Source organism: Sipha flava, unplaced genomic scaffold (assembly GCF_003268045.1).
Source record: "Sipha flava isolate LNK unplaced genomic scaffold, YSA_version1 23_pilon_pilon, whole genome shotgun sequence".
Lineage (NCBI taxonomy): Eukaryota > Metazoa > Arthropoda > Insecta > Hemiptera > Aphididae > Sipha > Sipha flava.
The window spans coordinates 1,326,925-1,399,013 of record NW_020272884.1 but is presented as its reverse complement, the minus strand read 5'-3'; the positions used below and the strand labels follow the sequence as shown (position 1 = coordinate 1,399,013).

Genomic DNA, 72,089 nt, shown 5'->3' with positions numbered 1-72,089 from the left:
ATGTATACATATATATTAACATAGATTTAATAAGCTTATATTATACGTAAAACTATAAATTATCTTATTCGGGGAATTAACACGGCTATTAAATAATACAACAATGAAGTTGAACTCGTAATTGCTTTTAACATTAATCTTGTTGCGTACGGGAAATGTATACATTATTATTATTACCGCAATCGTCGCGTCCGCCGACTTCTTTGATTATGTACTCACGGCGCAGACTGCAGTGTACTCTCCATTTATCTCATCTTATATGGCAATACAATTGAAAGTGGAGGATCGTTTGAGAAATTCAAGTGACACGGCAGGCGGGTCAAAAGTTCAAGTGAAGTGTGTATACACCACGCAAGGGAAACAAATTAGAAATTGCATTTTAATCTTCGTTCCAGGTAATCGATTCGAGTAACTTAACATTTTATGCTCTCGCTGGTCCCACGTAGTTGACTGCGAGTAGAGTCCAGCACAATGTATAATTTTATTATTCTTTTATTCTATGCCGCCGCCGGAGGCTAATTTTTCAAAAACTTTGATTTTTCCCTTTTTTCGACTGACGACTATCGTGGCAGCATAAATCGATTCATTAACAAATGGCACGGCGGCACTGCTAGGGTCCGTGATAAATTTTCCAAAAGCTAGACTCGATTAATTATTCTCCAGGCGATCCGAAATAAACGTTTTAATATTAATTATAATGTACGATTGAAATATGCTATATGATATGATAAGAATATATTTTATATTGTAAATTTCTGTATTTCACCGGGATACACCGACAGTACGTTTTTATATTGAACTAATAATAGTTTTAAGTTTGTTGCAAATAATTATTGTATCAAAAGGATACACCTTACACTCATTATAATATGTCTAACGGTTTTCTTGTATATCCATTTACTATCAATGAGATTTTAGTGGTTTCAATTAGTGTCAATTATTACACGTTATTTTGTTTGTTATTTATGTTATATAAAAGAACTAATAGGTGATCAAACATTAGCTGGTAACACGTGTAACGTCTATAAATCAAAATTAATTTATTCATCTATAGAAAACCGTTTATACTCAACTGATATTTTTTTCCAATTTAATTTTTAATGTATTCAGATAAAATCTACCAAGCACACTCAAGTCAAGGATAGCCAACTTCTAGCAATAACTATTTAAACACATGAAAATATTAATATTTTTTTTATTGAAAGTATACAGAAAACTATGGAATAATGAAAATAATATGATCACTAGATGTGTCATGTCTTACTGCATTGAGTACCCAATAAGTAATATCTAATAACAATTTTTTTAACATCGACTAAAACTACGAAATATTCAGTACTTATATCCAATTTATCAGTATAATAATCAAATATTGTTTTTTCTTCTTAGTATTAGTGTTTAATAATAATAATAAATTAATGGATATTGAACGATTTTAAATCACAAATATTAATATATAGCAATAATTATATTTATAATACCTTGAATATTGTAACAAATTCAAATAAATTACTTTTGTTTCTTATTATATAGGTTGATATATTGGCAGATGTAGTTATGTTTTTTTTTTGTGTGTTATTATTCTATGAGTCCATGATGTATATAAATGTTGCCAAAGCAACTAAAATTGCAGTATTTTTTCATTCTATTAATTGATTTTGATTTAGATCCTTTGACAGCAACCAAAGATCTAGAGTGAATATACTATTTGCTTTTATGACATTACATAAAGCCGCGTATCGATCAATTTGTTATCATATAATTTATTACGTATAATTAATAATAATAGTTATAATAATAATAATAATAATAATAATAATAATAATAATATTAAAAATCGATTTTTGAGTGTACAAACAATCGAACAGTTTAAATGTGCTTTACTTACTGAAAATATATTATAATCAAAGTATATAATTTGTATTGTTAATATACCGTTTATATTGGCTACTAATATACAATGTATAATATAATATGTTTAGTTTTCTTTTTGTAAACGGTTGGACAGTAAACATAATTAAGAAAAATGAATATTACATTATTGGTTAAATAAAGTTGACCAATTGAAATTATATTTTTATATTTAATAATTTATCTTACGCGATACTATGGTAAATTATATTAGAGCTTTTTCAACTAAAAATTTGAGTAGGGCATTAGTTGATTAAAATGTTATTCGAATAATTATTTGAATAAAAAGCTATTCTTTATTCGGTTAATTTTCATTTGATCATTCTTGTTTATTTATATTTATCATTTAAATGCTTACGATTCAATTTTATTCATTATTCCAGATCTATACATTCATTATTTGATAATTCATTATTTATTATTTAAATATTTGTTATTTTTTATTTCGCATAAATGTGTTTAACTTGAGAGTATCGTAGATATCTTGATGTTCTAATTTTATTGAAATATATGTATTCCGTATTTATAAAATATTAAATTCTATAGAAAATTAAGTTATAAATGTTATTGTTATCGATTAGAGATTTATCTTGTCATAATCATTGTCATTATAAAATCATTTTGTTATGCAAAAATTATATATTATTCTCAATTTAACAAATAAAAATTAAAATAATTTTAAATAAATATTAATTTAATATATTGATTCTCAAATAATCTTATTCAGAATAAATATTTTATTTAAATTTATAGCTAATTAATACCAAAAATATTTAAATATAGTATTATTCTAAATAATCAGGTATTCATTTTTTTATCCATGATTTTGATTGTTTCCACCCAACTGTGCTCAATTGAATGTTTTTTATGTGTAAGAAGTTTTGTTTGTTTACTTTTTACCCACACACAATAAGCTTTAATTCTTTATAAATGTTATTCTTTAATATATTAAACTATAGTTTAAAAATATTGTAAAAAAAATTTGAAGCTATAAAATTAAGTAATGGATTTGGTTATTTCATAGGTCAAGGTATATTGGGTGTTTCCAAAAATGTTGAATAAATATTTTGGGTTACCCAATTTTATGGATATACATAGTAAATAATTTCTCTGTAGTGCTAGTTATAGAATTTTTCTTGTAGTATTAAGTAAGCTCTAAGCATAGATCGTATTTAATATGCATATATAAATGCCTTTACTTTTTTATCGCCTTGTTTATTATATTTATAATATATTTTATTGGCTCAGATTTTCCAGTTACTGCATTGAATTGTTCTGTGATAAGAGAATTTAGTAAACCCATGCCAGAGTTATATTACTAGATGGCTTTTCCCTAATAAAAGAGAACAGTGCCTAATAAATAAATACAACATGCTATTCTTTCTTTATGGTCATCATCTTTCATTATGATGTATTTATATGTGTAAAAATTATATTGTTCTTTACATATCAAAGGAAAAATAAAGATTTTTTAGCAACAGATTACATGTAAATTGATCTTTAATTATAAAAGAGTACAATATAAAATTACAATAATATAATAAACACTCACTGATTATTCCTATTAAAAGTTATTTATTCTTTGTCAACTTTTCATATTAATATTTATTATTGCGTTAAAAGTTAGGACCACTTTTGTTAATTTTGTAATATGACGGTACTTTTATATCATGTAGTTTTGATGCAGATAATTTAATATACTGTAAAGTTAACTATAATAAATTGTGATACTAATTTGAGAACGAAATCATAAAACTTCGAATGAATATATTATGATATTCATCTAACTTTAAAATATGTTGTCAACAGTCAACGAGTTTTGATAATTCATTAAAAATCATGCACTGGTTCAATAAACTCCTAATAATGTCCTTGGTACAAATAATAAATAATTTAATGTTTTAGCCACCACGCAAGTAACAGTTAATTAAGTTTTATCTATAAATTAATTTAATTTTTAAACACAGGAAGTGTTTTAGCTTTAATATAAGAACAAGGTGATTTCGAAATTAATCTCGCTAGCTACTCGTAGTTCGGTGTACTTGTATTAATTATGATGTCGAGTTGAGTTTCAGTGAGTGTAATGACTTGTTAATATGTGTTGTTTCAGAAGTAATTTGTTAACACTGTCCATGTTATAGTGCGTACCAAAGAAATTATCAAGTTGACTACCGACGCATGCGGCTTCAAACGATTGTACTGTAGATCGGAGAAAATATGTTAATTATCATTGGTGCGGTGATCTCAAAGCGAGACATAATTATATATCTAATATGCACATATGTACATCCGTCGATTTGTTTTGCAATCGTTTTATAAAATTTTACCGTAACGATTTCAAATACCGAATGGTATAAAAACCGTCTTAGAATAACCGTTATAGGTATTTCCGTTGAAATGCTGTAGATCAATGTATCGTATTTTAGGTACCACAGATAACAAGGATATTAGCAGAATCGTATGGAAAATACAAAAAACAAAAATATTTTGTTATAGGACTTCGTTTTTGTCGACCTTGTATTTCTCGTCACTTTATTAGTATATATGTATGTTTTTAAGTCATCAACTTAATTAGAAAAACTACACCGACGGAGTAACAGTTCGTCGTCGTAACGTATGTTGTACATAGTTATGGACGCTATAGTTACGTTTTGGTGATCACATGCGTATACTATTTCCCTGTTGAGATGTAATTGAGTTGTTTAACCGAACCACCGAAAAGTGACTGCTGAGGTTTTTCGTCTTTGATTTAAACAATACCGTCATCTCAAACCTCGAGTATATTGCAAGTGCTTATGGTTTTATTCTCGCATAACGCGTTCATAAAGTTGCATTGCAAAGCTCTGCAGGATGGTCGACATCGCGGTTGCAGTGATTTTAACGCGTGGTCGCGTTTAGAGAAAAAAAAAACAGAACAATTTGATACCACCGTGTGTACCGTTAAGCAAATTCCCACGGTCGTGGACGACAACGGTGAACCACCTACATCACACGGTTATCTGTTGCATAATCATGTAGAAAACACTGCCGCAGCGTCGTCACAAATAAGAATGTAAACGCCGAAAAGAAGACGAATCACAAAAATGAACGCAATAACTGAAAATAAAACCTTGTTTACATCGCCGCCGCTCTATTGTATCGATTATGAAACGTTTTGCACAGTTTATTAGGCACATATTATTATTACTCAAGCATAAAATCGCAATAATAACACGATTGTACAACACAAACGGGCGCTCTTGATCGAACGCACAAAAAATATAAAAAAAAGTAATCGTGCATGTTATGTAGGTTGTTGTTTTGGAAGGAAGGGAATTCGCGATGAACAATAATCGTTTCGATCACACGTGGTCAAATAATATTATAATATTATATTTGTTATCAAATTCATGTAACACTAGGAATCGAGAAAAAACTACTTGACCGTAACGTCGGACGATCTGTTCAAAATACGTTTAAATTTTGTCGTTTTCATACGGTCAAAATCCGTTTCAAAAAACCATGATTATGATTGGCGCGTGGGAAATAAGATTATTATGTATGCAGTTTTTTATGTTTTTTTTTATCGAAGTTTGTTACGGTATACATAGAACAACTAAAATGTGAGTTAGGTTTGCCGTTGAGATGGGCAAATTCAAATATTCATAATTGCTGTTCATGCTAATAGATTCTGAGCACGAAGTGTTTTTCGATGTTAGGTGCTCGTAAAAAAAATAAAATGTAATTAAAAAATTACTCTCCTAAGCAGTGACTTCCCCAAACTCTTTTATATTTGGAGGGGAAAAATTCATACATTAGATACCAGGTAGTCTACCTGGTTTCATTTGCGATGTTATGTCATAGGGCGTCCAGCATAGACATGGTTATTGATCATACAATGTACTTTTATGTATTTTTTAATGTGATATAAATAATAAATAACAAACATTGGAAAAAAAAAAAAGACTATAGGGAAGGTAACTATCTCATTCACCCTTCCCTTCTGAGGACGCCCCTATTCATAATTTAATTAGGTGTAATTAATATCCTTGTAATAACATTAAAAATTACAGGGTAACATTCTATTCGGTTATTTGACTATTTACCTCGCGGAATCTTAATAATCCGGTACTTAATAAATAATACTTAAACACGTTGTAAAAAGATATAGTGTGCAATTGTTTATCATGGGATCATTCTGCTGAAATGCGCCTTTTACTCGTATTCATTTTTAATGGCAATACTGAAATTAAAATATTATATTATTTATAGGTTGTACGTACTTTCTTACGGTTGTGCTATATGGTTTTTCTAGAACTTTTAGCGTATTAATAGCTTGAGTTGTATAAAAGTCTTATAACCTTTTCTGTATACGGCCCAATCAGATATGTTTTTTGATAAAACATTTAATTTGGTAAAAAATGTCATTTGATTCCTTACAATCAAAAACCGAGACAGAATATATGATTAGTGTTATGTCTGACGACGATGAGACAAAATAAGCAATGAAATTCGTCTTGCATTGTATATCCTTGCAACACGATGCGACCTACATAATTTACATAATATGTAATAAAAATTGCATTACATATTTTATTATACCATCAAAATTTCCAAATAAATCATTTAAATTAAACTGGGGTAACATTTAAACTTTCAAGAAGAACAAAATGTTTTTTTTATAGCCATGTGGAAGTAAAGATTATTAACAGGAGGAAATATTTTGATGGCTATGACTTCCTTAAACTTACTGTGATATAAAAAAAATGGTTATTTTTTAACTGCGTGATAAAATATTTCGGTGTTTATTATTTGAAATGTGTATTTTATTAATTATTGTATGTAATAATTTATTAATATTATTGCCATAAAAGTTTAATACGAGTCGAATAGATATAGTAATATTTAGTCTTCTTTATTCGATTCTAACTTTTACATGTTTTTAAAATCTTTAATATTAAAGGCTACAGAAAATATTACTTAAGATGTTATCAATACTTAGATTTCAGAGATATTAGCTTAGAAATACTGATGGCCTAACTGATACTCGTAGATTCTTTACTATTTCGACTTTGACTCGAATCTGTTGCCTTAAATTTTGACGTAGAGAGCTGCCGTCAAGAATCGATTTATTCCTATCTGAAACCAATGACAGAAGTTCAATAGTCACAATGTTTATATTGTTCTGCATATTGTCATAGAATAAAACTAAAATTAATTTTAATTTTATAAGTTTATTCTTTTGATTTAAGCAGTAGTAAACAAACAGATTAAGAAGTTCTGTGATAAAAATGGCCGATATAACCCCATAATAACGAACGAAAATTCTTACTCGTTGCGTATATCTTGTTAAAGTGTGCGATAAAACATTTAACTGTCTACACATTAAGCTATTCATTACAAACTAATTATTGCTGAAAATCACTAACTAGTCCATGTTGAATCACTGTCTATATTATTTGACGGAACACAAAAGACTGCACTACTGCTCTCTAATTAGTTACTAACGCGTTAGTGTCATGTTCCAGATGATTCAACTATCGAATTATCTTTGAGTGAAGTCACTTTAATTTTTTGGTGGCCAACAAAGATTTTTTGGTTTTTATACATTCTGTATATTATATATACATATATAGAGGATGAATGGACTTTTGTTGGTTAAGTTGGTAAAATCATCTGAAAAATGCAGTTGTTTTGTAACAATGAATAATCGGCGATAGAAATTTTTTTCGAGGTGTGCTCGAACCCAACACTTTCTATTTTTTTAATTTCTTCTATAATAGTAGAATCCACTTATTGATCACTAGAATCACAATCCCAACACACATGATGCAGCAAAATTATGACGATAAATGTCTTTCATTCATGGTCACCCAGAATACAGATTTCCATCACGAGTAGGTATATTATAAATAGCCTCGTGTATGGATCCTGGTAACCAATGCGTTTGTAACCGATTAGTCATTTAAATCACAAAATCGTTTAGTTTCTCTAGCATAGCTCTGTATGTAAAATGTCTTATAGCGGAAATTCGATACCTAAGATGTTATTTTCACCTCACCGATTTCGAGTTACCCAAATTCTAGCTAAATACCTGGAGTTGGCAAACTTTTAACCTACGCGGGCTACATTTTTGAAATCGTTCATCGAGTGTTCTATTGAGATATGCCAAAAATAATATGTATAATAATTTGAAGAATTGTACGTGCATAGTCTTTGTATGGACAGATATCGAAAATCGTATTATGAGTTTCATTGCATGGTGTTGTCCGTATCATCTGATTTTTTTATAGTAAATATAGAACACTTACGGGTCGAAAACATAAAACTAATACTCGCAAGTATTCATTACAATTTGAGATGTAAAATTGGAATTTCAAAATAGGGTGAGATAAGCATTTGGAAGACCGCGGGAAAAAGTTACGCGGGTCTCCTGCTGTACATTTTGTGTATAAAGCACAATTCGGGTAACGTAACTTAATTAGATCGATTGTAATATTATAAAATAAAAATGCCACATACCGCCTTTAATCGACTGGATAATAAAAAGCATAATACGAAAAAAATTAACAATAATTAATCATATTCATAATAATTATAATAATATCAAATCGTAATGGTGCAACGACAACGATGTAACGACCTGCGTGGTCGAAACAAGCAACGAGATGCGTCCAGTTATGTGTGCGGTGGTAGGTACGCTGTGTTGTATTGTAACCATGGCTTAAATCAATATGATATATAATATATATCATAAATATATATATATATATATATTATATTGTTTACCGTTATGAAACATTTAAACGATATAAGTAATTGAGCGTTTAACGTTCTAAATAATTTAAACGTTGTCCAATTTAATGTCGGGTTGCATAAACGATCAATAAAAACAGTTCGATAAGGTTTGTTATCGAGTCGATAAACTATTATATAAATATCTTTATCAGTTCTATAAAGTACAATGCTGTTGCATAAAATGTTGAACAAATTAATAATTATTTGATACCATACCCAGGTCACGGTAATATGGTATATTCAATAAATGATAAATCGATCGTTTGTTATCATCCTTTTTTGAAATGTAGACGATGGTGTCAGACATCAGCTCACTCAGCTGGGAATGAAATATATAAAACCTTATTATGAATTTATGATAACACATTGTTATCAGTTCAATAACGTTAAAGAGTTCTTTTAATTATTTATCGAACCGAAATCGGGCCTTCAACTTATTGAACCGATAACAACATATTTATCGGATAGATAAAAGATAAAAGTCGTTTATGCAACAGACAATATTTTTGTTGAACCGATTTTTGTGTTATCGAATCGTGAACGTTTATGCAACCCGGCATAAGAGTTTAAAAGTTATACAAATTTAAACGTTTATAAAATCTGCCTTTTATCGTTATTGACAATTAAAATGTTATGAACAATTTAGGGTTTTACGTTTAGTGTTTTGCGTTATTTAACTTAGTGATAAATTTGAAACGTTTTCAAATTTAGTATTTAGCGATCAGTACTATGTAAAATAACATTACATATTTTAAATATTATATTATACGAGTATATATTACCTTTAACGATATTTTCTCTTTGTAATTCTCATAACTCATAACTTATAAATTAACCAATCATATTTGTTGTTTAACAACAATAAAATGCACACACCACGTAAAATATGTATTTATTGTCAATTTATAACTTATTTATGTTGTTAATAATGTTTCATCAGTGTTCACCGAAATTATTTTTGATGAGGCAAACCATACGGGTTGCGCGTCGATAACATCCGACGTAATTTCAAAAAGCATATTTATAAATTATGATTGGTAATGCTTATTTATATTTTATTAGTTGATAAATTTATTGTTGATTTAAACATCCTTTTACATTTATTTTATTTAGATTACCCAGTAATTTAAGTCAGTTTTACAAAAACAATCATGTTCCAAATCTATTTTACTGATAGTTATAAATATTTTTCCATGAAAATTTCTTTTAAGTTTCATTCGTTAATCGTTTTCTATTACGATATTCAATATTAATTTTAATTGCTTTTTGTTTCTGTTTCGTTATCCGTTATCAGTTTACCGATATATTATCCGTTATTCGGTTTCATCGTTTATCGTTTACCGATATGTTATCTGTTATCGATTTCAATCGTTTTTTTAATAGTTAAACATTATACTCATAACGTTATGAAAACGTTTTGGTGCCCTGATTGTATGTAACACAATACGACCTAAATAATTTATTATCGGAACATGCGTTACGTGATATATTTTTCCGCGTGCTCACGTACAAAATTTTTCCAGGGGGAATCGCCTGACCGCAGCCCGTCTCGTTAGCATACGCGTTCGTGTATGCATGTACAATAATATTTTCAACAATATACATACACACCATGCTGACGAATACATCCCGAACGATCACACACGCGCACACGAACACATATACTGGTATTTGTGAGTCATGAACGGTTTGCCGCACTTTGTTGACTTTCACCTTTGCCCTGATGTCAAATTACTATTATTATTATTATTATAATTAGTATTATTGTTGTAATAATAATTATTACAATTAGTATGCGATCGAATGAAAACGGGATGCGACGGCAGCATGTTTTCGTTGACCGTGCGGGAGGGTCTACGTGCACAGGTCAGAGTGATAGAAACGTCATACTGCGCAATTAAAGCGTGCGACTGCTCTGTTGCCTAATCGTCTTGCAGCTTCAGGAAAATACGTTAAGCTTCTGGGTGCAGAGATACACCTACCTAATAAATCTCCTCCGTGTTAAATCCTGGGTGGGCTTTGTGCATAATCTTACACGGCTCGATACGCGCATCACGAGGTTGATCCCAATCGAGAGGACCAGTAATTACACGGATGCAATAGCACTCTGCGCCCGTTCAAATGCATGAATATGCGAAAATATGCAAGCTAAATGTTGGCATGTGCACTCTACTACCGTGAATCGAATACTGCGAGTACTCTGAACAAGTCAATTTTCGATTTTCAAGCAGATACTGAGAATGACTTTTCGAAATCATGTAAAATTTCGTCCAGTTGTTGATTAAGATAGTGATCTACATTTTATCTATATGCTTTGAAAATTTAATAAAGAGTTTATCCGAGCCATTTTGCCAAATTTTACCAAATAAGAAAAACAATAAAATCGAATTATTTGAAAAAAATATTACTTTCACGGTGTAAATTTTATTTAAATTTCTAAAAATGTTATTAAATATTTCTCAAAATTAATTTATCAGTTGTAATTCACATTATTGTAACTGTAAATATTTTAGAAATATGAAAACAACTGAATCGATTTTTTTTTTAGAAAATGACTAAATAATATAATTTATAAATCAACAATATTTTAGTAGGTAATTCATAGAATTTTAATGCTTGATGTTTTTTACTTGATCTATAAAATCAAATTTTCAATAATAGTTTCTTAACAGTATTTAACTGTTTCAAACATCTAAAATGTATTTATTAGTGAACATTACACGTTTGTATTGTAACCAAGTGAGATCCTGTTCATAATCGTTCAATGAAACTAATTATCGCGTTATCGTTTTGGTCGGGTAAATAGGTGTATAGATTTCAATACCGTCAATTACACATATACACGTACGCACGTAAGATTTTGAGCACACTTATAGACATTATAAGGACAGTAATTTCCTTTTTGGTTTTCTCATTGTTAGTTTGGTCAGGTATGAGAGAGGGATGTTCGACACCCAGTCAGCCATTGTTCAGCATTTCGAGTTTAATAGAATGCCGTTACCGTCAAAGATGTTCAAGGATCACTGAGCACGTGATCCCGAAAGGCGGTACTCGTTACGTATTTATTACTATTCCGAGTCAGAAAATATAATAAAATATATAAATAGGGATAATTAATAATTATATAAAAAATATACAAATATAGTCGAAATTTCGGACTCGAATTTTGACCAGTCTGAATTTTGAATTTTACTACCGGTCGTAATACGAAATTACTTTTAATTTCTCAGTTAAATAAATATATTTTGACTAAGAGGCATTTTTGATTTTACACATCTTTCGTGTTCGTCGAGTCATTTGAAATTTTATCACCTGTATTATAGTATTAACGATGATTAGTTGTTAAGACTTCAGATTTTTTCTAATGATGATTTTTACGACAGTCGGCCGTATAAAACAATTTGACCGATTCTGCCATTACAAAATTTAACGCTTTGTATCACACGCTTATATAATATGTGTACGTACGTGTAAAAGAATATATTTAGTTTTAGGTCACCAGCATCATATTTTTCCCTATACTATTTTCAACAAGATAATTTAATACTAAACGATGACCATGTTTGAAAACTAGAAATTCGAATACATAATAATTGTATAGTATGATAGATTCACGAAGACTAAATAAAGTGTACAGTTATAAGTTGTAAAACGCGCGTTAGAATGTAAAATAAAGTTTTATGATTAATGATATAATAGAATATGTTCAACATCAGGAGCAAATGGTTATTGATAAATAATGTAGTATTCAATCATATACTTCATACCCTAAACGAGATAACAATTTTGATAAGATTAAAAAAAATATGATTACATTTTTCTTGTAGTAATTATCGAATTTGATAAATCAATTTAATTCGTGTTTTCATACACTTGGATTTTAAATTAAACGTGAACTTTAGCTATTTTATTTACAAGAAACATTGCTAGAATGTATTGATCAGTAAATAAAATAACCTGCCAACCATATTGATTTTAGACGTTGAAGTTTTTTTCTTTTTAATTAAATTTTTACCAGGGATTAGTAAAGTATTAATTTGGACATTTAATTACATTTTTTTTTTAAATAAAGCCAACCTTGCAGCATTCAGATGTAGATTTAAACATAATTTCTGTACGTGTTGTGAAGTTAAAGCGTAGTAGATAATATGATACGGCTTTGTTAAATATCAACAGAGTATAATAAACTTGACGGAACGTGGAAATTAAAAATGCGATCGTGAACGGTCTTCTATAATATACACTCTCATTTGCGTACAATGGATCATCGCAAGCCCAGCCTTTTCTACGCACTTATTCGGAGAGGCAGTAAAATCCACTCGACGACCATTATTGCCGTTAATTTCTCTTTCTTTCACGGAATTAATGTTTTATTACCATAATGTGTTCGTAATTATTTCCGTCATATGTACTTACAAGTACTATACGAATCATTATTTTCTAAATTCTCTCTCGGAGGATATTATTTATTTATTTTTCTACTGAAGGATTATAATATAATGTTATGTTGAAGCACTGTAGGCAATCCACTCGGGGCGTCACAAGTCGGTTCTCGAATACGAAAGCAATACATCACATGCACTAACATAAATAATATAGAACGTCCCACGCGCCGTTAGAAATTAATCTCGGAATGTCATTAGTTGATATCGGACGCGTTAACCACCTGTATTGAGCACTATAACATAATATGTGATGATCCTATTAGAAACTGAAAGAGAAAAAACCTAAGATAACACATCTAATGCCTCTAGGGAACCGTTACCTAGTCCAATTTCTCGCCCAAGGACCCATGATTTTCACTACTCGTATCATACTTATATTAAAAATACTTATTTTTTAATCAAACAATACATTATATTGTGATTTAGCAACAACTTTCGAGTGATTACTGGTCATGGATTCTTAAAATCCTTAAGGGTTGCAATGTACGTGGTCGATATGTTTAATGCGATACATCTTGCGAAGGGTCTTATTCACGCGAGGTGTATTTGACCGGAAAACAAAGATGAATAACAAGTAATTATTTTGTACAAGAATATCTCTAATTACATTGATAGGAAGTGTCTTAAGAGGTAGGCTATATTTTATTAATGGTTTAAGTTTTATCCTTATAGTACTTATCGCTTAGCTACGACGATAAATATACGGTACGAACGACTACGTAAATAGTACAGGGGAATCATTGAAAACCGTGAGAATAAAGATGCGCGTACTACAGGTATTGAGAAATGTTTTGTTCCGTTTACGTAAGTTTCCGCGCAAAATCGACGGACAACCCGAGGATCACGGACCATTTCCTCTCTATCCTGCCGAGTCCGAGAGGACTAGATATTACTGTCGAATGTACCGGGTCGAGTGACACAAGTTCCGGCGATCATCGTAGTGGTACGGGTGGGCGAAGAAACGCGCGGTCACGCATCATTCGGCCACGCATTGACGCGCATAGAACATCGTTGGCTCTCACTGGCAAGGTCGTAGGCAGCGTGTCGTCGGGGTCAGGTGCCCGATGGCCAAGTGAAATTATTACTTTCATTGCGATCGAGAGAAGAGAGAGAGAGAGTGAGAGAGACAGAGAGAGACTAAAATAAAAACGAGAAAGATAATTAATATATTGGGACGCGTAAACACCGGTCTCCGGTCAATGCGCGTGGAAGATGCTCGTCGTAGTAGCCGCGGGTTCGCCTTTCACCGGTCAGCCGATCGCACGGCGACTAACCCATCTATACGTCGTCGTCGTGATCTATGTCCACGGACATCGGGTGCCATCGATCATTTCGCGGTGCGGACGATCGAGGAACGCACAAACCCATCTTCCGTCTTCTCTCTTCCATCGCGTGCGTCCACGTGAATTGTTTTCTCGCCGCGCGTGAGCTCGTCCGCCGCATCTGTGCGCATCATTACGTTACGTGATATATTATTACTGCAGTCGTACCGACGGCCGAGCTATCAACCATTTCGTTTTGCACGGTCACACGCGAATCATCTTGTACTCGCATGACATCACCGTGAAACACTTTGTAGCGGATCTGGAGTTCTTGTCGCCCGTTTTGACGGCTTCGGTGATGGTTCGAACGATGACTCACCACCGTCTGGGGCAAATTTATGGTTGTTGGGGAAGGGGCGGCTGAAGGAGTGTCAGCCTCCTTCAAATTTTTTGAAACCTTTATATGCCCAATTAGATGTAGGCCAATAAGTTGGTGCATCAGGGGAAATAAAAGACTATTTATTTTTTAGTATTGAAGTATGAATTTATCTACCTCTTGTGTTAGCGTACTACCCCACTGGTTATGTTAAGCATTAAAATCTCCACCTATTATAAAAAAGCTACCGAGACTTTAGAAAAATGATTGCAATTTGGGTTCTGTGATTTGTTGGCCCGGAAAAAAAGTAAGCTGATGAGATTGTAACGTTTAAATGATTTATTTTTATTTTGATATTTACCGCTTGTAGGTACGTTTTACTGATATTTTGCATTTGATTATAAAAAGTGAGGATTTTATTATTATTGCAGAACGCCCATGGGATGTGCCATCAAGATGGTCAACTCTAATAGTTAAGTAGACATTGAATTTTATGTTTACAGATTTTGATAGGTGCGTTTCAGTAATGAGGGCTGTATCTATGTTTTGAATGTGGATAAGGTAGAAAAGTTCATTACTATATTGTTTTAATCCATTGGCATTCCAAAAGAATATTGATAAAGAGGAATGATTGATTGGGTTTGTGGTCATTTTTTATCTAGGACTTGGTTGATTAATTTTGTAAGTAGTGATATGAGGGGAGTAATTATTGATTTTAGTTCGTTTATAAATGATGTAAGTTTAGCAGTTAGTTGAATAGTAGTATCTAAGTGGGTTTGATTTTTTGGCGTGATTGTATTTTTGTTTTGAGCCACTTGAGCGTAAGATAGATTTGGAGTGGGTGTTTTTTTTATTTTCTGAGATAATGTTATGACTGAGGTGGAATGGTACATTATTATTTTCTTAGTACCTGATATTATTGTTGAGATGATTTTTCTTTGCTTGAGAAGAATGGAGGTTTCGAAGATTTTGAATGTTCCTGAGAGAAGGGCAACCTCTAAAATTTGCTGGATGGTCACCAAAACAAAGCACACATTTCGTTGGAAGGTCCTTGCTTTTTGTTCAGATTTCAGAGATATGTTGATCGCCACAACGAACGCAACGAGGTATGTTATTGCAGTAATGGCGCGTATGACCGTAGTCTTGACAGTTCATATATTGTGGTATTTGTTTTTTTATTTTAGGAGCTTCTACTTTAATATTTGTATAACAGAGGAATTTTAATTCAAAGATGTTCTTGTTGTTGATAGCTGGTTCAAGGTCTACAAAAAATAGTGGTAAGGGAGTTTTTGATTGATAATGAAGAACATTAGTTATGTTCCGAGCTAAGAAATCGCAGTTCCCTAATTCTTCTTTGATAAACTCGATTGAAGTAGAGGGGTGAAGATTTCTTATAACTACATGGTAAGGTTGTCCTCATGTATTTGATATGTATAAAAGTTAACATTTTCTTCTTTCAGGTATCTAATTACTGTTCTATATGAGTTTGAGTTTGATGTAACAAGTTTTAGGCTATTTGACGTAGTTTTGTATGAGAATTCCATGGGTGGGGTACTTAGGCTATTAATTGCTTCGCAGAATTGTTGGTAATTATTTATATCTGATTTAATAAATATGGGTGGAGGAGTTCTGATACAAACATCATTGTTTCCCATTACTGTATCAAAATTGTTTGTATTGTTTATGTTATTTTCGACGCATAAAGAACTGTAACGATTTGGAGTAGAGAATATCTTTTGATTGTTCAATAATTTTGGATTTGGTGACATTCCTGGATAGATTATACGCTTAGTAGGTGAAAGGACTAATTGCCAGTTATCGATATCTACAAAGTCGGCATGATTTGAAGTCATGCCAGTATCTACTGATAATTTTTTTTTTGTTTATAATTTTAATTACAGGTAATCTAGCATTTGTATTATGGCCAGTATCTAATCTATTTGGGCAAGGTTCATCTTTGTGTTTGGTTTCAGTAATTTTGTTCGATGACGGGTTATTTCGAGGATTTGTGGAAAGCATTATATAATAATGTTATACTCATGATATGCTTGATTCCTCTGTTAAGGGGAAGTCCCTGGAGAGTGGGAGTACGTTGTTATTATTATAAGAACAATTTTTTTTTTTTTTTTTTTGGAATCGACACGTTTAAATTTAATTTAAATTTCACAGTTTTAGTATAGATAAATGTAATAGTAAACGGAGCGAAAATTATACGTGCGCACATTAAAAGTGCGGGACACTGAATGATATAAAGTCTTTACGAATAATTGTATTTGCTCTCTATTCTTGAATTTTCACTTGTGAACGCCCTTGGAGGGGTTTAAGATATACATATGCATTTTCATTCAGAGTTTTCAATAATTTGACTCTATATTGTAACAACGTGTTCAAAACGATACAATAAAGAGTCTTGTAATTCAAACTAAATCCCGTTGGACTAGTCTTGAAAAAATGGTTAGAAGTTTATCAACGAGTAAAGAACATATTGTTTAAATATAGTAAATATTGTAATGTTTAATGAAAGTTTATTTAATCAATACACGTGATTGCCATTATTCAAACTCATCACAGTTTTAAGAAATCCAAAAATTATAGCCATGTCAAATATATAAGTTATGTAAAGTTTTAATTTTTTTTAAGTCTCTGTGATGAGTTATACTGTTATATATTGATTTTTCCGTTAATATCCGAAAGGAATATTGGCGTTCAAATGAAATAAATGACACTGGCTCAATATTAAAAAAATATAACGATAGAATTTTAGGTTCTTCTAAAATGTACGATTTTGAATATTATTTTATTTCAAAGATGGCTTTATGTGGCTCTTTTGAACAACTGTTTTCACAATATGGTGCTTTGTAATTGTATAGCATACGAGTATAATGTATTAATAGCATTAATCTGCATTATACGTATTGCATTCTTTGGCAGGTGTGTCCTTATTGAAAAATCGTTCGTCATTTTTTATAGCTTTTTTTACGCCCCGGCTGTATTTCTAATTCAATTATATTTCGGATTTTTAATTTTTTAAACAAGAATCGGTAAGCGTTGATCGGATACGTCAACAAATCACTTCGAAATGAAAAATTTTAAATGGACTCAATCTGTTTGCTTTGTGAGCTTAGGGTGAGATTTCGTGTCAATATTAAAATTTCCGGTTTCGCTCTGTTGTATTATTCTGTTGCCGTTTTGCGAGGAGTATTGCGGCAACCTTCGAAAAACAATTTTCATTTCTTATTTGGCAATCGAAGATTGACATCAGTCCTTTGGGAACCACGAGTACGTCATTCGTTTCAGGAAATAATAATATATACTCGTTTTATAGCTCGAATCTTTGAAATAGTATTTGCAGTGTATATGAAACTCAGGTAGTTTTATTTCGAGTGTCATTTTCTAAAATTATTTCCATAGACTTTTTTATCCATGTAATTCAACCGTTCTTAAATGTATACGTTTTGGTATCATTTAGATCACAGGTTCTCAAACTTATTTCATCCACCGACCACATTGAGAACCAATCATTTTCCAGCACCCCCCCACAAAAAAAAAAAAAATTAACTTACCATCTGTTATTTCTTTTAAAAACAGATATTAAAATTTATAATATATAAATATGCTATATCTTATTTCTTGAGTTCTAACATAAATTTTAAATTAGCTTTTTGGATGACAGCAATTAAAACGCATACTTATTCGTACTTAAAAGTATTTTTATTAAAACGAAACATTTATTGTTAAAATTATTCATATTAAAAGTATTTTTATTAAAATCATGCTATAAAAAAAGTTATGAATTCAAAATTTAAAATTTACTTAATGTGATGGATGAACTTGATGCGCATTAACGAGTTTGTTAATAGGTGGCTCAAATTTACTCAAAAACAGCCGTAAATCACCGCGTTCAGTAACAAGCAACCGATTTCTCTTTTTTGTTAGCAGTGTTGCTACAGCACTAAATCCACGTTCAGACAAATACGATGATGGGAATGCTATCAGAAATCGTTGAACAATCGACCATAAACTAGGGTACAGTTTCATGATTGGCTTTTGCAGCCAAAATTCTTGATAGCCATTTTTGAATTTGAATTTGATTTCCTCATTTGTGATCAATTCTAAAAGTATGTTTATTATGTATAAATATATAAATGAGACTTTTTTTTTAATATAATATAATATTTATATATATTTTTTTTTGTATTGCCCCCTAAACCCAACTCAACGTCCTCAAAATTTCTTCGGGCATCCATCCGCCCCCTAAAGACTACCAACGCCCACAGGGGGGCGCTATCACCCACTTTGAGAAAGACTGATTTAGATCATATCGTAATTTTGAAATAAAAACGTATTTCTAATGTAATCGAATATACCTATAAAGTGGAACCAATCGAAACATTAATATTTGTTACTCAGAAAAATAAAATTGTTTAAGAATATTATTTTTAAAAAATTACGTATTTCTATGATGCGAAAGGAGATTTAATCACAATATAGAACTATGCGATTGAATATTAAATAAAAATTGTTCCCAATGATTATCATGGTAGTATAGGGTGACGATGTTAAGAAAATAAAAAAATGGGACAGCTGTTTTTCTTCCCCCCCCCAAAAAAAAACCCTCATCCATATACATTCACACATATTCACATTCACACAAATCTCGATAGTTAAAGTCCAAATCTCTGTCATATCATAATCAATTATTTACTTTTTATTTTACCCTTTTTCAGTAAAATAATCTAAAAAATAAAATGTTTTCTTTTAATTATTCATCAAACAACATAATGCAGCATTTCAAAACTATTATAGTTTTTAAATAATATGGAAATAACGAGATTTAAATGGGACAAAAATCATCTCATTCAAATTTTGTCGGGAAAACGGGACGTGATGATCAAAAAGGGATAATCCCGTTATAAACGGGATGTCTGATCACCCTATAGTAGTAGGTTTATTTTGTTCGAATTTATTATGTGAACTGGTGAGTTATAGCTTAACATTAAATAATATAAAATCAAATTTTGTACTTGACATGCACAATTTTTCAATCATAAAATTCCAAATATTTTGCGATTCAATAATAAATTTAAGTTATAATATGATATATACTGATATACAGGGCCGTGCCTATGGGGGGTGCGAAAGGTGCGTGTGCACCGGGTGCCATTAACACTTGGGCACCTTAAGTTTTTTTATAATCTGAGTAAAATTACTGAAAGTTAACCTTATTATTTAATTTAAAATATTTAACACGTTTAATGCCTTGGTATCGCGCGTAGTCGAAATCATTAACATTGTCTTGATCGACGATGTCGCTTATTTTTCCCCCGAAATCGACGAGATGACAAATTAACAATAATATATCATTTATAAAATTATTAAAATAATAAAAGATTGTATACAGAAATCAGCCTTATGAACGAAGGAAATAATTAGAATGAGAGCAGATTTTGAAATTTAGAATGTTGAAGTATTGAATGGGTTATTGAGAGACTAATTAGGATATTGCGTTTGGTAGGAAAGGAAGGGCATTCAAGGAGAATATAAAATAGAATACAGATTTTTTTTTTCTAAATGGAGTGTGCAGAGAAGGGAACAGTGGCGGAACTTGAAGATAAGGGGCCCATATGAAAATGCCCAGACATATTATTTATTGTTATTATATTAAAATAGACAATATAATATGTGTATATTACAGATTATAGTAGAAATATTGTAAGGGACAAAGGTAATATCAGAAGAGATCACGAGGCTTCTGTGAATTTTACATCCAATACTCCCGTTAATTGCATCACTGGAAGGGAATCATTAAGATTTAAGTTGCAAGCAACATGGTAAGAGATAATGGTCTGTGTGTAATCGATTAAATTTGATTACGAGGGATCTGGAAAGAGTGAGATCGTTGAACCATACTTTGACTGGTATAACGGGAACTATAGATTTAAATATAGAAATTAAATTCGCGGGTAACTTGTTCAAGTAGGTAGACTAGAGTGAGAAAACATGGCGTCAAAGAATCAGTTTGAGTTATATTACTTATATTGTTCTTTAGTCGTTGATTATTTCTTTTATTAATTTAATAAATACAAAATAAGAAGTTACATAAAACCCCATATTCTTAGGTAGTCTCTTTATAGTTTAAGGTTAGGTATGCTCAAAAATATTTTATAGAGGGATGAGGGTGCTAAAAATGATTTTTGGCACCGGGCGCTAATTATACTAGGCACGGTACTGTTGATGTATATACGTGTGTACATTGGCATGGGGACGGAGGACACCGGGTGTACTTGGACACCCCCCCAATATATTATAAACGAGGACCTACAGTTTAAGTTTATTTTTCTAAATTATCGTGAAAAACATATGATAATATAACAACTACAAATTATTACAAAAGTATAATCGTAAATAATTGAAGCTATCTGAGAAAAATGTACGAGATTCAAGGAAACATATTCATTGAGACTAAGATATCTCAGTATTAAATAAACAACTAAACTTATGTTTAATTATTTATTTTGTACATTATAATTTATGAAATTATTTTGTTAATTTAGAACTTAAAATAATTATAGGAACTCCTTGAAATACAGGAGCGCTCAAGCCTATGTATGTATAAACATTTGATTGTACCGCGTTTTTATTACGTTTATTTATGACCAATGTGTTGTAATGAAACTTTTACAGTTTTACTCTTGCGTCTAGCAAATTACAGCTTATCACAATTTTAATCCAAAATTTAAACTGCGCATCCAAATAAACGTTTTGATGATGATGGTTCCGTACTCGTCACGAGTACGCAGCACACGATTTAACGTGTTGAATTTGTTTTTCTTTCACATAAACCGACCGTAGATTTCTAATTTGATATTTATTTTTTTATTCGGTTATAATATTCGGAGCTCGTTCGTTATCGTCATTTGCGTTTAAAGGACGCGGAACCGTAAAAATGTTTTTTCTCGCAAGCGGCTGAGCGGCGAATAAAACGTACGGTAATTAGAGAGTTTACCGAGTCATGTAATAATTAACGGTTGACCGTGTGCGCGCGCGCGAGCGTCGTTCACACGTACGTTTCTCTTCTCATACAGTGCTCAAGTGATCGAACGTCGTTTTTGAGAGGATCACACTGCTTCATCGAAAACGTTATTGAAACCCCGGTGTTAGACATACCGCAATGAAAAGGAAAGATACAACGAGATGACCGATGAGTTTGTCAGAAATTTTATCCTTGTACCGAGATGGTAGATGTGGAGAGACGAGTTTTTAAGTGAAAAAAAAATAAAAAACAACGAACAAAGTATTGTAATTCGGAATGATGTAATCGAACGACATTGGATGACCGAGATCCGGTTTGCTCGTCGACAATAGTGATCCGTATAACCATTATACACGTGTTTTGTCAAGGCCGCTGCTAGATGTTCTGAAAGTTTGTGTGTACGGTAGTTATTTATGTATTTATCGTAACGATACACCGTCGCCGGTATTCGTCAATTGCGCCGAATTTGGGACACTGCCTGTATAGTATACATTTATTGCGCTGGTATAAAAACTATATAGTACAAGTTTTACAATAGTTAAAAACAAAAATTAAAATTAAAATCAAACTTATCATTCTACATACTTGGTATTAACACTAATAGTATATATATATATATTAGATAGATCTAATATTAAAATTAGTTATGTCTATTTTACTATTTATTTTTTTGTCATAAATTTAGAGTTTTGTTTATTTATGATAATTAAGAGAACACGTATTATGACTGTTGCGTTACATTATTTTTAAAACTTCATAAAAAATAAAAATATTTGGATGGGGTGAATAAAAATATTTCCCAAACGCTGTGTGAAATGCCCCACAGGCATTTGTTGTTCTTTCGCCTGATATGTTACACGATGACCAAAGATACGGGGGAAAAGTTGCATTTTCATCAATATATGTATCAATGAGGTAATCACAAAATCTATTAACTTAAATATCGATCGGCACAATAGATGTATACTTTTTTCCATCTCATAATTTTTCTTTCTTTACCTGCGATTTTCGACGCAATTGATATAAAACCGCCGCCGCCGCCACCATTGATGTATCATGGAATTTTGTCACATTTTTTTCGTTTTATTATTGTTCATACATTAGAACGCAATACTATGTGATATTATCACGATCGTGAGACGACTATATAATATTGTTTGAAAATATGTTGTACCTAAAGTGAATCACTTATTGTGTAATTATGCGTTTGTCAAATTTTCTCGATGACTCGTGTAACACAATAATACAACGCGATGAATGAAATCGTTATATCATTGGATAATATATTGTACAGTACGTATTAGCAATACGTAATGAATCTGACTCAACAGTGTCACCGTGTAAGCAAATCGAAATGCATTTTATACAGCACACGAAAATCAGTGCAATTAAATATAGTCTCTATGCGATTCAGTAATTCAATATAACGAAATTAAAAGTGAATTAACTCCCTAAACGCTTGATGTATTTTGTCAGGGGTGGACTAGCCAGGGAGGCATAGGGGTGGTCGCCTCCTGAGCCCTCGATAGTGTCTTAGTAATTACCCATATACAAAATGTAATTTTAAAATATAATGGTAAAACATCAATTATTTATTATTAGAATATCCGAATTTGGATGGAAAAAAATATTTATTAATTAAAATGTAATAGATCCAGTTGACCCCCCCCAGACCCCTCAATACTTAGTTCGCTCCTGTGTTTGGTGTATGCTCACAAGACATTGGCACATTCATTCAAATAATAGTTTATTTTTTAAAAAATAATATAGAAAATCATAGTTTTTTATTCACACACATATAAATATATAATAATACCTATAGGTATATACCTATTAGGTATATAAATATGTACGGCTCAACCAGAAATTATAATTTGTTTAGAAAGTGTCCAGTGACATCACGGATCTGAATTCGAACAGTTAGAGTATTTTTTTTTAAGAAATGTATGCATAGGTTGAAAAACTAACCTTAATTATTAATGTAAATATAAAATGTTCGTATCATAAGTTAATAAATTTAACTTTTAAAATCTAAAGTAAATACGGGGATAACCTTTAGTTATACTTAGTTAAGAATTTAAAGAAAATCTGGAAAAAGGAGGCCTAGAACTTCATTTTTGAAACAAGTGATTAAAGATACAGGAATAAGAATATACTGGGTGTTAAAGAGAAATATAAGCGATAGAGAAAAATGGAGAGAGACTTTAATAATCATTTAACCAATCTTTGGATTGTTAAAAAACAAAATTAAAAAACTTCATTAAAAATAATTAGATTATTTTTAATACATACATGGATAAAGAAAAATATGATTGTGCTAAAATATACTATTCGATTATTTTTCAGATTTTTAGAATTAAGATAAGTTATTCAAATTATCAATGGATTTTTTCCAGTTCATCACTAAGTGTACTCACAAGTGTTTATTGGTACATGATTACCAATGAGAAAAAAAACAATTTACATATGAAGACTTTGATTTAAATTTACCAATAAACGTGTGAGGCGTGCGAAAATATATCGAGTTCTGAATTAATTCATATTATTTTACTGAAAATTTCGAAGTAAAACGTTATTACTAGTTCGTCAATTAGCATGATTTTATTTTGAAAATTACGTAGTCAAACACTAATTAAACGAAGTCAGGCAATCTTTACCGTTATTCGGGTTATACATTAATTTTGGAAAAGGATTTTGAAAAAGGATTTGGTATATGTTAAATATTGTTTATTATCAATTTAATTTATTTGAAGTACTTTTGTTGTTATTAAAAAAAAAATCATATTATACAGAAATAAAAAATTGAAGTTCGATATTTGAAAAAGGACACTATGTCATTACAAGAAGTTTGACGGCAAACAACGGCAAGATCATAACGCCTCGGTAGTAGGTGTAGTGCAGCATTTGGCTGATTATAAGTACTGTTTAAATGTAATTTAATATAAATATATGTTAACGAAAAGCATGTTGATCATACGAAAAACCGATTTAAAATACGATCTACCATGAATGTTTGCTGGATATTAAATCATGAACGCGTACTTCATCGTGGGTATTAAGGAAATACACATTGAAACATCGCTTCCGTCGCGTGCGCAATATTATGTTGTTACTATTATTATAACTATACACTTTCACGTGAGTAAACTTTGGTCGCGTAAGACAACAATAGAAATCTAGCGAGGAAAGTCGACGTCTGCATCGAATACTTATTCGCATAAACATGTAAATCCGAGCCGGCGGCAGTAGCGTTCTTATACGGTTCGTGAGCGTGTCGTATTGTATAAAAATTCACTATAAAGGAATGCAAACGGCTAAGTGTATAACGGATGTCGTGGTATAACGTGATTGAAAAAAAAAAAGAAAGAAAATTATGTATTTTTTCCCGATACATCCGAAAATAACATTTAATTTATAGTAATTCATTCATCAAGTCTTATAACTGCCGATTGTTTTTTTTTCGAAATAATGATTCAAAAATAATAGGAATTGCAATGTGTTATTAAAAACACGTAGTTTTTGGTGCTGCAGTACCGTTGATCTTCTTAAGTACTAATGCGATGAAGTTGCGACGGTCTTACGAATTTCCCGTTTTCCTAGGCCGCTTCGTGTTTTAATAATCATAATTAATAGACCTATAATATTAAGTTCACTATGAGAACATCTTAAAAACGCGATCATTTTAATGATTATTCATTTATTATATTCTAATATAGTAAAATGAATAAGATTTTTCCTGAATTTTATTTAGTAATTTCAAAATAATGTAAGGGTTAAATTATTGTAATTTTAATATAACAGGACTTGATTTTTTATGCAATATAAGTAGAATTATTGCTGTATTATATTTCGGCTCCAATAGAAAAATCATAACTAATAAGAAATACGTAATGTAACACTAATCAAAACGTATGAAGTTCAGAAAGTGTTTGAGGAAAGAGACGGGAATAAAACCGATCAAAGCGCAGTTGTAGGAGTATACCATTCTATAATATCAGACGATGAACTGGATCACCTTTTATCAAGAAGACTGTCTTCGTGTAAGTTAGTAAAATAATGTGAGAATGGTTATTTCGTGGACAGTAGTCCACAATGAAGATTGTCGACGACAAAGAAACTAGCGTTTTGTACTCGCCACCGCCGAGAGTTTATCGTCCGAAAATTAATTCGTAAAATGTTGAATATAATAGGCGCTACCATTACGATTGTGAGAGGAAAATAAATGAGGGACGGCGTACAATACTACTACTACTACTACTACTAATAATAATAATATTAATAATGTACTATTATTATCACTTGCGGATTTATAGTTGCGGCTTGTGAGGTTCACACAAGGTGGTGCATAAATAATTTGTAAGATACTTTTGTAGGCGGGTAAAAAATAATTAATTTTGTTATAAATGTAGGTACATACAACGTATTAATTAAAAAAATTTCAAGCTTTATAAGCTCTCCTCCGTCAAGGTAAAATAAAAATAAATTACAAAAAAATAACTTATTATATATGAAACACAAACACAAAATCTTGATTCCATGATTGACGCGATACGCGGAACGATAAAAATAAGTCCGGTGCACATATTGATTGTGGTCATGTATTAGTAACCGAAGCGTCGCCTAGAGGACAACGAATTTGAGCTCCGTAAATTATTTAATAGTTAATAGACATACTTTTCAACACGAAACGCTGCAAAAAGAAAGTTTTTTTTTTAATAAATATTTTTATTAATTACAGACTATGCACATAATTACCAATTATAATTTATAAAAGGAATCTAATCATTTTGTACATATTTTTTTTGGGTGGTTCACGTGCTCCTGTGCACCATAGCACGAGGCGCCACTGGGTGCGCGTATATTTATGGATTTCCATCCCAAAAGAATTGTTCTTGCATTTATTTTTCATTATCGTGTACGTACGTACGTACGTGTGTGTGTGCATGCGTGTGCGTGAGAACGCGTACTGTTATGTATAAAATCTACATGGTTTCCCTCGATCACTTGTTGAATCTATATATGTTTAAAGGACGCGCCTACGTTTTTGACGCGTCACGAGATTGGAAATGAATGCTCCCGGATGTTGAAATCACGTGTGTTTATATTTAATATTTAAGAGTACGTTTGGTCTACATTTTACACCATACTTTACGTTATAATATGAGAACAGTGATAATATCTTTCGCTTTTTAAAACTAGAAAACTATTATAATATGTGAATTCATCAGATTCCATTTCAGTTCTATCTGAAGGGTATGTACTATGAAAACTCTCCCTGTAGTTGTACATGAATTGCGTACCTAATCAGGTAAACGAACCTGTTTAAAAGAATTGCGTCCCCCATACGCAATTCGTGTTACTTTTTCACTTAACATATTTTAATTTTTTCCTAGTGGTTTCCAAATTAATTTTTAATTTTGTAAGAAAAATTAAATTTTTGAACAAAATAATAATATGCAAACCCATTCTATACTATTGATGAAAATTAGTCGAAAAAAACTACAAATACCCAGAAAACCAATAAGAATGATTTGAAGAAACCAATTGCAATCCCAACTTAAGACATGTTAAAAAACTAGCTAATAAAAACAAATACAGAAAAAATTAAAGTAATATATAATTATAACTTATAATTTATACTGTGATATTATGTTTTTACAATTTCAAATTTTTATAAATATGATTATAATTTATGATTTATATTATATTTTACCTGACAATTCTATATAATAGCATTATCATTTTAGGAAAAACTTATAATAATTAAGTTTAGGTGAAAAATTAACATGAATTGCGTCCGGGACGCAATTTGTTGAAAAAGGTACGTTTATTTGATTTGGTACGCAATTCGTGTTTGCCCCTCCCGGGACTGTGACAACTTTATTTGTCCATAATAACTGTCGACTTATAATAATTTATTGTATTTGTCTGCTTTTAAGTCTGTATGTTCATCTTATATTGTTTAACTTATATTGTTGTATGTAATTTAACTAATTATTTTATTAATATCTCGACTGTTGTTGTAGCTCAATAATTATAATTTACATAAGAAGTTATTACAGACTGAGGAGAGTTTACGTGTAACATATAGATAATATTGAAGTAGACAGACCCGGGAAAACTTTCCAGATAACTAGAATCGGGAGGTTTTACGGTATGTTTTAAGTATGATTCACACTAATCAGACACGTACTGACAGACATCGTATTGTACCGTTCAAATATACTTATTATTGTTCCCATACCTACATTTTCGCTACAACATCGTAAAGTGATTACATAAGTTTCCTTCTTTTCTCCTTTTTTTATATTTTAAGTTTGAAATATGTTTAAAAATGTTTGTGACAATGTATAGAGACATTCTTGGTCTCTAACGAGTTCAATTAATAACTCTAAATTCATCACGCGTGAAGAATATAAAAAAGTGAAAAAAATTATAAGTTTTTATAATACGTACCAACTTCAAAAGTATATGACTGTGAATAATTTTCCAGTGGATGACAGCAGACGGATATTATAATATTATGTCTATTGTTCATTCACACTTATCATACAGACCTGTTCAGACCGGATCAGACACGTGCCGTCCCGACAAAACATTCTCGCGCGGAATGTCGGACGGACTCTGTCGGTTCGCCACGTTTATGAACGGAACGGAAACGTTTAATTATGAATTGCTGTATTTAAACAAATATTAAAACATATTCCGGAACGGTGTCTGACGGTACGTATTTGACTAGTGTAAATCATGCTTTATGCATACAGTTATGAAAAAATTGACACTAAAATAAAAACTGTTAACATTTGTGAACATTATAAAGAAAACGGTAATTGCATGAGATGTGTAGGTATCGAGACGTTATACTGACATGAATGGTAAATAAATTCAGAGAACTGTATGGTTGATACAATAACATGACGTATATCGTCTTAGTTAAAAAAAAAAAAATTGCCAGTGGTTATCTTAAAAAAAAATGTTTTTGTTACCAAAGATAAGTAATTAGAACTTTTAAAATGCATTTAACTTCATAGTTACATAATAAAAATAGAGAATTTTTAATCATAGATCCACGTACAAACGACAAACACATTTGCCATAGATCATATTTATCAGCACATTATGTGGGCTGTGTATCTGTAGTTGACCACCGCGATGGTTAACAAGAAACAATAATGTAAACGCGCGTTAATTGTGCACTAAATTATTTTCTGTTCTTTTAAAAACCTCTGCGCAATGTGCACGTCATCATTGTATCGGGTGCATCACCGAAAAGAGCACGTCCAACGATAAACGTTTACGGCGGTTTTTACGACGTACACAAACATTACGATGTTGCCTCGGGTTAATTACTTAGGCAAGTTTTTTTTTTTTTTTTATAGTTGGACGAAAGCGTTCCAGTTGTTTACACTGTAAAATTAAACATATGCGATCGCCATGGTACACGTGAAAAAAAAACGTGCGTCACATCTTGCGGGATCGTGATTTCACCAGATCAGATTCATTTCGATCAATTTTTTTTTATAATACCCTCGCATCGGATAGAACAATAATAATATATTGAATCGAAATGCCACCGTAGAGATATCAGATGTGGATGATCGTGTAAATGTCAATATTCCGAACAGATGGATAAGTGTAAAGGAAATTGTGGTTTCGGAACTACAATAATATGCGCTTGCGAGAGAAACAGTTCGTTTATTGGAAGGTTACGGAGCTTAACATACAGTTTTTCACTCGACCCTACGATGGAAGACAAAAACTATTTTTTTTAAATGTTTTTATTTAATAATGCGATAGCTGAATTCCTTCAATGTCCCTCGTGACAAATATCTTAGGCTAACTTTGGCGATCGATGGCTATAAATATTAAAATAATAATTAGTATATAATATGTAATAACTTAAATTATGAGTTCACACTTGGCAGCATTCCGCTACTGCACCATGTCATATGGGTTTTTTAACATTAAATTTTACGGTTAAATCATTAAAATCTATGTGAAAACTTGGACAATTGAAACTCAACCATTCATGTTTGCGTGATTAATGAACTGTAACTATAGATAATATCAATAAGATAATTGATAATCGTTAAACTTCTCGTCCGAATGCTTTTTGTATAAGGCTAACCGACCGATTCATGGAAATCTTCATAGACTCATATTAAAATCATAGTTCAGAAATGTAATTTGCTTACATTTATTTTTTTTTCAATTGTTTTTATTTATTTACGTATTATTGCAGCATAAGTGTTGTATTATTAATACGGAAATGTGATAATTCTTAAGTGAAAAAAAAGGACAAAGTCGCTCGAAAAACACGACGTCGTTACCAACGTTCTAAACACGCGAACGAAACAGTCATCCTACTTGCAGTAGACTGGTCACGACAACAACTATGCACGCAATCCGTGAGAATACGCGTAGATCTGCGTGTGCACTTTTAAAAATATGTATTATTAATCTGGTCTATACGTATCTGCATCGTTATCCACGTGCACGCCGCGACGATTATCACCTCTTCCGGTTGACACGTGTTTAAGATTTCAGAGCTCCGGGATCTTGAAAAAATATAAATAACCGCTGGCCTTCTCGCCGTCTAATGCTATATACTTGGAAGCAATTAAAAACCAACATGTCGTTAGTAAAACGATTAATTAACTATTGTTTACATTACTAACTATGACGTAATAAATTATCGACGTACACTCCTCCGTCCCGAACAGCTGAAGCATTTCTTGTCTACGGAGAAGCGGTGAACAGTGATTACTGATTGTTAGGGGCAAATTCAGAGGGGGGTTGGGGTTACCCCCCCCCCTTGAAATATCAAGAACAAAAAATGTAACAACAAATGTATTACTAGGTAATAAATAAATTTATTAAAAAAATTGTTAGTTGTTTAAAAGTTTCTCGTCGGAATTATTGTTAAATGGTGAAAAACAAAGATTGTCAATAAGTTATTTTCTAGAAGAGACAATAAATAATTGTTTTAAAAGTTATTTTAAGAATTGAGGGACCAACTGGAAAAATTAGTGTTGCTTACATGCTAGTGATGAATTAGATGTGGCAACTTTCTCTCATTTTGCGGAGAAATATCTCTGATATGATAATTGCTGTCATTCATGTATCATAAATACCTGTTCTCGTACACAAGATCATTTATCATAATCAATAGTTCATAAACAAAATCACTCGAAATTCAACGCACGAAAACACCCAAAATAAATGCCGGTCGCATGAAAAAATCAAACTAACCTGAACGCTCAACTGTTTCTGACGTGTTCGTCTGTGACAGTACATACAGTTTCATTGGAAAACAGACGTTTATTCAGACAAATTCGTCAGAACACATTTTAATCAAAACTCGCATCCATTGTAACCAGTGGTGTTCCCATAGGATATACTACATATACGCCGTATACTCTCAACACTATTTTGAAAATTCACGGGAACGCTACGTAAACTATCAAGTCTCAAGCACCTCACAGAGAAGTATTAAATCCAATTAGTTTTACATGTATTAATTTTAGTCTTATTTTGTAATTTGACGTTCAATTTTTTCTCTGATGTTTAGTGTATTAATTAGTGTAATTATGAAATAATTATTGACGGTATCACGATGACATCAGTTTATTCAAATAATAATAATTTCTAATTTTTATAAACAATTAATATGTATACATTTCAATATTTTGTTAATATATAACACCCTCTTTACCACCACCATCTAAATCATAAAAATGTTCATTTTCAGTCAACGCAGTATACTTTCAATAAAATTGATGAAAACATCACTGATTGTAACCGTAGTCTAACGTGTGTTTTTGGGTGCAATTTTTGTTATTTTTTTTTGTTTACTTTAGAGGTTTCTCTTTAGCTTAATGTGCCGAAAAATCGTCCATACGATGTCTATTTGTTCGTGAAGAAATGCGAATAACTACTCGGACCGTTTGTTACACGCTTGTAAATATGCGCGGGTTTCAAAAACTTCGATGTAACGATGTGAACAAAATAATAACGGAAATAATAATTATTATTATAATTCACATTATTACACACGATCAATAACATACACTGTTCATAATATTAATATTTATAAAAATAATTTAAAAATGTTTAATATTAATGCGACGGCGGAAAATCTTACGTACACATGCATGTAAACGTAGTTGAAATACATTGACGACTAGCGGCCACGTATAAGTTGATGGCAACTGATGTCAATGGAAACGTACATAGAAAACAGCATCTAACCCCATAATTATGATATTTTCTGCCCTAAACTGAAAGCTGTTTATCAAAGCTATTACGAATAGGAATTATAATGCTCTGTAATAAGTAGCAGTCGCAACTTGTTGGCGGAGCTAATAACGACAGTAGTAAAGACGCGCAACGGTAATCGTTGTCGTTTGTTGCCGATATTTCATCTGATTTTCGTATGCCGCCCTAAAGCAATGCGTTATTTGCTTGTGTCCTGGTGACGGGCCTGCTCACCGCTGCGAGCTGACGGGGCAGAAACCGGTTCGCACCGGGCGGTCATTAAGAATTAAGGATCTATGGGTACAGGTCGTTCTGTCGGGCGCATGTAAATTCCGCCCAAAATTAATTACAGGTTAAATAAGGTATTTGTAAATTTTACCCGAAAAAAATTGATAATAAATACATACTACATATAACATAAGTTTTTTATTTTTTTATTTTATTACCCATTGTTAAAAAAACATGACAGTTATGAGATTATACATTATAAGATAATACTTATAAGTTATAAGTAAGAAGTTCTTATTCCTTAATGAAGTTTAAAAGATTAAAGTTACATTTATTTATATTTTTCGGTCAAAACAGAATAGGTATAATAGCTAATAGGTTTATAAAGAATACATTTATTACTTACTGTTATTAACAAATTTTTAAATGTGTCTTATTAATCATATTATTACTGACACAACATAGATTAATCATTATAATTTATAAGTAGGTATTTAAATACAAAAAAAAAGTACAAAAGTATTAAGTAGATATTTAAATAAATATATATTTCACATATTACGTCAATAATTAGCACATATTATAAGTCATGTATAGTGTATATCATATAAAATTGTTAAAAATTGTAAAAATAATAATAATTATAACAATAAAAATGAGTCAAAATACTATTTCAATATTATTGGAACACAATTTATAATATTTCTATCTGATATTTCCAATTATGCTACAATATGTGGCAAAGCTGATAAGATATGACATGATTGACGATTGTCGTCTGAGATACAATTGTGTCATGTTCGTTCGAATATTACAGTCACAGAACGCCTAGTTTAAAAATATTCATTTTCCGGGCAGAATTTACAAATTTATTTTTATACCTGCATATTTTTTCGGGCGGAATTTACCATAGACCTTGTTTTTACCTACTTATTTCAAGCGGAATCAACAATCGTCCGTTCTGTTGGCTGCACATCAATAGTGTCCGGGGTTTTCTGGGTGACTACGCGAATCGCGTCCGAACGACTAGACGGTAAACACGAAAATGGCCAACTGACTCGTCTCGATTTTATTGGAACTGTTACGCCGAATTTATGAAATTGCCGATTTCATGAAATCAGCAACATTGTCGTCGAATACGTGAAATCGGCAACTCAAAGTTCATAATACTGCCGATTGTGTGAAATCAGCAAGGCCCTTTTAAAAAATTATAAAGCATAATTTAATTTAAATAAATGTGTAAAACACCGGAAGTATAATAAAATAATAAATACATTTTAATGTGTAAAAAAAGTAAATAAAAAAAATTGTATTATATTTAAATATATTTTGGTAAGTATGGCCTGGGTTACACGCCGAATTACATATCATATTATTTTTTTACATGTGCACTTTTTAGATGTTCAATTCATACGACAAGTACGTCAATATATAGCCAATCAATAGCTTTGTTCGGTCTCAAATGATCCCAATCTAACAAGTTCCCGTAATGAATATTAATTTTGTTGAACGTCTGCAGTCGTCAAGGAACAGTACTTTGTAGCTGCCAAACTGTTCCGCTCCAGCCATGTGCTTAAAATCCCTTCTTTAGTCCCAATACGAAATTTATCATCTTTTTCTATGATAATTGCAAGAAGGTTGGATTGTATCACCTCGCCCTTGATCTACAGACGGGATTGACACCAGTACATTGTCACCAACTTTTAATGGAGGGAGGAAATTTTTAATTACTTCCATAAGCCACTATTTGTAATTATATCATAATAATGTGTTACCGAATTCGTGCAATCGGCAGAAAAAGGCTGCCTAATTCACGAAATCAGCAATCGAAATTTTCCGATTTCGTTAATTTGGTAGCCAAATTGTCGATTACACGTATTCGGCGACAACGTTGCTGCTTTCATGAAATTGGCAATTTTATAAATTCGGCGTAACAAAAATATATCGTTCAAATTTTCTCTGGTCTTCTAAATCCTTTAAATTTAAATTAAATTTTTTTATTTTTTGATATTCTAATATAATTATAATTTAAAATAATTTAAATAATTTCCTTCTAATTGCATAACAACGATAAAAAAAAAAATCAAAAAAATCAATACGTTTAACCTACCATTAGCAATGACCAGTCGTGGATACAAGGGGGGTCTATGAGGACCAAAGAACCCTTAAACATTTGGCAAAACTATATCGGACTTAGGTACTTAAAATATTTAAAAAATTAGATGGAAGAAAAACTTCGTATAAATCGACGTGCGCAACGAATTATGACAGTAACTCACTTTACTAGTACCCACTTTTTTCATATCTAGATCCGCGCTTGGTAATGATTTGCTATCGACAATCCTTTATGATTAAAGTTCCAGTTTGGAATGTAGTCAAAGATTGTCTGGACGCAATTCTAGTAGTCGTTTTAGAAAATTCGGAGCGCAATTCTTATGGAAAAGCGATTTCGGGACGCGATTCGTGTGCACCGATTCTATTCTATTTTGGTACTCGACCTATCACATAATACTTTATCGCACACTACTGCATGTGCTTTTCGTATCGCATGTTATTACAACGATAAATGTGTATAAACATATAACTAAAATAATGCAAGTATAATTTTGCAGTGCATCAAAAAATGCATAAATTAGCCAATGAAATAAAAAAAAAAAATAAAAATTTGAGTTTCCTTCATGCCATGTATTATTGATCGAAATGCTTGATTTTTTTTTGTTTGTTTTTGTTTTATACGTTTATTTAATTTTTTATTATTATTTCTTTGTAAAATGAATGCATTAAATACAGTAGCTATATATAATATGCATTACAAACGAGTGTATGATTTACGATAGTTTTCCAAAATAATTAAAAACGCCAGGAAATTAACGTTGTCGGAAAAAACAAATTTACTCGAAAGTATAATATTATTTATCACGTATGTTTTACGTGCGAATCGGTCATATGTGTTCATAAGTTTTTTTTTCCCACGAGGTAATATGGTGAAACTTTATAGAATTAATCGCAGAAAACTTATTAAATATTTACGTGTTCCACGAATAATGTAATCGTCAAGTTCTCGCTGGCACAGCACGGCAGCAGAAAGACATCACGTGTGCTTATGATTTTATATCATAGCTACTACGTTTATCGTGAAAATATAAAATAGTAACGTAAAAGATTTCTGAAATATATCGGATAGTATATTTGTAAATGTAATGGTCGAAATTGACTAACGAATTTTAAAACTTAAAGAAATTCTGAAATTTAACAAGTTTCAAAATTTTTTCGAATTCTAATTATTACTTAAAATGGATAAAAAAAAAAAGTTCAAATGGAAATATTAATAATTGTGAAAAAAATTACGTGAATTTAAAAATCTAATGATGTATAAATGCTAAATATGATAAACCATATTATGTTTTTGATTGTATAATGCTGCGATGTGTCCTGGAAATGTTAAAAATGTATGTGAACCTTATATAAGTAGACAATGTAACGTATTTGATATTTCGTTTATTGTATTAAATCCTTATTAGGACGTCTTAAGAAGTGGTCGCGGTTGAGGTGCGAACGTGAGTTTTTCTATTATTGTACATAATATTAAATGTTATCACAATACGTTGCACAAGCTTGATTGATGAATTTTCTTTTCTTTAATTTTTCGCGTGTACATATCTCTATTGAGATCCATGATATATATATATATATATATATATTTTCATTTCAACACCGCCCGTATTTTATTGTACACGGTCTGCATTATTTTTCATCATTCACCGTTCGCCGAACAATAAACAATTTGTATACACCTTTCTCAAGACACTTTTGTCAGCACGAACGCTTCGCGCATGGTTATTGCGGCTTCGTATTGAACTGTTATGAAGGCGCCTGCATTATGCACTATTGATACTTCAACAAACGTTGCATCTTGACGCTGTGCACCAGTGAACTTTTGTAGACCATTTAGACTGCTGCGGTGTTGTGAACATTTAAAATCGACCTATTAAATTTTTTCATTTCTTCTTGGTATACATTTATTATTGACGGACCCATTAATTTAATGACTTCCCCCCTCCTTCCAACAAACGACGTGCCTGTACGCCATAAAAAAAAGAAAAACGTTTAATAATCCACTTATGTGAAACGTATTAAAAGTAACATTTAAATATATGTGAGCATATACAAAAGGTTCAGATTTTATTTCATAATTTTTTAAGTTATAAAATAAAAATTAACATTAAATCGAGAATGATCGGCTATTGACATAAAACTAACACATTAAACACACACACGTACATACTCACAAACACATACACACACGATTTATTATACAAAAAAAAAGTATGTAGAGAACACAATACGTTTATGTGTTCTCTGTAGAACCGAAAAATGCGAAATACGATTATATACTATAATATAGGTACGCACTTTTATTTGCAGTTACGGATTTTATATTCCATAAAGACAACATTGGGTGAAGAATAAACAAAAATCATCGTATTTTCAGTCATGTTTATTATAAAAATATGAATGTACGATCGCTACTGTATTTCTATTCTTTTTTGAAAACCCTATATTAAGGATTCGTTTTTTAACGTTTCAAAATCTTACACAGTCTAGCACGTTTTCGGACGAAGTATTGGATTTTCATTTTTCATCATCTCAAAATGATTGAAAAGTTATACGATCACATATTATATGGCTCGGGGCAAAGCTAATCATAACACCGTATCTATAAATAGGAAAAAAAAAAAAAAAAAAAAGGGAAAATAAATGGTCCAGCTCAAGGTGTGTGAGCGGCCACGTGTTTAGACACCACAAATCAGTTATTTAAACATTTTTGCGAGACATTTGGAAAACGAGAGGTTATACCGCCGCAGTCCCGATCATTTATTAGGAATGATGCATAAGATTTAAATTAATTTGAAAAAACGGGAGAAATGTCCAATATATTTATAAGACAAAATACACTTTCAAAGTTAATTAATATGGCATTTACGTAGTTGATATCTTCAACTATCCTTTTCCACTTTTTCTTTTCTGAGAAACTTATCCAATTTTGTTTTGAAAAAATTCCCATACCTTGTCTAATGGTATGAAATTCATAATGCGCGGTTAATATACAGCAACGGTGTATGCGTGATGAAGTACTCAGATTATGAATCACTCCGGTTTTCTTTTTTTTCAAATCGATATTTTCTGTCATAAACGTCGATTCTTAATATTCACCATCATTACCATGGATTAATGTTGTAATGGGATTTTTTTTTATCAAAAAATATTATTTATCTTATATTTATTTTTTTCCCATAAACATATACTTTTGGAAATTATAAATTATTTAAGTTTAAGCACAGTTGTCAATACGCATCGCTCGTACATGACATTCCGTACGTTTTGGGGACCATTTGTCCGATTCTATAACAGTTCGTATGTGGCTGTTTAACATGTGATATACTTGTCTGATATTTGAAATATGTATATTTTCGCTCGTTAAGATTTTTGATGATATCGCCTTCGATATCCATACGATATTTGATTTATTTGCAATATCCGAATAAAATGTATTCGGGTATCATTGCGTAGGTGGCGAATAAAATAAATTAGGTTTACTTGAGTACTACCATCGAATTGATGGTAACACTATCGCTTCGAGTTTCGGGAAACAGTAAGTTTTATATATACCAATAACTAAAAATGAGTTTGATGTAATTGATTTTTTTTTTTTATGTCTGTGCTACTAGTAGGTATTGGTTGATGTAGAGTTGGAATTTGGGTAGGAGGAAGGCTTGCTCTCAATTTTACAATTTACTTATATTGTCAGCATCAATCTTCCGAATCTTAAATAGATAACAATCACGTTATGATTTATGATATTTTATTTGATAAAATTACTTCATAAAATATTTTAATTGTTTTAATTTTTATTAAGTCATAATGATATCTTTGGTCTTTGTCCACTTTAGTTATTCGTCGTTTAGTTATTAATTAGATGTATTTTCTATACAGACTTAGCACTGTCAATATATTATACAATACCAAATATGTAATGCCGTGACTACTCTCCTTAGTGCCACTAGCGAATTTCATTTTGGCACTTATTTTATATAAATAAACCCATTTTAATTTAACTTAAATGCTCCCCTTTCTTTGCTGCATCCTTGGCAACCACCCATTTCTCCGACCTCTAGTTACAGCACTGATAATATGTAAATATGTTAATAAATTAAATTGTATCTATTTTTTTATAAATGGTCAATATTAAAGTATTGAAACACCTTGTTTATGAGTATGTCTGAGTGTACATTTAGATTGTACTAGGATTTCCTGTACCGGAAATTAATTAGAGACATTACACATTTAAAAAACTCTGGTGTAATTTATTCAGAAAAGTAATTTATTTGCTTATGTAATTTATTCACCAATAATATTAACTCGCAGAATTTAACTACACAATTTGACTGGAAAAAAAATCACATCGCTATTAAAAACACATCTAGTAGATAAACATAAAAATGAACATGTCACATCCTGCTGTATTTATAATAATATAACACCATCAATGTTGTATATGCATCAATAAAATCGAAGACTACTTAGAAGAATCTAAATAATTTCACTTGCGTGCAAGATTTGTAGTTATTTTTTTTTCTATTCGATATTAAGTATCAAATTTTTATGAATTCCTATGTGTTAATTTTGATTATTAAATCGCTCAACTGATTTTCAACTAATTTAACACGTTTGTAAACAATGGTTTTGCTACTTTCAAGTGTTACTTGGATTCCACAAAAGAAATTATCGCATTTGAAGTGCCATAAGCATTATACTTAAGTGTATAAACATTTAACTTTTACTATTTGTCACAGTCTTCTGTTCGTTATTTTTCTTATGTATTACTCATTGTTAGTGACTGGTTATTACTCGATATTTCTCGTTGTTTCCATGTAATTTTATTGAGAAAACTCTCTTAAATTTGCTCGATCAGTAGTAGACACTTTTAATCTAAATACACATAGACAATGTACCATTCCAGTAACATTAATCATTATAATTTTAAATAAATTACTAGCCCATCGGACATTTCAGATATTAATGTTGTATTATCTTGCCAAATATCTCAGCTCTCCGATTAATCAATTTTATAATATATATTGTTAGTTTCAAGTTTGTCACTTACAACACTCTTAACACTATTTTAAATTTTTCATTTTTCACGTGTATTATTGACATGTCATTATTGTGAAATTTTTCTCCCAAATTATATGAAATGTAACTAACGATAGATAAATACGGTATCTTCTAACATTATCAGTCAAAAATAATGTTATATCATACGATGTCGAATCATTTAATGCGTTTATTTTATATTACCGGCTTATTTAAATTTTTAATTTTTTGTCATTTTTCAACCTACTCTAGCACTTTATTATTTTTACATAGAATTTCAAAAAATATTTTTATTAATTTATAATAATTATCAATTAATAGAAATATTAATAAACATATTATTATTATTATTATTATTTTAATTATTATTTTGTAAATTCTAATATTTTATTCCTATATATTTTTATTAAATGATATGATATTGTTCAATATAGTATAAGTAACGATATACTCGTAATGCTTAAAAATGATGAAAATATAAATATACAAACGACTACATTCAAATTTCTACGGATAAATGTCCCAATTCAAAGAATATTATTAACTGGTAAAATTACATAAAGTTTAGTGAATTTTATTTTATAAATATGTATTTTTCTAAAAAATTAGACTAGAATTAAATTAAGCTTGTACAATTAATTTTTTTAACGTAAAAATGTTGTGCAGGTATTCAGGCATTACAGCGTGGAAGCCAAAGACATTGATCACGCGTGTTTCGCATGCCTGCATTTTTCTATTACTAAATTAGACTTTGTAGTACTAAATATCTTTAAAATTGTCTTAAAAGCATTTTATATACGTAGTTTTAAAAAAATTATTTGCATAAAAATTATTATTTGAAGTTTAAACTATTTTATCTTGTTCGTTCAAATTCCTTTTTTTTTAGTTTTCTTTATAATCTCAAAAAATTCAACTTATCATATAGAGAGAACAGTGCACCCGCGTGACTTATCGAAGTAAAAGCGACTACGACAAGTAGAGATACTTATAACTATGCACGAATATACATATTTCATGTGTTTGTTTAGGAAGTAATTTCTTAAGTTTCTCTGAAAATTCGAAATTTTATAAGCTTAAAGAGGATAAATCGGTTAGTTTATATATATATATATATTTGAAACGTATTTGTAATAAAAAAAAAATACTTTCATAATCTACTTTTAGATCTCGTTAAATGTCTTACTAGAAGTTTATTTTTTGTGAATTTTTATCTTTAAAAATCGAATTAACGTCACGTGGATTGGATTATGCATATTATAGTATACGTTCCCAAAACTTATAAAATTAAAAATCGATCGTTGGTGAGTTTTCGGCACTCGGCCCAGTCGACGTACACAGTCGCACAACCCGTATACATATATCCTTCCGGTGACAGTACCCATATAGTATGTATTAAGACCTTCTCATAGATCCGTCAAAGTACGTAATTTTCGACGTACTTACTACCAATACGTCAAAATTATGCGTATGACGCGACGCATATGGGTCCCACACTGAATACGTCCATTTACGTACGTCGTTACAATACGTTCATTGTTTATGAATTATTTAGGTTTGTGTGTAGTGCACAGGTAGTAGTAGTGTGGGTAGTTTGTACTTTCCTGTGTTATTTTTTAAGTTTAATATTTATTTAATTACACAGTTTATATACTTATTAATTATAATTAGTGAGTTAAATAATTGACAAAATATGACGTTATCCATGCAATCTAAAAAAGTATTGGTGTTATTGATATTGAGAAGACGAAAACAAATAAAATTAGAATTTGGGTCCATTCCATGAACAAAATTTGATTTGTGAATAGAGAATTTATTTATTATTTATATATAGAGAATTTATTATGTGTTGAAATTTAAACATTTCCAGACCGATATTTCAACACCTCCAGAATGGATAAATATCAATATGATATATTATACGCACTTTTGAAAAATTTACTTACCAAAAACGACACAATCTTAGAAAATGTGTACATGCTAAGGAACAATTGGTAATATATTTATATTTAAGGTAATATATTCATTTTTTATATTCATTATATAATTATTATAATAATATTATTACGTATAAATTATAACGAATAATACTTAATTCCTGGGAAGCCACTGTCTTCTGTGTTGTTTTGAGGATTATAAACTGTGGATGTGTATGTTGATGTAAATGAGTAGGTAGAAATTTCGGAGAAAGGCGAATAATTATTTCTAGTTCCAAATTCAATATCAAAAATAACTTGTTGTATTTTCATTCTTGCTATAGAATTTTGTCTTGATGTCATACGTTTTAATGCTGGAAGATGACTTAACAGAAATTGTTCATCGATATCAACATCTTTCGTAATGAGATTTATAAGTTTATCGTCAATATCATTTTTATTTTCTGAAGGTACATGTGTACGTTTTTCAGAAGCTAATGATTTTAAATTATTTGTATTAGACAACATAATATGTTCAATTTGTTTATTATTATGTCTGGTGCTTATAATACATTATCAATATTAGCTTCTTGTGTTGGACTTTTGTGTTCTTGGTGAATAGAAATGTCTGCCACTCGAATAATTCCCCATGATCCTGATGAAAACAATAATAACAATAGTTATTTTAGAAAAATTGTATTGTATTATACATATTATGTTGCAGGCATTTTAATAAATCATAAAATTACTCTCTAAAGTCTATGTATGGGATCAAAAATGACATATTTGGGAATAATATGACCATTTTGATATTTTACCGTCTCCAGAATCACCAGAAAGTTTTTATACTCTATGCATTTTTATAAATATATCTCTTAATGATCACCATATCTTTTTTACACTATTGACTTTTTAAATTAAATAACAACATAAATAAAAATCAATATTAACTTATAAGGCACTAATTTTCTAATTTCCACCTAATTTTAGTATCTTTTTAGATACTTAGCAACTAGTGCATCATTTCGGAATTTAGCATACAATTTTCGACTTGGGGAGTCAACTGTTAATGCAATTGTTAAGGAAACATGTGAGGCAATTTCAACTATACTCAAAACATTATATATGCCACAAATTGACATTGAAAAAAATTGGGATAAAACTGTTCAACAATTTTATTTTAAATTAAATATTCCAAATGTGTCGAGGCGGTCAACGGGAAACACGTTTCAGATTTTTGCCCGAAGAATTCGAGACTTTTATATTAAAATTATAAACATTTTTCATTGTACTTATGGCAGTTGTTGATGCAGATTATAGGTATATTATGACAGATATAGGTGCGTATGATCATAATAGCGATGGCGGTATATTCGTATTTGCAAATAGCAATTTTGAAAAATTATAGGTGACCCAAAATCATTCGACTTTACATGTTACAGATTTTAAAAAGTTATCAGACACTGAAGTATGCGTTCCATTAGTTTTAATTGGTGATGAAGAATTTCCATAAAAAAAAAAAAATTTTAAAACCGTTTTCCGGGAAAAATTTAACAGAATGTGATCGAGTAACAAATTATAGAATTTCAAGAGTCCGACGCGTCGTAGGAAACGCTTTTGGAATTCAGCACATAAACGGCGAGTACTTCTTAGAAGAATTAAATTCAATGTACCTTGTGATACAAGTATTGCATTGACATGTTGTATTCTACGCAATTTTGTAATAACAGAAAAAAATCAAACTACCTATGAAAATTCTGAAACAATTAATGAAAACTTATTAAAGTAGTCAGTTACAATAGACCAACTAGACGCGCAATTGATGTACGAAACTATTTTGCTGATTGGTTTATTTCACCTGTCGGAGAAATTCCTTGGCAATATGAATTTATGTAAATAAATAAATAATTTTTTTTTAAATGTATTTTTACATATAATTACTTAGTTATAATTGACGTTAATATGTGTTATTGTTAAGTAATATAATTTACTTAAACGTAATTTAATTAATATAATTAAAACAACTAAATATTACTTACCGTCAGCTTTAAGCTCATTAGCTATTTCTTTCCATACATCTTCTCTGTAATCCGAACTTTTATATGATCCTAGAGTATCAACATAAAACATTGGTCTACTTTTACTTCAATAATTAGGTTTTCTTCCATATTAAGAATATTATTGTCTGTCCAATCAACGGTAGAATAACGACAAATATTGTGGGTTGTACTCAAAGAATATAATAATAGCTGAGAAATAATCGATTAGATTAGGGAACTTCAATAATGATAATAATCTAATATAGATTAAATACAAATATACGATACGTTCGACGTATTTATCTGATAGTAATTTTATATCGTACGTTGACGCGACGTATCAACGAATACGGTTTTTGACGCGTCGTATCACATGTGCGGACTCGTATTTAAACAAGTAGAGTTTAAAAAGATTACATCAACGTACGTCAACGCAACGGATGCCGACATATTTAGTGTGGAAGGGCCTTTATACCATAATAATAATATTCTTAATATTTTTTTATTCGTCGACAGCCACAGCAGCAACTGATGACAAAACGTTTCGACTCGAAATCTGTTTCGATATGCTCGTCATTGCCATTAATATTGTTTAATTATTATAATTGTTTGTGAAAGTAAGTGTAATCGAAAAGTTTGTTTAACCCATGTACGATCGAACTACTTTTTTGTATAGCAGCAAAATATCGAACAACGTACTGCGCGCACACAGTTTCTTCCTTTAAATACGTTGTACTTATGTTATGTACAGGGGGATTTTATAAGCCTTCTCGTTGTTTTTTTTGTTTAACTAACGCATTTTTTCAAATTCTAATTTTTGGAAAATGTACTTGAATTCTATATTTTCCAATAAATTTTATGAATCTTTCAAGGAACATCCTGTGGTAATATCAACTTTTATTTTTCAAATAGGAACACCATATTTATACGCAGTATATATCCATTTAATTCTCGATACTACACAATTAAATTACAGCCAGTACTCTTGGCGTTATTTAAATTTACAGCTGAGTATAAAAAGTGTGCAATAATTTGTATGTTAAAATGTTCTTTCTGAACGATATTTACTGTATTACTGAGATAAAAATTACGATTAAATCCACATCATATCGAGGCAGTGGTGAACTGCAATTGAATAAAATGACAGTTGACATAATTTTATCGAAAAACCAAAGAAATTATAACAAGTTCTTCGTAGATAAATTCGATAATTCCGAAAGTACTGGTCGAAATGTAATTACTGTTACATGGAAAATATTCCAGAAAGAATGAACCGAATGATGATTTGCGTAAAAAAAACGGTGCTCCAGTTTGAAAAACAAAAGTTGATATTGTCACAGTTTGCTCGTTAAGAGGTGCGGAAATTGGAGAGTATAGTCTCGTGGCACACAAGCACATTTCCTGCAAATGAGAATTTTTTGAAAAATGTATAATTTAAACATAAAAACGTTTCAACAGTTTATCATGGTCGAAAAGTTATTCTGTACGTGTACCATATACGCGCATTTGCAGCACTCGTTATTAGCAACCGGGGACAAATGACCTGATGTCGATCGGTCGAGGGTGTTTTTTTTTGTGTTGATTTTTTTTTTCACATCTATCCGCCGGAACCAATTGTTAGCAACCGAAACTGCGAGAGAATTACGCAACAGAAGTCCATGTGTTCGGGTTCAATAGTGATCTTTTCCATTACGCGTCTGACAAACATTCGATCGCATTACGTACGTTCGTCGCCGTCGATACAGCAATTAAAATAATAACAACCACGGTAAATGCGTATCCGGGCGCTCAAAAATATAAGCGCACCGTCATTGCCGCAGAACCGTTCACCGGTGTAGCACAGTTTTGTGATATACGACTCGAATCGACGTCGTTTTGATATTCTCTGTAGCGGCGTCGTATCCGAAATTTCTGTGCAGGGCTACCGCGCGTGTTATTTTTCAATCGAAATCATATTTTCGTTGTTTGGCGATTGCTGCTTTTTAAACTGCCACAACTCCAGTCTTCTAATGATTAATTATGCATAAATATTCATATGATACACTCGATGATGTCATGTTCGATAAACATTATAACATTAAGTACAAATACGACCATTGCACGAGACCAATGTGGTTATTTTTACCGTTTCCGCTAGTCTTATTATAAGTGATGGTCAATTATTATTATTATCATCGCGTCGTTGAAAAGTCGTTGTGGTCTGCTTCGCCTGACCATTATTTTGTACTGTTGGGTGACCCATAGCCAAAGGGCAAACAGAAAACAAAATCCACGTGTGAATACGAATAGATCATCAAAGATATTTTGCCACGCGCTCACAGCGGTGGCATATTTCGAGGAGTGGAAAATGTAAAAACTATTTATCACTAATTAAAAACTACAGCACCAAATGGCTGCTCACGGGCTGCTTATAATATTTCATTTACAAACGCATTACGTGCGGGTCTCGTAACAGGATATACATTTTCGATTTCGTATTATGTGATGTGTTATCATTGAATTTTTGGCACACAAATACGTTAAGACGGGAAAAAATTATTAATAAAAAGTTGTTTTTTCCACTGTCGAACGCGCCTGTTCTTCATCAGATCGGATGCAAACGTCTAGCGGCCACGTCCACGTACGGACGCTTGCTGAATGAACGTGCGCTCGCGCGTATCGCACAATCAACGTCAATAATATTGTGCGGTGCAACTGTATTTCAGTGATTTACGGCGGCGACTTTTCACGGACCCGATCACGGGCGGCGAACACGTGTGTTTCGATTACGAGAACGCGCACGCCAACGCGTTACGCGCCGCCGGCGGCGATACCTATTACGCGCCGCGTTTCACGGTCGGTTTGGTTTCGCGCGACGCAGTGTTGTGCGCGACCGTCGGGTAAAAATGATTCGTGCGCTTGGACGCGACGACAACGATCACGGTCGGGAAAGCCGGTGACCGGGACCCGAACGAGGTCTCGAACGCGCAACACGTCGATTGCGCCCTTACATCGGAAACGCGAATAACTCGGTGTTATCGCTAGTCCGGGTGTAAGCGTCCGCTGAGGGCTTACGGTTTATTAGTTCCCGTCGTTCGATCACCAAAACCCTACGGCAAACCCGACCGGAATCGGTTATTTTTTCGGGCGTCGCGTCAACGGTATTAACCCACTGAAAACACTATGTATATTGAAAATCGCGAGCGCAACAAGGATCTTACCGGAAATAACCAAATTTATTATAACACTTTTTACATGTTATATGTCAAACACTAGACGAATAGTGTTGTGGCCGATCGGTGTGCGCAGCATTAATGGTTAATTAATTATTCACGTGGTAGTTGGTTATTACGTACGTCTTATTACCGATCAACGGTGTGTGTGTGTGTGTGTGTGAATGTGTATTTAGAGCTACGGATAAAAAAGAAAACAAATGATTTGACGCAAAAATTTAAATAATTCGCAGCGATACAATAGTTAATAATAAACTAGTATTCTTGGCTCAGCAATATAAATTGACAATGGTTATATTAAATAAATAAGATAATATAGTAAAAGTTTATAATGATATGGAGTGAAAACTGTACAGCCGCTTAAGTGCCTATTTTTAAAATAGTAAAAATCTCGTTCGTATTCGGTACAAATGATTATGTACAAAATGAAACTTGAAATAATAAACATTGTAAAAAATATCTCGGTGATTTGCGCATTTGTGTCAAAATATCAATTTGATCTTGGGCGGCACTCATGCAAGTTATTTTCCTGACCATAAATAAAGAGTTTATCCTTTGGTGGTACGGCTATAAAAAAGAAAAAGCCATAATGATAAAAATATGATGAATCACGCAATAGAATATACATATAAAAACTCGTAGCGATATTTGTACAGGTCGCCAGTTGACACAATATATACGAAGGAATACAACGCACGGGTCTTACAATAATCAGAAACAGATATAAACATTTCATAACTTTGCATCATCGATAGTGTGTTACGACGTCTTAACCATCAGGTATTAATATTAACAAAATAACTAATTACTTAACGCGTGTATAAATATCATATGATACGCGTATAAGTTAATTGGTCCGTGAAAGTGCACGATTAAGATATACTAATAGTAATATGCACAGTAGACCGAATGAACCATGTATCCTCAAACATGGCGCGGACAAATAACGAATAGCGGAGCACGTACATCGGTAACCGTGAGGTAAACCGTAAGATTATTGTGTGCAATTTAAAATATTAATTCGATCTTTCGCTCTTGCGTGGTCTTGAAATTTCAACTTAAATTTTTTCGAAACACTGATTTCGTTTTTTATCGCAGAAGAAATCGTAGGAAAAGCTAAAACAAAACATGTTAAAGCGTATATACAAAAGACGATCTGAATAGCTGGCAAGTCATTTTACATTGTATTTCTTTGTAATATTTATCTGTATTTCACAGAATAAAATATAGATGACAATAGTAATAGTAATTCCGGTCGAATAAAAATTGAAATCATCCATCGATGTTGACATAACACGTGTTTCATTTCGAAACGGTATTAACTCACTGTAAACAAAATGTGTAATGAAAATCACGAGCGCACCAGAGATTTGACCGAAAATAACCAATTTTATAACTCTTTTTACACGTTATGATTTGTCGAACTGCGAAAATCAAAAAAAAATTCAATACAGTATGAGAATATTGTTCAAGAATTCTAGGTTAACAAAAACTAAGCTTGCGGAAGTCGCAGTGGACCGTATTGTTATTAACGTGCACATACACGGTTTAACCATGTTTTATCCGTATCACGAGAAAAAAAAACTTTCCAATACGAAAACGTCAACGTACCTTATTATGGTAATATTACTCATACACATATACGACTATGGTCTATGACTTTTTCCCGGCATGTTTATTTTGTTTTCAACGGACAACGAACCACTATCACGTAATTCGATTTGTCTCCGGCGACCCTAATGGCGTGTAATGTTTTTATTTTATTATTATTCCCCTCCCGCGTAACGTTACTCGGAATTTCGGCGAGAGAGTTGTGATCCCGCATTTTCTCGTTGTAATTAAACCATTCGCCGCTGCGGGAATCGAAAAGTATGAAAACGGCAGCCGACACACGCACTCGAAGTTATAACTTTTTAACGCGGTAGGTGCGGGGCGAGTAATTCAACGGAATGAACTTGAAACGGCGGCAACATAAATTGGCGCGCAGCTTATTCTCTGTGAATTCGGGACTTCGCAAACTTCTACTTCCTACGGGCGCGCGTGCCGTTTGTTCTTCCATCAGTTGCACGTGACTGATTCCGATCACGCGGTGTTTTAATTCTGCTGCCGATCACGAAGCATTTAAATCTCGGCACAAAACTGTTAAACGTCCCCCCAGATCGAGCGCGGTGTTCCGCTCGACCGACGTTCGAATTCGACGTCCGCGGTACGGTTTTGCAGGACCTCCGCCCCCCAAACCGTCCACGTGATTAGCAAAAGTTCGATATAACACGTGCACCGCATCTGTACGGGCCTAGCCGACTACGGTCGTAATTACATGACTGCGTGAACGCACTCGGGAGACGGAAACTATCTCGAAGTTTCGTCCTCGGTTTGCTAATTTTCAGACCGTCGTCGTACTGGGTACGTTATCTTTCGTGTCGTTTTGTCTCCTACCGTGACAACGCGATAATCCTTACGCGCTCTGACTGATCGGTCATTGCAAGTCGAACGGTAATCTCTACGCGATAAATTCGTTTATTTATTTTGCTTTTGGCCGACAGCGGTGAATACATATTAGTATTCGCGCTCAAAGTGGATAATGCATGTTATACAAAGACTTTAATTTTTGTGTTTCCGTTTTTTTTTCCGAGGATAATTGCATTAGTCGTCAATTACCATTACCATTAGAAACCGACATGTATCGGATTCCGAGGCTTGTTCAACTTTTTACGTTTCCTATCGATGTACGACTGAAATCGTTATCATTACGGTATTAATTGTAAAACGCTAATCCTCAAAAGAAATCGAAAGAATTTTTTTCTTTCTTCCAGAAATTAAATTTCAAAATAGTCCGTTCAAAAATAATACGAACACATACATATAACTAGTCGTGATTTCCATATTATGTGATTACACGCGCGTTGTTTGTAACAAGAGGAACCGTGTAGTGGCTGAAAGATTTCATTCGACTCATAACTTAGTAATTACGCATTTTAAAGCTTCATTATAAACGCGTGAAATAACAATAATACAATTTTAGGATCGAGTGGTATTACGTAATGAATACTGTTTTGTACTATAATGTTTGACGGAGCGAGTAGTGTTTTTTATTACTCTTTCCATTCGAATGAAAGCTACTACTAAAAACCGTTTTCGTGGTTTGTTGTTTTTCAAATAAATGCTTGAACCAATTTCGTTGACACTTAATACAATTCCCAAATTAAGGGAAGAAGAATTGTTTTAAAAAATCGAACGTAACGGGGTTTATTCCGTACACTTTCTACGACTATTATATTGCAATACCCAGTAAAACAGTCAATAGGATCGTGTAGATTTAATAGTAATTATATTAATTGTTGGTTTTTTTTTTTTTTTTAAGAATGTTGACTTTTCATCTGGAATTACTATCATAATAATATTACACAAAAGAGTAAGAAATGTCCGTGTTCGAACTGAATTTTTTATTTGACTCATACTAACTGTAGATAACGATATATAATTTCAAGTAATAACACATTTCTTTTTTATATTTTAAAATCACATTCTAATATTTAGTCGCGTTTATTGATGTTTACAAATCTGATTTATATTTTTTGCGTATTTTTTATCAACTTTACAGGTCGCTGAAAGCTCAACCCAAAAAATATAATCCTAGACGCATTGCAGTAATTCATAATATTGAAAATGTCTTCTACGATCGTGAAACGCAAACGTAATACGTTCATAACACATTTAAATAAACAGGTTTGGTACGGTTTGTGACGTTACTATATTATTCGTTTTTTTACGTCTAATGGCGTTGGATTCATATAGACCCCGGGCACGATGACAGTAATATAATTTAATAAAATAAATAATGTTATTGTGCGGGCGTGTGTCGTGCAACCGTTCGCTGTTGCACATTACCTGTCTAGGCAAATGTTATTGATTACAAACGAAATTATAATTATAATAATAACGCGATCTCTGGAAGCGACCATAGTTACGTGTACAGAACGTTTATTTATCCATTCAGTTTTTGTTTTTTTGTTGGGAGGAAGGGTAAGTTAAAAAACAAAAATTAATTACGCAAACCAAAGGTTATCGAACGTTTTACCATATTAAATAACATTTACTACAATTTTCATACATTTAAGGTACACTCTTTTTTTTTATCTCTTATCACAATTAAAATTTAGAGTACGTTATTTTTAATTGTAAAAGATTCCGATTCATTGAGGAAGGCCTAGATCGGTGGAATCCAAGGAGATCCGATCCGACGAAAGCACACACGTGTCGCACGCGTTCATATTATTTTATACGTGTAATAATATGCACGCTCGCCTCGGTATAGTAAAAATAATTGCGTTACATAATCAACGGGGAAAACAGCTACCGGATCGTTATATACGTGTGTGAAGTTAGCCCCCCACTATAAAAAAAAACTTTCCAAAATAATTGTAACCTTATTTTCTTAATTTGTAACTATTTGTAACCAAGTTTTTAGAATTTGTAACCTCATATTTTTCAAGCTACGGGTACTTTCTAAATGAGGGGCTAACTTCACGCAGCCCCCCCCAATTCAACTAAATCGACCAAAACAAATTGTAACTTATAAAACCCAATTTGTAACTATTTGTAACCAACTTTTTGGAATTTGTAACCTTGGTCCTTTCGAGTAATTGTAAATTTCTCAATGAGGGGCTGGCCCCTCCAATTCAATGGAATCGTCCAAAACAAGTTGTGAATTACAAAACTCAATTGGTTACTATTTGTAACCAAATTTTTAGAATTTGTATCCTCATCAATTTTAAGTACCGATGGATTTCCCAAAGAAGATAACTGAATATAAAAATTAAGTTTTTAATTTATAATATCACCCAGTTCAATTTATCAAAATACATTTTATCATTAGCATAAGATTTATCTACTGGAAATATTTTATAATTACTTGATTTTAATTTATTTATTAATATTCTTTTTGAATTATTGTAATACAGACCTAAAAAGTGTAATCAGTAAGGTGCCACGATTTTTAATTGGTAAGGCTAATTGGAGGCCAAGTCAGGATATTCAAAAATTACTTTTTAGCACAACCTACTTCCCTGAAAAAAAAATCTAGGAACAATATATATTATCTTGGTAGGTACTATAGGTACTACATTTATTGAACAACACAACGAACGAATAGTTATTTTATTATAAATAGCAAACTGGAGAATTTTAGTTCATTGTGTTTATATTACTCTCCATTATTATAATAATTTTATACCATTATATTTAATAGCTAATCATTTTCACTCAATAAATATTTAAAAAAAAAAAGTTGTACTCATATATCAACTGCGTAAAGATCAATTTACAGATTCATTTTATTTTGTATTATAGCAAGAATTAATTTATATTACGGTATTTTAAATTGTAATGCATGTTGTGAGTTGAACTAATGTTATATACAATGCACATATTTTATAGTTTATTAGTATAAAATATAATTATAGTAATATATAATATTCATTGTGACTATAATATGTGACAACAATAGGTGAATTCTGAGTATATTCTGTACTGTTATTCACTTGGACTTTTTGGTTTCTTGGTTTTGTCTTGTGTATCTTGTGGATTAGTATAATACTATCCACACAGTGTTTCTAAATTTAGACATACAGATAATATTATTTTATATTAAAAAATTTATTTTATATTTGATATAGTTAAAAAAATTTCTCTTATTGTAAGTCATTCAGTGGTCTGTGTTTCTACTGGTATAGTTGTGTGAGAGCTAGTACTCAAAAACAATTTTTTTCATTTCATTATGGCCAACAAGGTAAGTTTTTCAAATATTTAAAACATATTTTTAATTGTATTTTATAAGACATCTTTGCTATGCGATTTTATGTGTATAAGTACATCAAATTAAATGATATTTTACTAATATTTTAAAATAAGAAAATTTTTACATTAACACATTTTACATTAAATCTTAATAAAAATAATTCTCAGTCTATCAAAATGATTTTAAATTTATACTGAATTTTTATTTTATAATTTCCTTTACTTGATAACATTTTCAAAATATTTTGACTTGTTTTGAGATTTTTAAGGGTATTTTAAAATTTTATATATTTTTAGGTTTTTTTTTCTATAAATGTCAATACAATTTTAATTATTAAGTTGCTTTCAAGTATATTTATTTAAATACTTATAATATAATTTATAGAACCAAGTCGGCAGAAAACGTTTATTTGATAAAGAAGTACTTCAAGATATTTTATATAAATACGGTGATACACTTTTCATTGGTAATAAATTAAACTTTAAAAGTCCATCCTGGAAAGATATTGAAAAAGATATGGTATATATTATGAAATCAAAAAGCATTTATTTGACTGTTAAGGACCGCTTCAACTTGCTGACTAATCTAAGAATCAGATTAGGTATTATAGTACCTGCAGATATTCAAAGTAATATGTCAAATTCTAGTTTTACCGAAGAGTCTGAAGATGAAGAAATGGATTTGGTTTTTGATGCTGATGAAAGTCTTAAAACTTTTCATATTGATATTCCGTATGAAGCGTACCAAAAAATGAAATCGATCGATGTTGAATATGGCAATGGAAAAAATAAAAGAAAATATTCAGTATTGAAACCAGGCGTTTGGTCAAATATAACATTTGAGATTCAGATGTAAAAAACATGGGCCACTACGTAACACACTGCAAACGTGTTAAAGATTATTGGGAAATACATAATAACTTGGTAAAAAAAAGAACAATATATAAGTGTACAGACCCAAATATGTAAAACCACATCTATTATTTTATATAAAAATATCAGATTAAGTATGTTAGATTTGTAAGCGTTTTAAAATTTAATTAATTTTTTTTTCCCGAGATTAACTTTTTAATTTATTTTTGTAAGGCTCTAACAGGTGTATATTTATATTAAAAAATAATTTTAATTAATAATTTTAATAATACAAAGAAATATTTACATTAATCTACTTAATAGTTTATATTATACTATTGAATTTTAATTAATGTGAAGTGGCTTCTTATAATAAGTTACGTGTGGTGACAATTTATTTTATCCGTTTATAATTTGAGTATGTTGTAAAATATCTTTAATTTAAGATTTTAGCCTAATCAAATAAAAATAAAAGTGAAATTCTAGTTAATTAAGACATTTATTCATTCTAGATTTTGTTTTTCTTAAATATAGATTTATTTTCTTCAACTTACGATCTGTTTGTTTTACGAATTGATTGAACTGGGTGATATTATAAATTAAAAACTTAATTTTTATATTCAGTTATCTTCTTTGGGAAATCCATCGGTACCTAAAATTGATGAGGTTACAAATTCTAAAAATTTGGTTACAAATAATAACCAATTGAGTTTTGTAATTCACAACTTGTTTTGGACCATTCGGTTGAATTGGGGGGGGGGCAGCCCCTCATTGAGAAATTTACAATTACTCGGAAGGGCCGAGGTTACAAATTCTAAAAAGATGGTTACAAATAGTTACAAATTGAGTTTTATAAGTTACAACTTGTTTTGGACGATTTGGTTGAATTGGGGGGGCAGCCCCTCATTGAGAAATTTACAATTACTCGGAAGGACCGAGGTTACAAATTCTAAAAAGATGATTACAAATAGTTACAAATTGGGTTTTATAAGTTACAATTTGTTTTGGACGATTTCGTTGAATTGGGGGGGCTGCATGAAGTTAGCCCCTCATTGAGAAAGTATCCGCAGCTTGAAAAATATCAAGTTACAAATTCTAAAAACTTGGTTACAAATAGTTACAAATTAAGAAAATAAGGTTACAATTATTTTGGTAAGTTTTTTTTATAGTGGGGGGGGGCTAACTTCACACACGTTCGTTATATCCAAAAAATCGAACGTCAGAATTGCTTATGATTTATGTGTCCTCTGTCGGTGTATACTCGTGTTATATTTATACACCATGTGTGTACGCACGCATATTTCCATTATTATTATACCTACTCGTATATATTATATTTTTTATGACGTTACACGTTTTTTTTCTCTCCTCGTTTTAGAAATTTCCAAGTCTTATGTTCGGTCTTTTCCACGCCGTGCATCATTAGCTATCGTTAGACGATATAAATTATTACAATGCTCTAATGTGTTATCGCATGGGCAGACTTCACGAGACCTGAAACGGTCTCTGCAGCAACGCGATTGTTACAAAAAAGTTAAATCGAAAATGTAAACAATAAGAACGTACCTATGCGAAAATATAAAACATTTAGGAACGACGAAACGTACAAAAACAACGTTCCGCGGGCAGTGGCGTATATAGATTTTCATTTTGAAGGGGGCCGATTATGTATTTTATTTTTGGGTGGAAGGGAAGGAGGAAGTACACTATTACGAAAAAAATTACTTTAACACTATAAAACTTCTTGACTGTCTTTACACTATCAGAGAAATAAGAAACTCAATTTTTTAATTATTTATTATTTTTTGAAATTAGAAAAACTGCATTGTAATAAATAAATTTTTTATTAGAGTCACTTAAAATTCACCACATATTTTCTTAAAAGAATAAACATATTTTATAAATATAAAATTTTAAATTATCGCATAAGCAACATTCTTAGTGTCACGACAAATTTTCAGAAACTCCCAGCATTAAGACATATTTATGTTAAAAATAACAATCTTTTGCAAAGGTGTTTTTCATTTCGGAGGGGGACTGGGCCCCCTCGGCCCCCCATAAATACGCCATAGTCTGCGGTAATACTGTGCAGTCCGTTGCGCTTTTTCGGTTTGAACGGACAGAATATATTTTTAGCGGTACAAGATTTTTCGGGTATTATGTGTTTTTCTGGGAGGAAGCGAAGGTATTCTTTAGCGATTCATTTCGTCGGTTAGGCGTGTGCTTCAACAGTACCTGTGACGATGTTTACCACCAGAATTCGACACACGATGTGTTCGGAAAATTATTCAAATAATATTATCACACTCGTGCGTTAACACTCAAAACATTAGAACATACGTTTAGGTTTTGAATTTTGTTCAGGATTTGATTCAAATTAAGATGCAATATACATTATAACAAATACGGACATTTAGAGATAAACTAACCTAATCATTTGAACTTAAAATATCAAAAATAGTACTGAATCGTAAATTTAATGTCGTGGCGTCTAAATCAAACGAATAATTTAATAGGCGGTTTTCTCAATAGGCAGAGTAGGTAGGTGCCTAGGACACCTGAAATTTAAGGAGCGACAAATTGTGCAGTGTTTTTTTTTAAAATACATCAATAGTATTAATAAAAACATAGAAAATTCCATATTTTTTATTTACGAAAAATTATCTAATATTTTCTTAATTGCTTAAAAAGTGGTTTTAATAATGGTGGTTCATAAATATTATCATTTTAAGTTTTTATTACAATTCGGTAGACATTAATTGAAAAATTTCAATATCGATTAAATAACTAAAAGCTAGAAAAAATATATCTAAAAATTCAAATGGATTAAGGTGCTATTTTTAATAATCGTGGCGGTAAATTGTTAGTGCTTATATCCGTAAAAAAATTAAATCCACCTTTACGTCTAACGCGATTATGTAATAATAAAACATTGAAACTAATGAACTTATAAATAATATATGAGCTAAATAATAAGCTAAATTATAATAAGATGTGTTTAATGGTATTCTTAATGTTTTGAGGTGAACATTTTTCCGTTTTTTTCTTTTTCTTCAGCGTAAAAGTACATTTAATTTGTTTCTGTACTGAAAATGAAAAAACTACGAAAGTGGTATGCATTTCGAGCAAAGAAGTTTCAAACATACAATCCACAGATTTCAATTTTAAATATTTACATAATAATATGATAATGTGTTTTTGCGAGCAAATATACAAATGCATTAAGTCTTGAGTTCCACTGGTTACCACGTAGTTGGACGGCAACTCGCTTTAAACGACTTTTTGTGTTTCACGCCGAATACCCGACTAAAAATGGTGACTGAAAATAATGTTTTATGCCGAGTAATCGAAGATTATATTATTTTGATCGCGAACGATTTGTAACACGTTTCCGTAAGATCACATTGAATTCGAAAAAGCGCTTACGATTTATACATTATAATAATGACGCGTTCGTTGCATTAATATGAACCAATCGTCGAAAAAAAAGCCAAACGAGGTACTACTCTCTTCAATTGTACATCTGTATGGCACCCGTATAATATTATCCTTATTGCCGTGGGGTGCACCGGTTCGCTGTATAATCCGAACAATATTCGGTAAGACGTGATGTCGCTCATTATGGCTGCGGATAGCGAATATTATAATATATTTATGCGTGCGTCATCAATCACGGTGCCGTTATATGTACCAATGATATACCCTTACCGGTGACGAGTGAGATGTGCAGCTTTTCGACGGCTGTGAGGTTATTAATTAATCAGATCTTAATTGACATGATATAGGTCTGAGACAAATACGACGTGGTTGATTTGCCGTTTCGTACATTGTTATGGTTGTTGGGCTATCGAAATCATCATGGGGCAAACGAGGACGCGGTGTGGTCATTAAATACACTTTCTATCGCGATCGCAACGGACAGTCTACCGTTATTATTGACATACCTTATGGGTGTTTATCGGTGTGTTTGATTATTAACTTTTTGTCGGGCGCATGAAAGTTAATAACATTAATATGTGCATGTATAGTGTACAAAAGGTCAATAAATGTTTTCTCATGGAAGTATCTGTATGACTATACAATACAATACAAACGCAGAAAGATTTCAAAGTTCACGTCTTGCCGTCAAATCGAATTAAAGTAAAACTGTATATCGGTTAGGGTTCGTATTTCGGACAGTTTTAATTAATAAATGATACCGTTATGGTAAAAAAAAAAAAAGCTAAGCATTCTAACCTTAGATATTATACCTTGTTTGTTATACTTTTGTAGTGGATGATGTAATATAAAACAATGAAACAAAACTTTTAATATTGTTCAACATTAAATACAAGTATGATTTAATTACGTTTAATGATATTTTGTAACATCGTCGAATTATATCTACATTTTCGTTATTTCTTTTTTTCACAATAATTCTGAATCGATGAAAGCACGAACAAAATATTCGTACTAATACTGATTTGCACCAACTCGTTTTATGAATAAATACGAGGCTGAAATGAGAGCCACACGATAACTGGAAAACGGGTCAATTGGTTTATTAAGAGTTTTAGTGGTAATTTAACAATCTTATTTTGTTTCGTTCATGCCCAGCTCTATATAATATTATGCTTTATTAGTCGATATTTGTATAGGAATTTCAAATTAAGTATTCAGAAATACTTGGAAGTGCGGCGGATAAATAATCAAATTCAATATGCAACATAATAATGGGTATAGCTGAGAAGTACGATCTTATATTAACGTCGTTGATAATTTATGAATACTTCACATTAAAAATTATATTTGAGCATAATTTCAAAGAAGTAAAATATTGTGATAGTTTACTTTAAAAATAAATAAATATATATATATATATAATGACGTAAAATATAACTCATAATAATATTTTAATCGGTTATAATCGACAACTATTTCGAACATTGTAACCGTATAGGTAAGTTTCAATCGATACTTCAAAGCTTCACATTAAATTATATTCATATAAATTCCATTGTGAGCGGATTATATGTTGTGGGAAGAATTCGATTGGAATCAGTTAAGCTGGAATTCTTGTGATATTTTATGCTCGTGTTTTCACTACTGTCGTCGAACCATTTAGTCTTGTTTGGTAAATTTGATTTTTCTTACTATTTTTTATTTATTTTTTTGTAATTTATAAATGTAGAATACGTTGTCTTGTATCATATAAATATAACAACCGATCGATGATATGTGAACCAAGTATTATAAATAAATATTTACTTATGTATACGGTGTTTAATGTATAACTAACTGTATGTAACTATCAGTTAGTGCTGCTTATTTATCGTAAAAAATAAAAAAATGTGACGCTGGCATTCAATACAAAGATATGCTGCACTTGTATAATATGTACCCTCAAAGCGGCTACGATTTATGAAGTCGCTGGGGCACGTCGTGGTGTGCCGCGTACACGAGGATCACATATTATTATTAAAAATTCATATGGTTACGGTGGTATAATGTTTGCAACCAATTTATCATTGTTTTAATATGGACGTTATAACAATATGTAATATGTGTATATGTAACGGTGTGCTATAATAATTCATTCGCGATTTTTTTGATAAAAATATAACTTTTCAGAGAATGTAACAATATTACACTATTCCATTAAGCAATAAGCAAACATTTATATTATTATAATTATGAATTAGTAATATAGTTAATAATTAGTAGTATGAATTGGTGAAGTATTGTCATATATATATATATATATATATATAGCATAATATTTATATATCCAAAAATCTTAAACATCGTACCTACTAAAAAACGAGTTTTCTCATGTACTTATATGTAATTTTCAGTTGATCAAATGAAATAAATCAAAGAAAATCTTTTAACTTGATATCATACAACCCTACGAGTATTTCAGTCTATATATAGTGTATTTTTCATATTTATAGAAAAAATAATTCATTTACTGGTAAGTTAAAATATAATTTGGTGAGATTGGGTTTTGATGGAAACGTGTTACGTCCATTGTGAAGTTTACTTGAATCAATTTTGTTTCATTTAATTATTTGTGTTTAATCTACGATGTGATTAAGTCAATATGGCGTTGTACTAGTTGATTTGCAATGAAAGGATCTTTCTTGGAAGTTAGATTGTTGTATATTCTGCGTATATTGCAAAAACGGTATTTAAAGTTTTAGAATGTCATAGATGATTATGAGTATACAACGAAGTACTAGGTGAAAGGTCGCTACCTTGAGAAATGTCCAGTATTAATATTATAATGAGTTGAAATTGAGTATTCATTCTGACGAGAAAAAGTTTGTTTTCAGGATGATTTGACTATAATGTAATATAGAGTGGGCAAAAAAGATTTTAGTTAAAGTAGTAGATCATGGCATTATTATTATTTTTTTTTTGACCCTTCCATCGTTTTATGTAATAGATAATAATCTATAGGAATACATTGGTATTGTGATCGTATTCCAATTTAATACAAACATACGAGCTGTAAGTATTATAATGCAAATGACTGGTTGAAATAATTTTAAGCATTCAAATACGTTTGAAAAATAAAACATTTTCAAATATTTTATACACCAAACAATAATAACAAGATAAATTGTTAATATTATTTGCTATAATATAAAATTGCACAATAATAAACCGTTAGTAAGTTGTACCTTTTGAAAGCAATTTCGCGATTTTCAATTGATCCATTTTTTTTGCGACCGTACAATACGAGTAAATAAAAATTTTTTAATTAATTATTGAAATGTTCGAGTGATTATAAATTAATATATATTTTTGGGAAATATTTGTAACGTCCCAATTTAATCGAGACTCAGCGTGTAATTACTGATCATTATACGTTACGCTTAAAGATAAGGTGATATTTATGATAGATTTTTAATTAAAAAAAAAAAAAAAACACCGGAATTTCTAATTACATTAAAAAGATAGCAACCTTTTCCAACCGATTCCGATGATGATTACAATCGAGACATTTTTATATCATATTTCCGAGCACAGTAGAATGATGTAAAAATGTACGTAAATTAGTGGAATGTCAAAACGGCCACCTGGGTACTGCAGCAGCAGCAGAACTTTAACCATATCTCATCCCTAAAGCGCCAAAATGGGACAACATAAAAAACATATATATTTTAATAGATACAAAAAAAAAAAAAAGTCCCAAGTTGTAATAACAAGTTTGGTAGAGTGTTCTTCCATTTGCAATGTACACGAAAAGCGGTGTTTAATATATGTGTACGGTGCGCGGAACAAGTGGGATTAATAAAAATAAACCGCGCGGCAAAAATAATAACACCGCGTAGAAGGGGAAAGAAGAAGTTTATAAATTCGAACCGAACGATCCGCGGGGCCCTTAACTTTTTCTCTTCTCGCGGTCCGCGGGTGTACGGTTATCGAAATGACGCGTAAGCGTTTCCGTTGCGCGCGAGGTGGGCCGATTTCATGTGCGTTTTGAGTGCTCGGGAACCGTACGGTTCATAAATGATTTCGCGTTAATTACGCGAGCATTGGCTGCCACTAAAAAAAAAAAAAAAAAATTTTGCACGTTAGATCATAGATTATTATAGCTTATTGTTTTGCCACAAACAGTTACCGCGACGAATGATTGTTTTTTTTTCCGAATTTGATTTTTGTGTCGGATACACACATTTATAGTTGAATATAATATGGTTCACGATGACGCGTTTGTATTAGTGTAAAATCGTCGACCGATTGTTTTGAATTATTTTCAGATTTACGAATACTAGAAATCACTGTGGTGGTAATAATAACGATGAAAAAAAAAAATGTTCATTCGAAAATGAACGGTAACGGTTTACTTGTGTGTCAGGAAAATACGAAAAATCTGTGAGCCCCCCTCCCCCCCCACACACACCGGACAAAAATCCTAGGCTCGCGAAACGCGGCGTTACGTCCGAACTTTCCGTCGGCCCGTGTCCGTCGGTCGAGGCGTTTTTCCGTTGTTGCGTAACGTTCACAAATGACAAACGGAACCGATTAACGGCGCGCGCGCACGCCCAACCGATCGCGGCGCGTACGTTCGAGTAGTAGAAGAAGAAACAAAAAAAAAAAGAATTAAAAATACTAATAAATGCCCGACCCGAAGAAAAAAGTCGAAAGTCCGCGTAATCAGTAAGGTATTCATCGAAACGCAGCGGCACGCGCATACGTAAACGGACCGTGAAGACGCGCACCGATTTGTCACGTGCATTCGAACGGCTACGGAGATTCAAGGCCAACAGTCGCTTTCATATTTTCTTCTCGTTTTTCGGGTGTTCAACAATGACGCGACAGCGGTTGACCGTGAAACCGACTAACCGGCTCACATTCCAGTACCGTTGTTAACTATTTACCGTCGTAGGGGCCGGATCGCGATCGTGGTATAAGTGAAGAGGTGGCCGTTAATTTTGGAGAGGCCTTTTTAATAGATTCATTTCTTCGTTCGGATTTAGCGGTTCGTAATCGGAACGACAACAGTGCAATTGTATATCGCAGTGCAGTCACGATCGACCGATTGATATAACAGTGCTCAGTATTCGTTGTTGAACACATTGCGGCTCCTTTCGACTCGCGGTCCGGGACTGTAGCTCCCCAACCTCCTCCTCGTTGATCCAGACCGGATTGTTGTTATCGTTATGTCGTCGTTCGGATCAGATATTAGCGGAATGCACAGATGGGATCGATTCTCCGATGCAAACATAATTAGTTTCGATTTTCTATAATATTTGTCTAGGAGTTCACACATTTCTTGATTGTTTTTTGACACGAGACGAAAACATAACCTAACCCGCAATCACCTCCTCAAGTACGATACAACCGTAAAACGCGCTCGGAATGCACTGGATTTTTAAAAAAAAATAATAAACCGTACTCGTGTCCGTCGTTTAGTTTCACGAAACCGCTTTGGGCGTGTCAGGAGCCTGCAGCAGCGGGAGAACGCGGCTTTCTTTATCCTTCAACAAAAAATGTCACCGTATTCTTTTCGAACGAAAAACACTATAAATAAAGCGTAACGGGACTGATTCGTACCGTTTTAATCGAACGATAACGTTTAAAATCATGGAATTAATAATATTTTAATCTGGCATGCGTTTCACGCACATATTCTTACCGAATGTTTTCAACCGGATACATAATATTCCTGACGTGCACCATCGCGGGTCTTACGTAAATATTTTTTACTATACGGTTACTATCTTCGCGTATTGTACCCATTCGATGATGAATTGGTTTTTATCGATTTCGTTCACTAAAACGTCTACGGAGTATTCACCTCGAGCACGATCATTGCAGTGACGATTCGTTTGGCGAACGTCGAGAACGTTTACGATATTTTTTTTCACGGACCTACTCACTCTTTCCACAGTACTATAAGTCGTGCTCGCCCGTCCTTTCGTGTAACAAATAATAGTAATGGTCGCAAAATAAGTGTATATTATCGTATACGATGGACGTACCGGGCTGACACGATCCTAATGATAATGTGATTACGATAGTGGTCGTCAGTAGTTACCTTTCAAAATCTAAGGAAAACGACAAATAATATGTCAGCGATGGAGAACTAAATATATAAATACAAATATTATATATATATATATAAGCTTGAGTTTTCAATTTACACGAATGAATCAAACTCAACGAACAAGTAATTTTTTTTTATTATATTCATTTAACATTTTTAAAATAATTTTCAATTATTGTAGAGCACGTACATTGTTTTAAATTTTTTAATAATGTTTAGACGTTTGTGAGATGACATTTTTGTGTGATTCGTATAATTTATTTTATTGATGGGTAGAATTACATATTGATAAATGCAACATTTTCAACAGGCATCAAAATAAAAGTCTGAAACTAATTACATTATTTACTTTTGCGATTAATTCTTTTTTTAAAAAAAAAAAAAACGGATAGCCATTGGATAAGAAGTTCTGGAGTTTTCTTCGGTTTATACTAATTTTCAATCTAAATATATTACATACAGTAATCGTATGATGGCGAGCGCTGTTATATTAGCTCGAAAACGACCTACCTTTTTTTTTTTTCGAAAGCGAAAGAGTCAAACCTATATCGTGTATATACAATGCATTCGGTAATATTTCGCTCATTTAAATGATAAAAAGAATTGATTTTTAACACAATAAACGCGCGTGCATTAGCAGTGTGATGTGAGTGTTCACAATCGCAAAAATAATATATTGCAGTCGTAGTGACGATGATGAAGTGGACACAATATACATCATCCGCAATGCACATTATACTATTTGAGTACGTGACATACTCGTATATATATAAATACGTAAATTTTCACTTTCGTCCACTGGAACTAATTAAAATATTGTTCGCGATGCGTGTACCGGTTTACGGTAAGTTTATATTTTGTTTTTTTTCTTCTTTTTTCATTTCAAGGTTCACCAGGCATGTTTTACGGTAGCGGCTCGCTCGTGCACACGGTTACGTACGCGTTATATATTACCGCAATTGCACTGCGTGCGCCGTCGGTCACTCGATCGAAATAACGCGGCGGATTCGTCGCGGAATATAATTGTACAATCTCATTACGCGTGCGGTGAAATTCAATTTGAAAAACAAACATCCGGAGCATCGTAAAAAGTTGTTCGACTAACGAGAGTCCCCGAAATCTATGCTTACGTACACAATGTGGACCCTTAATAAACGCATACGGCGGCGGAGAAAAATATAAGCGAACGAGACATACTCTAATGGAAAAATAATGACGGAAGAATTTTGCCAGAATTTATAACATTTTTACTTTTAGCTCGATAAAATCGTACTACATTCACGTACTGATGATTTCGGTGAACGCGATTTAATATGTTCCGTATGCAAGACATCCAGTGGCGTTATTATGTAGTCAGTTGGTACGATACAAATATAATGGACGGAGGTAAAAATAATATACATCGACCTCGTTAAGTTTAATGTCAGTTCAGATGTATATAAAACAGTACTGATTTTGATCAATCGTGTTTTTATAATCGTTTAATGTTTTAATCAAAACTTTTATGAATTACGTGTTTTTTCAACGGAATTGTTTTCCGTGCGATAGCTTAGAGGGGAAAAACAGTAATGAAATAATTAGATTACCTTTTGGAAAAAAAAAAATAACGCATCTATATTAGTTTTTTAAATTTTGGTCAGTTAAAATTAAATTTATATGTATATAAAAATAATGTACTTAAAAATAATATATTTTATACGTATTTGAAATTTAAATGGTTATTTTTCTTCGCGTAAATTACACAATTTGAAAACGAATAACAATTTTAGTAACAGCCGAGTCAAGTGTTTGAAAATTTGCTGTAAATATGTTTACTAGTAAAAAGGCGACACGGTTTTTACATAAAATGAAAATGTATTATTAAAGAGTTTTTATACGTAGTAGTTGTTTTAGAAGTCGGGCGCACTTTGCAATAAAACATTTAAAAATAGTTGAAAATGAAAAGAAAATATTTATCTCTTTTGAAAAATAAAATTACTTAAGGATAATGAATATTGTTATTGTTAACGGAAAATGTTACTATGCGAACGTGTTCTCAGTTGTTCATTTAACATTAACAGGTAAACGGGTAAGAATAAAATTATTTTCACTTTTTTTTCAGTGTAACACTACATTAAAACTCAGTTAAATTTTTAATATTATACGTAATAATAGTGTGTACAAATAAAAATATTTTTATTGTCATTAGAAAAATAATCGTAATCGTTAAGTTAAACGTGAAATATCAACATGATAAAATATTACCCTTTTCTTTGGTTGTTTTTTCTTAGTGTTATCATCATCAACTGTTTGCGAAAAAAATCACGTGCTAATAACACATTAAATGGCTAATCGTTAAATTTATGCAGCCGTACAGCATTAAAATTATTTATTCTCGGGAAACGACTTGAAAAAAGTTAAGCAATCATTACATTTAAATATGTAAATACCAATGATATGCATAAACTCGTGAAATTGAGTCGTTTATTTGTATGGTGTACACTTTATTCCGTTTAAAGTTTTTCCAAACTTTTCGAGGGTGAAAATAAAATATTTCGAAAATAAATATTAAATTTAATTGGAATAAACTCGCGTCTAAAGCAAACTTGAATAATAAATGGTAATTACGTGCGTATTAAATAACAATATATATATATAAAAAAAACAACGAACATTTTAGTCGCAGTAGCTGGTATATGGGGGACGGGTTCTAAACAATCTTGTATTATGACCGAAACAATAAGTCACAATGTACATAGCTCTGATGTCGTGCAGCGAGTTGAACTGTTTGAGTGAACCAAACGTCTTGTTGTCAATTTAAATGTTATACATACAAGCATTTATGGACGCTCCTGGCGGACAATTCTCAGGCGACTTCATGGTAAAGAAACGCAAAAAGTATTTGAAACTCGCATCGAGAATGAGTGGATTGTTTAGTTGATTGAAAACCAAATGATGACATCAGCTACTCTGTCAGCTACTAGTCCACACTGTATCAACGTTGTAATTAAATCGGTCTTTTCACATCGAAATCGGGTTGTGCAGCATTTATAAATGTACGTTTATATTTTTTTATTCTTCGCCTTATTCGAAACCGTAGTAGTTTCCGCGATTAAACGTGTGCAATAGAGTCATTGCATCGTTTCGAGCTGGAGCGCCGGTACACAGGATTGATCCTTACACACGCGTTTATCTACGTACCTGTTTAATAGACACGATACACTTTTGTGCGTTAAATGATCGTGACAATAGTGAAAAATCCCGTAATTTGTACTCCCGTACTGCGTAATTATTATCGCGGAACATGTTGCGACCGAAACGAACGAGAGGCGCGTTCAAGTTGAAACGTATCGTATCGTTGACTCGTGTGCGAACGTGGTGACCAACAACCTTCGTGTGCGCACACGTGTGTAACGTTATTATAATGCTAGCGGGTCAGGTACATAATGGAACCCCGGACACGTAACACGGCAATAATGGTGATGATAATAATAATATGATAATAGTAATAATAATAATAATAATAATAATAATAATTCACGCATCTCCCGAACGAGACCAATCACACTGTTCATTGTGCGCCCCCGTGGCGGAAAATCTATCGGAAATAAACGACGAGCGCATTGAATAATACATGTATACGATATCGTGGTCGTGTAGCCAGGCCTGTCGAGAAGGGGAGGGAAATGGATGATCTCTCCCGGGCCCGGAAATCAGAGACTACAAATTATTAAAAATTAAACACAATTAATAATAAGAATTTAACGAACGTAAAGATTAAGAAATACTCCCCGGTCCCGGGTTTCTCTCTCCGCGGCTCTACGTGTAGCCGGTACGGGAGAAATGTTCGAAATTGAGCGAAACAAAGAACGTGAAGTCCGACTCACGGCATTGTTCTCGTACGTATGTAATACGTGAACGCGTAAAAATATGTGTGCGCTCTTTTCGGCGGAAAATGTCTTTCGAAAAAAGACCGACCACGGCCAACAGAGCTACGTAAAACATCCGCGCGCCGACACACACGTATACAAACCGGCCACCTATTCGATGCATCGCGTGCCGTCAGAGGCGTATTTAGACTTACTTTTAGGAGGGAGTGGGACTCAATTATTTCTTTAATTTAGGCTCAAAATTTACAAGTAAAATTTTTGGTAATATTTAAATCAGTTAAATCCTTAATATTTGTGGTTTTTTTTTTTTTTTTTTTTTTTAATCTATTGCCGGATCCACTTAGAATCGATTTTTGTGTAATTCTTTTTTAACACCTGTCTGTGTTTTGAATGTTATGCTTGTGTTTAATTTGGTTTTTAACTAGGTATGGACCCGATAAAAAGCCAAATTCAATATTCACAGCCACGTGTAATTTGATATCGTTATAAAATGATTCACATTAAAAAAATTTAAAAAGTGTATCTCACATATAATCGATTTCTTAAATACGGATTCAGGGGGGGGGGAATTTGCCCCTTTCGCCACCTCTAAAATACGCCTCTACGAGACGTTAGGTTACGGTCGTTTATGCACTCGACGTTGTACCTACATCCAGGGCCATGGAGAGAGAAACCCGGGCTCGGGAGTGTATCTTAAGGTATATCTTAATTTTTTTTGCAATGTTCATTATTATCATTAATTGTGTTTAATTTTTAATAATTTGTAGTCCCTTATTTCCAGGCCCGGGGGATCGTCCCTTTCTCTCCCTTTCTCGTCAGGCCTGCCTGCACCCGCGGAATGCATCGGGGTTAGCGAAGAATGCTTCGGCGGCCATTTGTTGCGCGTGGACCTACCAACGATTCGGAACGTCGTGGTTTTCCGTCAAACGTAGATGTGTTGCGTGATCAGTCGGTAATATAAAATATTACGTTTTCCCGTGTACGGTAACATTTTCGTTTTTAATTTTCGTTCAAAAGAGCATTTATGCATGTGCGATGATAGGAGCATTGTGCATGGATTTATATTTGCAGACGTCGAAAAGGGAAAAAATGCACATACAGCGAACAAATATGATATTATTCCGTTGTGTTTCGCGCCGCGTTAACGAAAAATTCATTCATCAATACGACGTTACAACGTAATAATATTTTGATGAATCGAATGGTTTTTTTTTTTTCAAAGACATACATACATTTACAGTTTTTTGTGTATACCTACGTGTACCTATTTATTTTTTTTCTTGTTCGAACCGAGAACCGACCGAGAATAACTACATATAAATAATGTAACATCAAAATGGATCGGCCTACAAATTTGAGTTCTGATACTCTACGTATTCAGCTGCAGTATAAATCAAACGAATTAAATAAAACTTTTTAATCTTCGACGAGCTTTCGTAATAGGTATTAACAATTTGCCCAATAATTAAACTACAGAGTAAAACAATCAGGTTCAATCAAAATACAGTTTTTTTTTTTAGTACTGTTTTAGGAAAATTCGTTTAATGATACACTCGTCAATCTAAAATATAAACGAATCTGCGTAATTAATGATATTTTTTCATAATGAATATTCTTCAACAGAGCTGTGCCGTTTAGATTTGGCGCCCAGGGCAAAATTAAAAATATTAGCTCCCTATTTTATTTATCATAAATCATAATTTTATAAATTTTTGGCGTCCTTTTAAACCATGAGCCCGGGGCGTATACCCCCTAGGCCCACTCCCAAGGCACGGCTCTGCTCTTCAGTTAAAAATGTATTTTCTTGTAACTTTTCAACGAATAATATTGTATTTTAAATGTATATTTTTATAAATTTATCATCCAACATTTTTGTTAAAATGACTTCATTTTGATCGTTCACAGAAATTTAGAATAGTTGATAGAAGATAAGTCTTTATATTTTCATGAATTTTTATTATTTTTACATAGTTTGATGTAAGATTTGCATTATTTAAATGTATTAATTTGCTAAGAAAAAGTATGAGTGGTTATTATTTTAAAGTGGGATTAATTTTTCTTTAATAATAATGAGATAGGCAAAATATTTGAAAAATAATCAAAATCACAAAAGTTTAATAATAAAACACTAATTATGAAAATAGAAAGTACCAAAATTGTGTATACGAAATAGTTAAAACGTATGTTTCAAAATAATGAGTAGATATATTATTTGGTATGGATCATCTAATACATCTATTCTTGTTAACTTTCTACAAAGAAAGTATAATAATAATTTATTTTATTTTAGTAACTAATTGATCCAAATTTTCTATATACATTATAATTATTTATAAAACAACCTTGCAATCAATATCATAGCCAGGAGGGTTAACGGTTTATACCCTCCGATATCTTTCTCTTATTTTGTAAGATATGTAATCATTTTAAGACATAGGTATAATGTTATAACATGTCATCATCTAATAATTTTCACAGTTTCAACAAACATAATAACAATAAATACAATCAATAAATGATAACAATCATTATCATCAATATCATCATACGATAGTTTAGGTTAAAACCGCAAAACCACGTACAACTCAATTTTATATTTAAATCAAGAGGGATACCACTTAAATTAGTATCAAAACCACAACATAATCACTATGCGCCATTTACGTTTATAGGACAGCTAGTTTATTCAGTAGTCTATTTGTTTACTCTTGGAGTGATCAGGTAACAAGTAAATAATTTTATGTTAAATAAACGTGGTAATTAGTAACAATTTTTCCGTTTTTATCTTCGTTAAAAAAAAAAAAAAAACACTATAATACCATTTTGTCTACCTATGTGCTAAATTTTGATGTAGGTTATTACGATCCGTTTCAAGAGGTATAATGAATGTTTTTACATGCATAGCGTGTACTAATAGCAGATACTTGTTTCGGTTTACGTAATGGGCTTTTCTACAGTTCGTATTCTGATAATCTTACGCATCCTTTTAATGAAATATGAACAGGAGAGAGATAACGATTTTCAATGTATCTTTAAATTTACGAGTATGATATCTGGACTCTGATCTCTTATCCGAAAACGAAATATTCTGTAATAATAATAATAATATAAAATTATATAAGGTATCATACGCATGTATGTTTTTATTCTAATGTTTCGACCGATAAGATATAATAATATGCATAAATAATAATTTATAGGTGTACGTATTCACTAGGTGAATCGTCGGCGATGCCTGACTAGTGTTTTTTTTTTATTCTATTTTAGAAATTTCGCACCGAATGATCAAGCCCAACAGCCGCAGGAATGCAACGTGGTAGGCCGGTTTTGGATGTACAGATTGTAAGCAGGGGTAGTTCGACGACGACGCAGTTACGGGTACGCGATGACTGTCGAGCGGTGCCCACCATCGTGTGCACCGACGAATGCGAGATATACGTTCGACCGGACAGTGGCGGCGCCAGGATTTTTTGTTAGGTAGGGCCAATGGGAGGCCAACAATTATAAGGTAGGTCCACTAAAAATGAGATTTCAACAAAAATTAAATAAATAAAAAAAAATAAAACAATTAAAATGAAGTAATTACTATATTTAAAAACTTTAAACGATTACAACACTATAACAAAACTATTTAAAAATATTACCATGATTTAATATTTTCTGTTTATGAAAAATGACTATATTATTATGTCTAAGGTCAGGTCAACGGTAGGGCCATGGTCCTATAACCCGGCCCGTCCTCGGCGCCGCCAATGCGTCCGGAATCGTCCGGAGCGTTTTCCGTGCGAACGAGGGACGAAGGAGCACATCGGTGTAACAATATACGCGCAACGGGGGTTCGGGCGCGCGAATAATCCGATGGCCGGTCGAGACCGGTAAACGGTTCAAACGACGGGAAACCGACGACTCGGGCACGGCGGGCCCGTGGGGAAATTACGATCGCGTAAAAATTCGGTATCGTAAAACGAAGGCTCGGAATAAGTCCCGGTCGGTGCGCGCGCGCCGTGCGGTTACGTGCGTTTGCGTACACGTATGCGTGTACCTATACGTTTACGTGCGCGTACGTATGCGGCGTATACACGTGTATAATAATCGTATAAATAAATAGACGGCGCGCGGCTTATACCGTTAGAAGTTTTACGGTCGACAGTGAAGCGGGCGATAATCGTAAAAACGGTTCGCAGGACGAGAGTTTTCGGCGCGACCCAGCGATAGGTAGACGTACCTGCCCGCCGCGGTGAGGTGTCCGAAAACCGCGGCGTCGGCAAGTAGAGCGCGCCGCGCGTGGAGATCGATGAAGGAAATGGTTTTTTTTTTCTCGAAACGTTTTCGCGTCGCGTCGACCACGGCGACGTTTGCGTCCACGTTTGTGAACAACGCCGGTTTGACGAAAGCGGATGCTTCGATTACGGTTTTCGGATAACGGTGATTTCAAAAAAAAAAAAAAAAGAGGAAGAAAAGAAACCAAACAGACCGATTGTTGACTACAACGAGCTCCGAGGGTTCGCACCGTAAGTACGTCAACACGTCGATTTGAGATAACATTTCGTTTGACCTTTACGCACAAGCCGTTCAAACATTAATCTATCAAATAAGTTACTAATTCTCAATGTTCTCCCGGACGATCGAACCTTTGCGTGGTATCAAAATTCCCAGCGCAAATGTCGTTTGTAACCTAAATGAATAGATCTCGATTATTACGATCGATGGACATCACGTCGAAGAAACGCGGTAGTTATTTGCGGTAAACGACGGAGAAAGCAATTAACCGAACCTAAAGCCGCAATCGTCGTAACTTAAAACCAAAACTTCAAAACAAGGTAAAATTTTGTACGAAGCAATAAGGCTCTTGAACCACGGTAAGCGTGCTCAACAATTGATATAAATTATTAATCATGCGATTTATCGAAACATGTACTAGTGAATGGCCACTCGTTTTTTACCCTTGATCCCTGTCCAAGAACGGCAGCACTAAGAATATCTGTTACGTTCAGTCTTAGCCGCCGATAACTTATGCATACTGTCAACATTATTCCCGTGTGTTTCACGCGGTATTATGAAAACGAACAACACATTTTTCTGGTAGCCCGTCATTTTATCGTGACGAAATTCGTCGTCGACATTCCAAAGGGCAACGCTTCATCCAAAGATGTACCGTAACATGGTTTTTTAATGCGATTTTACCGTGTTTCCATGATAATAGTTCCACATAGTCACCGAGAAGAGTGGAACTATTGGCCCGTTACCACACCGATTTGGGTTCACCCAAGGTGTCCCCGAACCGTTATAATCGCCCGTCAAAACAAGCCGTTTTCGTAGTATTGTATCGCTATCGAGGTTGTTACGAGTTGGTTGTGACGAACCGTCGTACGATGAAATTACGTACGGTGTATTGCCGGGAGTTATTGGTGTTGTGCGAGAGGAGC

At 32.1% G+C, this 72,089-nt stretch overlaps 1 protein-coding gene across 1 annotated transcript; it reads right to left on the bottom strand.

Annotated features, from left to right (window-relative positions):
• Positions 1–18,584: 18,584 nt before the first annotated feature.
• On the bottom strand, positions 18,585–43,487 carry LOC112684046. Its single transcript, XM_025555345.1, has 3 exons — positions 43,397–43,487; positions 41,723–41,851; positions 18,585–18,883 (listed from the first exon to the last, which is right to left on the bottom strand). The coding sequence occupies exons 1-3, from the start codon at positions 43,485–43,487 to the stop codon at positions 18,585–18,587; spliced, it is 519 nt and encodes a 172-aa protein (XP_025411130.1).
• Between the last annotated feature and the right edge of the window lie 28,602 nt (positions 43,488–72,089).

Coding starts and splice junctions, on each gene's coding strand:
- LOC112684046 (XM_025555345.1), bottom strand. CDS start 43,487: ATGTTTTATGTTGATACTCTAGGATCATATAAAAGTTCGGATTACAGA. Junction 41,852..43,396: donor TAATGAGCTTAAAGCTGACG/GTAAGTAATATT, acceptor TAAAATCATTAG/CTTCTGAAAAACGTACACAT. Junction 18,884..41,722: donor TCATCTTCCAGCATTAAAAC/GTATGACATCAA, acceptor ACATACTTTTAG/AATTGATCACAAATGAGGAA.